At 36.9% G+C, this 72,089-nt stretch overlaps 3 protein-coding genes, 1 long non-coding RNA gene and 1 pseudogene across 4 annotated transcripts; all 5 read right to left on the bottom strand.

The window, feature by feature from the left end:
- Positions 1-12,200: 12,200 nt before the first annotated feature.
- LOC111884065 (proteasome subunit alpha type-4-like) lies at positions 12,201-13,121 on the bottom strand (annotated as a pseudogene).
- A 21,029-nt stretch (positions 13,122-34,150) lies between these two features.
- On the bottom strand, positions 34,151-35,347 carry LOC111884049 (mannose/glucose-specific lectin-like). Its single transcript, XM_052766584.1, has 3 exons — positions 35,065-35,347; positions 34,519-34,968; positions 34,151-34,402 (listed from the first exon to the last, which is right to left on the bottom strand). The coding sequence occupies exons 1-3, from the start codon at positions 35,302-35,304 to the stop codon at positions 34,151-34,153; spliced, it is 942 nt and encodes a 313-aa protein (XP_052622544.1). The 5' UTR covers positions 35,305-35,347.
- Positions 35,348-40,112: 4,765 nt separating this feature from the next.
- Positions 40,113-41,604, bottom strand: LOC111884085 (uncharacterized). The gene is made up of 2 exons (XR_002847590.3): positions 40,850-41,604; positions 40,113-40,733 (listed from the first exon to the last, which is right to left on the bottom strand). It is a non-coding gene; the product is annotated as an uncharacterized LOC111884085 (long non-coding RNA).
- Positions 41,605-43,818: 2,214 nt separating this feature from the next.
- LOC111884063 (proteasome subunit alpha type-4-like) lies at positions 43,819-46,976 on the bottom strand. Its single transcript, XM_052766126.1, has 2 exons — positions 46,842-46,976; positions 43,819-44,728 (listed from the first exon to the last, which is right to left on the bottom strand). The coding sequence occupies exon 2, from the start codon at positions 44,726-44,728 to the stop codon at positions 43,979-43,981; it is 750 nt and encodes a 249-aa protein (XP_052622086.1). The 5' UTR covers positions 46,842-46,976; the 3' UTR covers positions 43,819-43,978.
- A 21,626-nt stretch (positions 46,977-68,602) lies between these two features.
- On the bottom strand, positions 68,603-70,348 carry LOC111883611 (uncharacterized). Its single transcript, XM_052766583.1, has 5 exons — positions 70,082-70,348; positions 69,865-69,992; positions 69,352-69,758; positions 69,130-69,270; positions 68,603-69,030 (listed from the first exon to the last, which is right to left on the bottom strand). Exons 1-5 carry the CDS (start codon positions 70,346-70,348, stop codon positions 68,603-68,605), a joined length of 1,371 nt encoding a protein of 456 aa, XP_052622543.1.
- Between the last annotated feature and the right edge of the window lie 1,741 nt (positions 70,349-72,089).

Raw genomic sequence — 72,089 nt, 5'->3', positions numbered from 1 at the left:
ATTGACCGAGCCCTCACCTGGTGGAAAAGCCATGTCAATTATGTGACTCTTATTGTCGCCAACACCATGAGTTGGGAAGATCTGAAGGTTCTACTGCTGGAAGAATACTGCCCAAGGGGCGAGATACAGAAACTTGAGCAAGAGCTTTGGAATCTGAAGATGACTGGGTCTGATCTAGTCGCCTACACAGCTAGGTTCAACGACCTCGCTGCTTTGTGCCCTACCATGGTCAACCCAGAATCAAAGAAGGTCGAAAGGTACATTTGGGGGTTGTCACCCCAGATTCAAGGGCATGTCCTAGCTTCCAACCCTATTACCTACAACAGCGCTAAACGCCTAGCTCAGCAACTTATCGATCACGGAGTAAAACAGGGTACCATTGCAGCTACCGCCAATCCATTTAAAGAGGCACAGGGCCAGGGAAGGCCTTGGAACAAAAGAAGGGGGCAAACCATATAGGAGAACCCCAAGAAACAACAAATGGTAGCGACCCATGCTATTACTGTACCTACCACCACTACTCCCACAAGTTCATACAATGGAAAACTTCCGAAATGTAACCAGTGCAACTTCCACCACCACGGTCTCTGCCGTAACCTTCAATGCACCAGGTGCAATAGGAAGGGTCATACAGCCTGCTACTGCAAAGAGCCAACCCAACAATCCGCCCCCACTGCTAATACCGGAGTAAGCCGCGCCTGCTTTGAGTACGGAGACACGGGGCACTACCGCAGGGACTGCCCGAAGGCAAACAACAGGAATTCCGGCGGAAGGGGCCGAGTTTTCGCAATGGGGCAAGATGAAGCCGTTGCGGACCCTACTGTTGTTACGGGTACGTTTCTTCTCGATAACTCGTATGCATGCATTTTGTTTGATAGTGAAGCGGAAAGGAGTTTTGTGAGTCACGACTTTAAAGACATGCTAAAACCAATACCACAATCATTAAGTGAACCGTTCATAGTAGAAATGGCCAACGGGAAAACCGAAGGCACTAAGGAGATATATTTAAACTGCACCCTAACTCTAAACGATAATCCCTTTCCAATCAATCTCATGCCAGTCTCGATTAAGAGTTTCGATGTCATCATTGGCATGGATTGGCTGAGTTCTCATCATGCGGACATTTTATGTTACGATAAGGTCGTTCGCCTTAATCTGCCAACCGGCGAAACTTTCATTGTCTTGGGCGACAAACCCAGTACCACTCTTCGTATCATCTCAAGTATCTAAGCACAGAAGTGCCTACGCAAGGAGTGTCACGCGTTTCTGGCACATGTTGTAGATATGAAACGCGAAGTCCAGGGCGTCAAGGATGTGCCCGACGTATGCGATTTTCCCGACGTTTTTCCCGAGGACCTCCCAGGAATACCACCCGCAAGACAAGTCGAGTTCAGAATCGATCTAGTTCCTGGAGCTACCCTAGTAGCCAAAGCACCCTATCGATTAGCCCCGGCAGAGATGCAGGAGCTATCCAGCCAACTCAATGAACTACTTGGAAAAGGATTCATCAGGCCGAGCTTCTCGCCATGGGGAGCACCCGTGTTGTTCGTGAAAAAGAAAGATGGATCGTTCAGGATGTGCATCGACTACCGAGAACTCAACAAACTTACCATCAAGAACCGATACCCCCTACCCCGAATCGACGACTTATTCGATCAACTCCAAGGAGCCAACTACTTCTCCAAGATCGATCTAAGGTCGGGATATCACCAGCTGCGAGTCCTAGAGAGTGATGTTCCCAAGACGGCCTTTCGAACGAGATACGGACATTATGAGTTCGTAGTGATGCCGTTCGAACTAACCAATGCCCCGGCCGTATTCATGGATCTAATGAATCGGGTATGTCGTCCATTCTTGGATAAATTTGTGATAGTATTCATAGACGATATACTCATTTATTCAAAGAATAAAGAGGAACATAGTCAACACCTGAGACAAGTCACAGAGACGTTACGAACTGAGAGACTTTATGCAAAATTCTCAAAATGTGAGTTTTGGATTAGAAAGGTGGACTTCCTCGGTCACGTGGTCAGCAAGGAAGGAATCCACGTGGACCCCTCAAAAATCAAGGCTATCGAAAACTGGTCTGCACCGACTACACCAATAGAAATTCGCCAATTTCTAGGTCTTGCTGGTTATTATCGAAGGTTCATCCAGAATTTCTCCAGCATCGCAAAGCCTCTTACCGCTTTAACCCAGAAAGGTGTGACCTACAACTGGGGAGAAAAGCAAGATGCTGCATTTCAAACCTTGAAACAAGCCCTTTGCAGTGCACCTATCCTTTCTCTTCCGGAAGGGACCGAAGATTTTGTGGTGTATTGTGACGCTTCGAAGCAAGGGCTAGGCTGTGTGCTAATGCAGAGGGGAAAGGTTATTGCATATGCCTCATGACAACTGAAAACGTATGAGGTCAATTACACCACTCATGACTTAGAACTTGGATCGGTGGTCTTCGCTCTTAAAATCTGGAGGCACTACCTATACGGTACCAAGTGCACTATCTTTACAGACTACAAGAGCCTCCAACACATCTTCGACCAGAAGGAGTTAAACATGAGACAACGACGTTGGGTCGAATTGCTCAACGACTACGAATGTGAGATTAGTTATCATCCGGGAAAGGCGAACGTCGTGGCCGATGCCCTTAGTTGAAAGGAGTACTCTGGCCGAAGAGTGAAGTCATTATCCATGTCAATCCATTCGCACCTGTCAGCGCAAGTCAAGGAAGCTCAAATAGAGGTCTTGAAACCCGAAAACGTGACATGTGAGGCCCTTAGAGGTATGGACAAGAACTTAGAAATCAAGAGTGACGGAGCACTCTACCTCATGAACCGCATCTGGACACCCAAGTTTGGTGGATTCAGAGAGGTAATTATGAGCGAGGCACACAGAACTCCATACTCCATACACCAGGGTCAGACAAGATGTATCTAGATCTCAAGCAACTCTACTAGTGGCCAAACATGAAAGCGGAGATTGCTACTTATGTGAGCAAGTGTTTGACTTGCGCCAAAATAAAAAAAGAACACCAGAAACCTTCAGGCCTACTCCAACAACCTGAAATATCTGAGTGGAAATGGGAGCAGATTTCCATGGACTTCATAACCAAACTGCCCAAAACTCAGAGTGGCCAAGATACTATTTGGGTAATCGTCGACAGATTAACCAAGTCAGCCCATTTCTTACCGATCAAGGAAACTGATAGGATGGAAAAACTATCAAGAACCTACATCCGGGAGATCGTACGACTTCATGGCGTACCGATGTCCATCATCTCAGATAGAGATAGCAGATTCACTTCCAGATTCTGGCAATCACTGCAAAAATCCATGGGAACAAGGTTGGATATGAGTACAGCATACCACCCACAAACTGACGGACAGAGTGAGAGGACGATCCAAACCTTGGAAGACATGTTGCGAGCATGTGTAATCGACTTTGGTAAGGCATGGGATGTCCACTTACCTTTGGTCGAGTTCTCTTATAACAATAGTTATCATACTAGTATCAAGACTGCTCCATTTGAAGTCCTTTACGGCCGTAAGTGCAGATCACCCCTGTGCTGGACGGAAGTGGGCGACACGCAATTAGCAAAGGGGCTAGTCCCTAATAGCACCCTCAATGGTCCGGAGATCATCAGAGAAACGACTGAAAAGATCGTGCAAATACGAGAACGACTGAAGTCCTCAAGGGATAGGCAAAAGAGCTATGCCAATAAAAGACGTAAGCCCTTGGAATTCCATATTGGCGACCGTGTACTACTAAAGATCTCACCCTGGAAGGGCATGATACGTTTTGGAAAGAGTGGAAAGCTAAATCCTAGGTACATTGGACCCTTCGAAATCATTTCAAGAATTGGTCCAGTGGCCTAAAACTCCGACTTCCAATCAAGCTTAACAAAGTCCATCCAGTATTCCACGTATCGAACCTGAAAAAGTGTTTGTCCGATGAAACACTTGTAATTCCACTCGATGAAATCGAACTAAATTAAAATCTTAACTTTGTGGAAGAACCCGTCGAAATCATGGATAGAGAAGTTAAACGAACTAAACAGAGTCGCATTCCAATAGTTAAGGTTCGATGGAATGCTAAGAGAGGACCCGAGTTCACATGGGAACGGGAAGACCAAATGCAACAGAAGTATCCGCATCTCTTCCCCAGCCCCTAAGACCACTCTTTTGTATTAAAATTTCGAGACGAAATTCCCTCTAACGAGGGGATGATGTAACAACCCGATATTTCAACTCTTTGTAATGACCTAAAAAGTCAAGTATTGTAACCACCTTGGAGTTTATAAAATTAACTTTGATAATAAAATGCCCAAAAAGTATCTATTTAAATTCCTACTATGTTTAATATCAATAAACCAGGATCGTACGTAAAACGGATGCCCAAATCCGGCTTCGTTTATTGAAATTAAGATTTTTCCAAGTTCGGCTTAGCAGCAGACAGCTAAAAACTCGAATCGGAAATCGAGCGACTTTTGGCCGGAATGACCTAAACGAGAATCGGAGGTCTCGACAATGGTATTTCAGCGGTAAAAAGTCTGGCAAAAACCGACGTCAGATAAAGAAGTTATGAATTTTTAAAGAAATTTCTTAATCACGTCATTTTAATAAATAAATAATAAAAATAATTTCATAATTTGCAAACGGATTCTAAACAAAAGTTGTAGATCTTAGTCTCACCTACGCGTGGATATAAAGACCATCGAAAACGGAGTTCGTATGAGGAAGATATGAATTTTTGAAGTTTATTAAATAAATTATAATTATATTTAAATCAAAAATGCTAGTAATATCCGAAGAGGAGTCAGCGTCCTCATCCGAGGTACGCGCCGCGTACCCGAGGGCCTTGGCCTCGGACCGTCCACGTCGCCCCTCTACGAACCTACCGACCCGTCCCATCCGAGCTCCGGGGCAGTCGAGGACTCGCTCATGCGTGACGCACGGGTACGCGCTGCGTACGCCCGTACGCCCTGCGTACTGAGGCCTCTCAGCCCCTATAAAAGGGGTGCGAGGGTTTCCGAAAATTTGCTCATTTCTTCTCATTTCCCTTGCGTTTTGCCTCGTTTTCGGTGCCCGTTCAAACCCGAAGGCCTGGTCATTTTTACTCAAGTCCCGAGAGTCGATTTTACTCCCGAGATTCCCGTGAATCCCGAGAAAGATCCGCTTCCCGAGACGAAACTCTGCCCGGTTTTCCATCTCGCTATCTTCAAACTTCCAAGTGAGTTCATACCCCTTCAAACACACTTTAAATATATTTTAAATGCTTTTATACTCTTTTAGGCGGGGGGGGGGGGGGGGGGATACAAGTAAACATACGGTTATTATCGTGTATTTCATAATATTTCACTTGCTTATTTTTATCAAATGAATCACTTGTGATTTAGTACTGCTATGTGAAAACTCTTGTCATACTTTACATGCATTAGATTCATACAAAGTATTTAGTAATTCCAAAGTATCCTTCATTACTAAACCGTTTTATACATTCTAAAAACTTATGATTTATGCTTTGTCAAACATTGCGAAAAAGGATAAACTTTGCACACAAAACTATTACTATAATACAGACTTAGTTGAGAATCCATGAGATGCGTACATCTTCAACTACTGCCTTTTTATTAGAAGGTATCGCTACAAGTCATGTCTATAACCAGAGTCTCCCGTTCGGAGAACGTGTCAAATGTGTATAGATCTATACGGGAAGTCATGATCCCGCGCCCTGACTGTTAAGCTACAGTCCTTCCTTTGGGGTGACAGTTTGTCATAACGCTACGACGCCTGAAGAACGTCGCTACAGGCATATTATGTTTAGTATGGTTATAAAACTCATCGGATATACAATTATTATAGTACTTCTGATTGATGAACGAGTAGCTATTAAAACTATTCTTTATCTAACAAACTGAAATCTTCTGATGGGTTTATTATATAAATCTATGTTCAAAATAGCCTAAAACATGTGGATTGCTTTCAACTTTTTTTGTCTTGGACATTAAACAAACTATTACTTTAGGAAAATAAGGGATTTTCCTGTATACAAACCAAACAACTATTAGGAAAATAAGGGATTTTCTTGGTTCAACTAGCTACATTTTTCAACACAAATACTCTCATGCATTTCATACTTTTATTAGAAAATAAGGGATTTTCCTGGAAAATATACACTCATTTTTGGAATGGCATTCAAAGTTTCTAAATCACTTATGAACTCACCAACTTAATTGTTGACACTTTCTCTTTGAAATAACTTGTATTCTCAGGGAACCGTTAAGCAGGTTTGGAACTCAACTTTTGGGGATTAACGCGTCGGCGTTAATTATTTCTTTTGAAAGAGGTTTATGCATTTATCTTTTGAGTATGTAATGAATACAATGATGTAAACATTTTTAAAACCTTTATATATGTATGGTGGTGTGTACTTTCCTTTCTATGAACTATTATGATACTGAATATGACGTCCTCCGCCCCCGAACGTTTCCGCCATTCTGGTTTGGGGGTGTGACACAACTGAATTGTGTGAATATCCCAAGAAAATTCCTTCATCTGCTTTTGTTTGAAACTTCGAAAGATTATCCTTAAGATTCATTATGAAACACCTGCATCCAAAAACATGAAAAAATTTGACATTAGGTTTTCGATTATTGATTATTTCATAAGGAGTAACATCAAACCGTCTATGAATGAATGATCGATTTTGAGTAAAACAAGCAGTTGAAACAGCTTCAGCCCAAAGATATTGAGGTAAATTCGAATAAGCCAACATTGTTCTTGCAGCTTCACATAATGATCGATTTCTTCTCTCAACTACACCATTTTGTTGTGGTGTATAAGGAGATGAAAAATTATGCGAAATTCCTTTTTCCACCAGAAATGAATCAAAGACACGATTTTTGAATTCAGTTCCATGATCACTTTTAATTTTTCGAACTGACTTCTTCAATGAAACTTCCATTTTCTTGATAAAATCAATCATCATTTGTGGAACTTCAGATTTTAACCTGAGAAAATAAACCCACGTAAATCTTGAAAAATCATCTACAATTACCAAAAATGTACCTTTTCTTGTTAAGAGTAGCAACTGTTGAAGGACCACATAAATCAATATGCAAGAGTTCGAGGGGTTCAACAATCTTCGAATCTATTGTGATAGGATGACCTTGTTTGTGTTGTTTTCCTACTTCACAAGCTGCACACAAACTGTCATTATCATATTTAAGAATGGGTAAACCTCTTACCAGATCTTGTGTGACAAGTCTGTTGATGTTTCGAAAATTGAGATGTGATAATCTCCTGTGCCATAACCAGCTAACATCGGCAGCAGCCTTAGAAAGTAAACACACAGCAGGTTTTCCTACAATAGGAACAATATCCAATGTAAACATATCACCTTTTCTTTTTGACTTAAGTAAAACTTCCTTTGTCATAACATTCGAAATGACACTTCCTTCTTCATTAAAAAGAACTTGATTTCCAGTGCCCACAACAAGTTGTGAAACACTTATCAAATTGTGTTGTAAACCTTCAACAAATGCAACTCTGTTGATAGTGAAATTTCCATTCGTTATCTTTCCATAACCCTTGACTTTGCATTTGTGATTATTGCCAAACTTAACCACTCCTCCATTTTCTAGGCTTCGAAAATCACGCAAGTTTTCCTTCTTCCCAGTCATGTGACGTGAGCAACCGCTATCAATATACCACTTGTTATCATATTGCTCGTCACTAAGTACCTGCGATCATTGGAAAATTTTAGGTACCCAAGCTTTGTTGGGTCCATTCATATTAGGTTTGTGTTTCAATTGTAAAGTACAACCATTAACCCAATCATAAACTTTGGTTTTGAAACTGTCAATAAATTTAACATTTTCATTCGAAGGGTCAGATATATGAGTTTTTATTATTTTCAAATTTTCACTAATTACACCCTTCGCATCTTGAGTTTGTGATTTTTCACTTTTTGCTTTTGTGACCGACTGCCAAACTTTAAATGGTATATTTGACTCTTTGGATGATGAACTACCATTTGTTGAAGGATTAGCATACTTGTCATACGCCTCATGTATCTGTTCTTTCGAAAACTTACTTGATTGGTATATTTTTCCTTTTCCTTCCAACCAATGATCAATATTTCTTTTTGTTGTTATTCCCTTTGCATATGACACTTTGTCAGCTTGTTTCTTCAAAGGATTATAACATTTTGCTGAATTTGGAACATAATCAACTTTTGGTTTTGAAAGATATGATTCATGATAAGATGTCTTGTTTTGTAACTTTGAAGTCTATGTTTCAACCTTTTTCTGAAAAAAATTTCTTGGTATTGTTGTTTTTGTTCCATTTGAAACTTTTGATTCATTATTTGAAAACGAAGCATTTTTCTTTTCAAAAATTTGAGACTTTAATTTTTCTTTAAAAACTTTTCTTCTTTTTGAAAAATTTGTTGATATCATTTTTGATGACTCAACAGTTTGCCAAAAAATTGTTTTTCTCGCTTGACGTTTCGAAATATTATTTTCCTTTGAAAAATTTTCAACTTGAGCTTTAAATTCTTTTGAATTTAATTTTATTGCTTTGTTGATTGTTTTAACATCTGTTTTAACACCTTCGTGCTTTGTAAACACATTTTCAGTTGGGTTAACTTTCTTCTTTTCAACTTTTGACTTTTCAACCCATACCCTTTTTGGTTTTTGATGTTGAAATTTATATGAATTATTTGTAAGATTGTTTTCAACTGTACTTTGATTTGAAAAGAATCCTTCATTTGAAAGTTTGCATATTATCTTCCTCAATCATCTTTTTGAATTCAGGCTTTATATTTTCAACATTACCTGTTGTTACGAAGACTTGATTTGGGAACACTATATCATCAGTGCATTTGAAGATTGGATAAACGACAGTATTTGAAACTTGCAATTCTAAGTAATCAATCCTAGTTACTTTTGAATCCAACATTTTTCTTGTCTCTAGTAATTGATCACTTAACTTTTTCGCTTCATTGCTAGCAGACACAACGATTGAATCAAAGTAAGTAACAGTTTCATCAAAAGATACTAACTCAGAATTATATGCAGAAACTGGAATGTTAAAAGATTCAAGAATGTTACGTACCTTGGTTGTCATGGGCGACCTGTCAGTAGACTTCGAAACGAAGCATTGCCCACACACTTCGTCAGTCTGTTCATCATCTGAATCCTCTACCATCTTTGCATACATAGCTCCATGTGTTGGATTTTTCATCTCTTCATCATCTGAACCCGAAGACCATATTTGATATGTTCCATCCGATTCAGTTTCTCCATGAGCCACCAATGACAAATTCTTTGCTTTCTTCTTTACTTCCTCCAGTTTTTCAGTGTAGTATGCTTGATCCTTTGTTTTATTTTTCTTTTCTTCCTTCTTCCTCAACAAGCAATCTACTTCCAAATGATTTGCTCCATAGCAATAATGGCAATTAATCCCTGTATCACCTTTCAATATCATCTTCATTTGCTCCAACTCATTCTTCGAATCTGTCTTCATTTCTTTCTTCTTTTCATCCAGTTTGTTTTTGTTCTCAAAACTACCCTTCGAATCTGATGACTTCTTTGGATTAAAAGGTTTCTTAAAAAATTTCTTTACTCTATTGTTTGAGTAAAATGCAACAGCCTCATCATCAGAATTCATCAGAAAACCTTCTTCTTCATCAGACTTCGATTTTTCATTCTCTCTTTCTGAAACCTTCGAAACTAGTGCCAATGGTCCACCAAGACTTGCTATCGCTTCCTCAGCTATTTCATTAACTTCATTTTCATGAGATTTTAATTGATTGTACAAGTCATTCAAAGTCGAAGTATCAAAACTCTGTTGATTTTTCACCATCATACTCACACTTCTCCACTCCTTTCGAAGTCCCACTACAAATATCAAATTGTACTCCATTGGTGACCTTATTATACTATAACGGTTACAGCGATAGATTAGCTCGTTGAACCTATCATAGTATGTTTCAATAGACTCATTTTCTTTTTGTCTGAAATCTTTGAGTTCCACCAGGCATTGTTTCACAGATGTGATCTTCGTCTTTTCACTTCCTTGAAATTTGTCTTTGAGATTGTTCCAGATTTCTTTAGTTGTTGTGCATGTTCTTACATAATTGTACACAACAGGAGGCAACGCACCTCTTAATTCCCTCATGCATTTCTTCTCCAGTCGTTTTAAACGATCGGTTTGATTATCAACTTCCGAACTACTTGAAGACATTCCGATTGGCTGAACTTGTGCAGGTTGATTGATTTCTCCTGTGATGCATTTCCATAATTCTTCATCCAATCCGTTCAAGTAATCTTCCATCCTATCTGCCCACTGATCATAATATTCTAGAATAAGCATTGGAATTTTTGTGGATGATCCAAGCAAATGAGAAAATGATGTCATCGAATTCAGATTGAATGACGCCATTGTTGTACGGACAAAAACTTCAAGATGATACAAAACTTTTGAGAATTTTGAAATCAAATTGTATAATTCAAATCAGAATTACACAACAAACACTCAATTAACAAATATTTTTGCAGAATCAAATCCTAGATTGAGATCAAGAAGAATTTTTCACTTTCAAAAAGGACGGAAACTTTTTGAATCAAACACTAGATTCAAAAACCTTTTTGATTGTATGAAAATCAGATCACAAAAAAGATTCCTGCTCTGATACCAATTGATGAGATTTGTAATCGAGTTTAAGATCAATTCAAGTAAGAATTCAGAAAGAAGAAAAATGATGAACACGAGAGTAAATATAATCTTTGTTCAGCTCATATTATGCTTTTGATTTTACAGAGTACAAAGGAATAATCTGTAAAGGACTGAGTGAAAGGTTTTTCTACTCACTTAGTACAGACCCCTATTTATAGGAGAACAAAAGCATAACAAAATACTAAGGACTAGACATTAAGACTATTCATTATAATGTCTTAGTAAAAATAACATTATATCCGAAGACACTTCTTACGAAGACAAAAGATCCTTCGTAACAAACTAACTAACACTTCGACATATTACAACATTTAGACCCTAACAATAATTTTGTCACATGTCAATCTCTAATGAGTTTTGACATTTGTCATTTTTTGATATTTTTTAAATAAATAATATCCAGATGTCAATTTATGGTTTTTTTTTTAATTTTTAAAATTATAAAGCCACATAATCTTATATTTATATATGTAAAGTATCAAATGTAATAAATATTATACTAAATTGCAATTAATATGTTTATTCATTTCTTATTTCAAAATTTTATTTTAAAAAATACTTATTATTACATTTTAATATTTTATTTTCTTTAACCAACTCGTGTAATACACGGGTTTTACACCTAATATATAAATATACTTCGGTAGTGAAAACTTTTTAAAATCATTTTCTACGAAGTCCTGTACTTTTAAATTTTAATTTAAATAAAAGTGCATTGCAATTTCTTGCATTTAGGCTTTAGCTCATATTTTATGCTAAAGTTATATGAAATTCAAATTATGTAACACTTCATTGTAAGGATCAAGACTACCTGAATACATAGTACTGCACACCCCTGCCTCCCGATTGATAGAAAAAAAAAAACTAAAAACAAAAAACAAATCAAAAATACGTTGCTATTACTTATAATTAGGCCCTTGTTAGGGTAAATACAATAAATAGCAATATACATTTTTCCTTTTTGTGAAAGACATCTAGTGGCAATGTACCTTTAGCGGAGTCTTAACTTTTGGGAAAAATAATAAAGAAAATAATGTAACTTCGTATCCTAGGTTGATTTTTCATTATAGAGTTGATTTGTATGGTCTTTGTTACACAATTTTTGTTCATTTACGCAACCAATTGTTTTTATAGTAATTAAATCATATACCTTTTTATGAACCCTACCAAGCCCATGTGGTTTTTTTATAGCAACTAAAATCATTTCACCTTTTTATTACCCTTAAAAAGCCCATTTTTCTATATTACATTTACAAGAGAAAAGTTATCAATGACCATTTTAATCACCACATAACTAACAAAATAATCAAACCGATAAAAACATCAAATCATTAAATTTTTTTCGTTTCAACATCAAATCAACATCTTAACATAAGCTTTATCACCAAACATCCAACTTAATTAAAACACAATAATCCAAAACAAGTCTACAACCAAAGAACAGAATCCCAATGCCATGTGTCTCACACTTTAAGTATCCACCGGAGCTTGAGTGACACCATACTTAACCAACATCTTCCCAAGATTTTCCGGCGAACAAACCTGATACTTCACCATCCCACCATCATCCAAAAACACCTCTGCCAACTCCAACTTCTCAGCTGTGAAACTCGTACTATCCATCGTCTTACTCAACACCTTAAGCGCCAGCTGCACCGCCTCCTCCCGATTAATCTCCTCCTTATAATCCTGCTTCAACATGGACTGAGCCGCCTGATTATTGGCCCCAACCGCCTCCGCCTTCCAACCGCCATAGTTCCCGCTAGGGTCACTCATGTAAAGCTGAAACCCGTAGTTCTTATCCCACCCCGCGAACAGAAACGACACCCCGAAAGGGCGGAGGCCGCCAAATTGAGTGTAGCCTTGTTTGGTGTCGCATAGTGATTGGACGAGCTGTTTGACTGGCATTGGGGTTTGGTAGGAGAAGGTGTAGCGTTGGGCGGCAACACAGGCGGTGTTGATGAGGATGTTGGCATCCGACATGATTCCGGCGACTGCACAGGCGACGTGGTCGTCGATTTTGTACATTTTCTTGGTGGTGGTGGAGGTTTGGAGGAGTTTTGTGGTTAATTTTTTTTTCTCCCACAAGGACGACACCGTCTTTTGACAGGATTCCGATGGCGGACCCCGCGTTTCCGATGGCTTCCATCGCGTATTCCACTTGGTAGAGGCGGCCTTCCGGGGAGAAGATGGTTGTTCGGCTGTCATACCTTCGAGACATCTGTTAAGGGTAAAATAGTCATTTTAGTACATGGGTTATGTGGTAGGGACCATGGGGTTAAAAGTGAGATTAATCTTTCGGGGACCAAATCTGTAAGAACCACTATGCACAGGGACCAAAGTTGCAACTTATTTTGGTTATTGTATCATCTAAGGGGCAAAATATTTATTTTATTATGTGTTGGGGGACATTACTTATAAAAAAAATTAAACCAAAAGGAGCTTGAATGTGAGATAAATCGCTTGGGGACTAAATCTGTAAACCTAGTATGGCACAGGGACCAAAGTTGTAACTTATTTGTTTATTGTAGCATCTAAGGGGAAACATAGTTATTTTACTATGTGTGAAGGACCATCTAAGAGGGTTATAAATGGTCGGATCTAGAAGTTGGACGTGGGTCTTAACTGATTAAGACCCCAAAATGTTTCGTGTTTGAAACTGGGAGTTACGCTGGGCGTAATCCCAATACGTGCAACGTAAAGGGTCGCGCACCCCGTTTTCTGAGAAGGCACCGGGTACGCCCAGCGTACATGTTTGGTACGCGCAGCGTAACCCGGGAAGTTGACTTTTGTTGACTTTTAGGGTTTGGTCAACTTTAGGGTCTTTAAGCCATGAGAGGGGTAAAATGGTCTTTTACCCTTCTGGGAGTACTAAGAAAGGGAATAGCCTAGCCTTAAGGGATGTATTGATTTAGATTGTTTATTTCATATGATTAGGCGGAGGCTAGATCGAATTTTACAAAGTTCGAGATGTTACCGAGTTACCCAAGGTGAGTCTTCTCACTATACTTTACCTAGAGTGGTAATTAGAGTTATGTGATAGAGTATTTTGTATGCCTTTGCATGATGTGATTTCTATGTGATTTATGCCATGTATGTACCAGAGTTTTCATAGTTAGGACCGGAAGGTCCACAGAGTTAGGGCCAGAGGGCCCACAGAGTTATGGGACTGGAGGGTCCCACTGAGACACATTGACCAGAGGGTCAAACAGAGTTATAGCCTCGAGTGACTAATATATGTTATGTGTGGTATTTTGGGGAAATCACTAAGCATTTATGGTTATAGTGTTGTGTTATGTGTTTCAGGTACCAGTGAGGATCGCGGGAAGGCGCCGGCTTGATCAGTACACACACAAGCAATTTTTATATTATGATCTTGGGATGGGATGTTATGATTTGACTATGTGATACAGTGAGGTTTTATAACAATTATGAATGAAAATGTGTTTTTAAAATGTGAAAATTTAATTGAAAATTTGGGTGTTACATCATACAACATATATAGGCATCTCCCCTAGCCCTAACTAGCATGTGATTCCCATATTCATAATCAAATCATAACAGATAAAAAATGGGGTATCCTGGGGAAACTTACTTGAGCTCGGTTGATTGCATGCACCACACCCTTTCTTGTCTTAGAAAACCTTTTTCTTGAAAACATGTTCTTTTAAAAGTTTTTGAAATTTTTTTAAAACCTTACAGATCCTCAGTTTGAGTTCAGACACACCCGAAGGTATCCCGAATCCCTCACACCAAGGCTCTGATACCAACTTGTAACAACCCCAATATCAAGGGTAAAAATTTCATTTTTAATATAGCTAAAACACTAATACCATTTATTTCAAACATTTCAAATCATCATTAAGTAAAACATTTATCAAAGGTCATCCCAAAATCATTCATTGCGGAAATCATGGGTGTGTGCACTACGATCAATTGAACTCTTCATTTCCAAATCGATGATACCTGAAACCAAAACTGTAAACTGTAAGCACAAATCTTAGTGAGTCGCCCAGAGCATACCCCACACATAATCCAAATAACACATACCATATTAGCTATAAAAGCTACATATATCACATAAGTCATGCATACATAAACCTGTAAGGATGCCATAGGCTACCAAACATGTGTTGGGTTTTGAGCATTCTAACACTTCCTAAGTGTACATGCAACCCTAAATACCTTGGATCTATGTTTTCTCTATTATACATGCAAATAAGAACTTCCAAGGTATTATCCTAATCTAGCATATAAAACAATGGATATAGTAGGATAGAATACATACCTTTTTGGTGTAGTAAGTCTTCATGAAGCTTGAGTGCTTAGTGCCCCAAGTGTGACACCTCAAATGGAATCACAATCATCAAAACACTTGGAATGACTTGAGAGAATTCTACACTCATCAAAATCGGCTAGCCCTTTCTTCACTATCTCTAGTGGCCGATTTTTCCTCAATAATAAGATGCTTATATAGTTACACAATTAGGGTAAACTCTTAATTGTCATGGCTTTCCATTTCCTTGGATCCATGGGTACAAATACACCATGGAGCATCCATGGACCATCCTATGGGTTTTAGCCCAACTTGATTATCCATGGAGCATTAGCCCACTATACAAGTATGGATGATTTACACAATCAACCCATATATTTAATTAGTCTTCTTTTGATCACTTAATTAATCCTAGATTAATTCTTGATCAATACTAATTAAATAATCTTATTATTCTTATTATTAATATACTAGAACTTATAATATATTAATAACCATAAGTGTCTTATTTCTCTCATTCAAGTGCATGATGGTATGCAACCCAAATGGACCATGCCGGGTCGGGTCAAGTCTTACCAAATATAGTTATGGACTTAGACATTAATCCAACAGTCTCCCACTTGGATAAGTCTAAAACTATTATTGCGTATGACTTCAGGAACCAACCGGCAATCGTAGCTCTCAAAAGCTTCTGTCGAACTCTGACCTTGTCGATGAACTCTGACCTTTGTCAATGACTTGTCCATTAGATAAGGGATCATATATTCCTCCATTCTAGATATCATATGAACTGAGACATGGATTATAATCATTCTCTCTGTCCATTTGTTGTTTCCCGATTTCCGATTTATGACGACTGACTAATTGAACAAATCAAATCAGTCCTGGCCCGGCCGAGCACTTCCATTTGTCATCATCAAATCATCGAGGGGCCCACAGATATCGCTTTTATCCCGAAGGTAAAAGGAACGGATAAACTTCGACTCATATGGCTTGTTCTACTACTTGTTGAATCATACACAAAGGCACGTTTTATAGCACCGAGTTACCAAATGCGGTTTCGCGCAATCAATGTACTATCAACTCATAGTAACAACTCATATCTCTAGGTTTGAAGAATATAAGATATTATCGTCTCATGATCACTCGTGATAAAATCCATGAAGTGATTCCAATGAGCGCGGGTTGAATCCAATACTCAGAACTTATGAGCACTCATGATTGTTGTAGCCTTGTCCAACACCTTAGACCTCTACAACCCATCATGACAGTCTTAATTCATATCTACTTCCAACATATGACCGACTGTGGATGGTTTGAATAACTTAGTCATTCCGGAAGAATAACCTAGTTTATTCGGGAAGTCAAAACATGCAAAGTGAAACACAATAATAATTGAATCCAATATGGTATCAACTCTTTGAACATAAATAAAACACCTTTTATTTATCACCATATGATTACACATTATTCATTGTATACTGTTTCAACTATCAACTTTATTCTTGAATTTAGAACAATAGTTGTCCCATGCTCCAAGCATGTACACTATGTTTTCTAAACACTAGTCATGCCACACACCAAGTATGCATACTATGTTTGTCTATGATCTTTACTTTGTGAACTAGATCCATTGAACATAACTTCAATGATTCTCTTTTCACACTCCCAAATCCTTACTGCAAATGCAAGAACTCCAAATTCATGCCATTTACTGAAATCTGTTAGATTCTAAACTTATATGCATTGATCCTCTTGTAACGATTATGCACAAAGTCACAAAGACTTGGCAACAATCATTACAGAGTATTCCAAAGGAGATCAACGCCTTGGAAATATCCTTCTTGCATTAAGTTTCCTTAATCTTACACAGATTGAAAATTCTAACTTTGAAACATTTCCAGATTCCATTTTGACTATCACTTATGAACAAGAGTTGCCTCCTTACAGATTATGTCAATATGGTCCTTCTAGAATTATCACTATACTTCCAATTGTCCTTGAGCAACCAATCTTTGGTAAACCTTAGATTGTCCTCGACAATTGTTTAATCCTTTTAGTCATATCCAGTTCTAAACCTTTTCCCTTCTTAATGCCCCAGGCATTTGGAAAATTTTAGAACGGATGAATATAGCACATGTAATCGATCCTATATCCGAAGCATATGGGACACGATTCATGATGTCTTACATAAAGACTAAACCAGTCTTTTGCTATAATATTTCCATTTCAATTTGCCAAGTTCTCATAATTCAGATTATGAAAAGGGATGCCGTAATCATAATCGAATTTTAGAACGCAAATAATGGACCCATATACAAAATTTCCTTATGTTGAGCCATACCAACATGAAATTCATATATATCCTTGACTAAATGATTAAAACCTCACGATCTAAGCTTATAGATTTGAGATGAAGCATAATTTCCTCTCCCTTAATTATAGCAAAACAACTTTTCCCAATTGAAACCTTTTGTTTTCTATAATTAACATTGCTAACTTGCAATATTTATCATAATTATCATGCTCCCACTAACATGATGATTATTAGCATAACACTTATGCTCCCACTAGCTTTGACATGTACTCAGAAATCAGCTGGACTTCTAGAAATCAATACTTCATTGACCAAAGTTCAGATTTCTGATGCTAGATTGTTTTGATAAAGTTGTATCAAAATCATACACCTTCCCTTAGATAGCACACTTGTGAGTCTAAACAATTATGAAGAGGTATGCCGTAATCATAATGGTTAGACCTTTTTGCCACTTCTCACAAGTCCAGGTTAGTGTTCCGGTTAACCACACGCGCTCCACTAACGACTTTGAGAATGCAAATATCACAATTGCTATCTAGATAAAATCTACTTAGTGAAAGTGTTTCCTCACCATCATTTTCATGAATCGGAGAGAAACCTTATGACACTTAGATTTATATGGTGTATGAGTTCCTACCCATATGAATTTGTCAAACCATAATCACAAGACAAAGATAATGACAAATCCAAAACGATATGGATTGAACTCAATCTTAACTTCTTGCCACCTGGCAGCTCAAGGGCCTGCCATTGCTTCCAAGTTGTTATGCAACAAACTGAGAACTCTAAGAACTCATATGCAAAGCCAACTTTAACTGGAATGGGCACAGATATGTCAACACAATAGATTATAAACCTCAAATTGTGTGCTAGAGAAGAACTTTAGGTTTTATTCTTGATTAGTTCTTGAGACTTTCAAGACCTTTAAGACTCCCACTGTCCTCTTGACATATAAGACTCCCTTGTCAAACATCCAAGAGATAGTGCAGATTCTAATCAAGAAAAACACTTTACCCAATTGGCCTAAGTTGGTCTTTGTTTTATCCAAAACATCACAACTTACCAATTTCAAATGTACAAGAGTAGAAAACTTTTACTCTTACATTTGACAAGTGTTTTAAACCTTCTTTAAGACATGTCACTCAAATGACAATCTTGGAGTATGACTCTAAGACTTGTATTGGAACGAAGTATGACTCATCATTAAGATGATCACAAAACTGATACTAAGTACTCTCCCATCTTTTCAGATTTGAGAAACTTTATCCTTCTGCCTTATTTGATTCTTCTTATCGATCTTTTGTGGTGGACTTAATCAGTGCACAAGAATGTGTACTCGATCCCTAAGTCCTTTACTTGACTCACACATCCATGTGAACAAGTAATTAGTCTTAATTTTCCAAAACTTGAAAGTTCTCATTCATCATGCTATACAACTTGCATGATTCCAAGTTCCGGTCCAATTGAAACTTGGGTGATGAGAATCTTTCCTTATTTGGTAAATTTAGACATTACCACAAATGAAAGAATCAATTTCATACTTCCACTCTTGCTACTAATGGAATCTTATAAGCAACAAAAATTTCCACAGATGCCATTGTAAGGATATTTTAAAATAAATAAAATCAAAAATTTCCTTTTATTTTAAAACTTTGCGGAAAAACTATCCTTACAATCCATATGAAAACTTGTTGTTATCTATTCCTAAGCAATATCTCATAACTCCTAAGAAGTAGCTCAAGAATCCGATTTTTCAAACTATGCGATAGAAATCCATCTATGCGATCAGATTCAGCATATTCTTCCTTCAAGTTTCTTCACTTTCCTTTGATTCTTAAACCATCACCATGCGACCCGGTCACATCATGTATCAAGAATCTCAGAATAGAAACTTAATAGAGTTAGATAGTGGATTTTACCTGAAGTAGAGTCAAACTTATTGACTTTAACATCCTTAGGTAAATTTGGCAGCTTCGCAACCAATGCCCCTTCCTTTGGCAATATAAACATATGGACCCTTTGATAATGGTACACGGGACTATCACAGACTTAGCTTTTCTCTTTACCATTTGGTCAACCGAGTTGACTATGGCCGATCCCTATCCACTGGGAAGAGAATGCTTTACTGGATAACCAATGTCATCATTATCAATGTCCATAAAGTTTTAGGAAGTTGATCTTAGCAAATAGATAAGATCATTAAGGGTCTTGTCATAGTCTGTTTCATAGGTGTCCCAAAGGAACTCACTATGTGACTTCGAAAGTGATTGAACCACCAACTTTCTCAAGACTTTGACACCCAACTCTCCCGGCTTGTCAATATGTGTCTACATCTCCAAGATGTGACCACACCTAGACCTTGCCTTGCCTAATAGGGCCTGAGTGACCTTAAACTTTTCAAGAACTTGTGGGTTAGGGAGAATAATTTGAAGAGGTGAAGAAGTATGATATCCATGGGACATCATCTTCATTAGGAAACCTTGTTTCAAGAGATTTGGGAAAATCATAGGTGTCTAAACCAGACATCTTTTGGGAGATATTCAAGATAGTTGATTTAAAGTCCTTAATATGACACCCAATATGAAATATTAAGGCTAGGACCCAACAAACTATTTTATAACTTAGAAGAGGTATGCCGTAATCCAAGCTATAAAATATTTGAAGGTAGGTGAATGACGATTCACCAATTTCCACCAAGATAAACGAAATGTATTATTATGTTTTAATTGGTTTTGAAACTCCTAGATCTTTGAGATTCATTGAACTTTTCAAAGGCATGTTTCAATCTCGAGTGTGCCCTCCAAGTTTTGTGACTGGGATGCCGAGGATCACAAAACGAGGTGTGAAGTAACCATGCAAATCACTTGGTACCCTTAATAAATTACCCCTCAATCGATGTGCCGGTTAACCACACACGCTCCATCGATACTATGATAAATATTAAGTCACCCTTTACCTACCTTGTTAAGTCCAAGTTAGTGTGCCGGTTAACCACACACGCTCCACTAACGACTTAGACAAAGTGCAAAGTGTAATTTCATGGATTAGCACCTTATTCACATTTTTCCTAAGTAACTAAGATTGGGTATTATTAAGAGTTTAGTTACTTAGTATTATCATTAATACTTTTAATGAAGGAGAATTATAGTCTTGTCAAACCCGTTCGGCTAACGACCTTCCACCGGTCAAGCAAGCGGTGGGTGAGAGTGGACACCCATTAAGTTGCTATTTTATAGGCAACAACCTTATACCCACCTTATAGACCGGCTTCGTGAATGAGGCGTACTAGCGGTAAGACTGACTTTACTCTTATACATATATATATATATATATATATATATATATATATATATATATATATATATATATATATATATATATATATATATATTATTAACTTATAATATTATAAAGTATAAGGGTTGAATTTTAACTTTTAAAATTCTAAGGGCTAACTTGGAATTAAAGTATTCATTAGAGAAAACTTTACAAATTCCAAAACTTGAGGGCAAGTTTTGAAACTATTCAAAACTAATTAATTCCATAACTTATGTGTTTAAAGTAGTTTTAATCCAAAAACTCTTCAAGTTCCATAACTTGAGGACAAGTTATGGAAGACTTTAAACTAATAAAAGAATTAACTTTTCTTTATTTTATAACTTATGGAATTAATTAAGGTTACACCTTTTTTTATTTTATTTTTATTTTATTAAATGAAGAGACTCTTGGTCCTCCATAACTTGAGGACAAGTTATGGAGTCATAAAACCATTTAATTAGAACTAGACTCTTCATTTTGTAACCTTTGCCAATTTTTATGAGTTTTATGATTCTTAAATGTGACTTTTCATATAACTTGAGGACAAGTTACAAAAACACATTTTAGAATCAATTCTTAGATTAATTTGGATTAAAACCAACTATCACATAATTTTCATCATTAATCCAAATTCACTCATAAAACAAGATAACACAAAAAACTTTTGGTGATCCATAACTTATTCTTAAGTTATGTAATCCTTTAAAACATTAACACCAAATTTTGTAACTCCAAAAAAACTTTGAATCAATTTTTTTTTTAAAAACCTTTTCATATCCATAACTTATGGAGGTTTCAAAAAAAATAAAACTCTTTAGATCAAACTTTTAAAACTAATAAAATAATCATATTATTTTATCTTTTATTAAATTTGACCTAATTCAACTCATAAAGCAAATTATTCAAATTTTACAAATAATTAGTTTTTCACAAGAACAAGTAATTATCTTAAAATTTGACAAACTTCATGTTTTTTTTTCCAACTTTGAAAATAAAATATTTGCATCAATATAACAGAAAACAACCCGTGGCTCTGATACCACTGTTGGGTTTTGAGCATTCTAACACTTCCTAAGTGTACATGCAACCCTAAATACCTTGGATCTATGTTTTCTCTATTATACATGCAAATAAGAACTTCCAAGGTATTATCCTAATCTAGCATATAAAACAATGGATATAGTAGGATAGAATACATACCTTTTTGGTGTAGTAAGTCTTCATGAAGCTTGAGTGCTTAGTGCCCCAAGTGTGACACCTCAAATGGAATCACAATCATCAAAACACTTGGAATGACTTGAGAGAATTCTACACTCATCAAAATCGGCTAGCCCTTTCTTCACTATCTCTAGTGGCCGATTTTTCCTCAATAATAAGATGCTTATATAGTTACACAATTAGGGTAAACTCTTAATTGTCATGGCTTTCCATTTCCTTGGATCCATGGGTACAAATACACCATGGAGCATCCATGGACCATCCTATGGGTTTTAGCCCAACTTGATTATCCATGGAGCATTAGCCCACTATACAAGTATGGATGATTTACACAATCAACCCATATATTTAATTAGTCTTCTTTTGATCACTTAATTAATCCTAGATTAATTCTTGATCAATACTAATTAAATAATCTTATTATTCTTATTATTAATATACTAGAACTTATAATATATTAATAACCATAAGTGTCTTATTTCTCTCATTCAAGTGCATGATGGTATGCAACCCAAATGGACCATGCCGGGTCGGGTCAAGTCTTACCAAATATAGTTATGGACTTAGACATTAATCCAACAACATGGTCTTTACCTAGGAATGCCATGGGCTACCCCACATGGTCTTACATCCAATGTTATGGGTTACCCCACATGGTCTTTACCTAGGAATGCCATGGCCTAACCCACATGGTCTTACATCGACGGGCTACCCCACATGGTCTTACATCCAATGCCATGGGCTACCCCACATGGTCTTACATCCAATGCGATGGGCTCCCCCCTGGGATCTTCCATGTAAGTATCACAAAGACAACGAGCATAACACATATCATATAATCACTAGCATACCACTTAGCATAAAGCTAACTATCCTACCACATATCTTTACTATAGCTAGTGTACCATATAACATAAAATGGGTCGGCTTTGGTGACTTAGACCCATTGGTATGGTGAAAAGACTCCCCTCACACTGCAGAAGCTTACTGCATGAATTCCTTTGCTGCTGCCCTACCAGTTTCCCGAGCAGCCACTTCAATCAATATGCCCAAATTAGCAATTGGCCCCATACCATAATCCTTAATCCACAAAACTTCCGAAGGCCATAACTTCTTCGTTATAAGCTCGATTCCGACGATCCTTATATCCACGGAAAGGTGAAGAGAAGCCCTACACTTCTAGCAACTAAAACCTTTCTTAAGAACTTCTGAACAAAAATCCATTTTCCACAAAAGCCCGAACTGCCACTTTACCGAAATACCCATAGGCTCGAAAACACGAACCGAACACCCGAATCACTTCTAATACATCACCCGCATGCAAAAGGGCCTAGATCTTACCTTCCCAAGAGCCATAATCCTTATAGTGACCGACCTTCGAGCCACCGCCTCAGACTAGGAGTCAATTCGGAACAGAGCGTTACAGGGATTCCTCAAGGCAACACATCGTGTTTTAGCATAAACACGCATGTTTTTCTTCAATTTTATTTTCTTTCTTCAAAATCCAAAATCCAAGCTTCCAATTGCCAAATCTGCTTCCTTTTCCTTCCGAGCATGTCTTTGATGCTGAAATGAAATTTTAAACTAATTAAGTACCTTTTGTTCAATATTTGAGACAAAATAACATAAAGTATTAAGATTATGCATGAATTTGTAACTAAATATGCCCATATCAGCCATGTGGGTTATCCTCATTAGACATAAAAGTGATGGTAGTAAATGACTTGTTTTCTTTCACAAAATGGTGAAAGTTCAATTTGGAAAGCGCATTAAAATAATTAGAAGCGATAAATGGTAGAGAGTTCACTTTTAATCATATGCTTCAATTTTTATAGTGAACAAGGAATCTTGTTAGAAACCACATGTCCCCCATACACTGCAGCAAAACGGTGTGATTGAAAGAAAGCATAGACATGTACTTGAGACCGCTCGTGCTATCCGCTTTGAAGCTAATCTTCCAAAAAGATTTTGGGGAGAATGCATCTTAACAGCGGCTTACATAATCATTAGACTTCCATCCAAAGTTATCAAAAACAAGACCCCTTACAAAATTGTTTGGGGTCAAAAGCCCCAATACGGCCATATAAGAATTTTTGGTTGCTTAGCATATTTCAGAAATTCTGATACAAAGGGGGAAAAGGTTGAAGAAAAAGGAAAGGTCGGGGTATTCTTAAGTTACCAACAAGGTACCAAATAATACAAAATCTATGATGTTGAGTCAAAGAAGATTGTCATTAGCAGGGTTATTTTGTTTCATGAAAGCATCTTTCCAATCAAGAATGATAAATTTGAACATTGTGTTGAAGAAGAAGAACCGATAAAATATCCTTGTGAAACATGTTATGAGGAACACCATGCTGACCAAACCTTGGATTCCATTCCTGTGATTGGATCAGCCCCTAATGATTATTCGTATAATGACTACAACGACTCCACTGATCTTCAAGATTAGCACAACAATGAAGATGTCCTATTAAATGATCCCAATAATCGTGAAACAAGCCCATGTGTTGACTCAACAGAACTCACGCATCAAAACCAACAACACGATGAAACAGAAAGACAGGAATCGACGAGAATCACTAGAACAAGCAAGCCATCGATTCAAAATGGGTTTATAAAATTAAATATAAACCAAATTGGGAGATAGAATGGTACAAGGCTAGGCTAATAGCAAAGGGGTTCACACAAATGGAGGGGGGTAAATTATCATGACACTTTTGCACCAGTTGCAAAGCTTGTTACCATGCTTGTAACAGCCCGGAATTCCAAATATCGATATAATTATGATTTTGGGGGTGTTTTAAGAGGGGACTTGGCGAGTTGGAGCCTAGACTCGCCGAGTAGGATCGCAGACCGGGTCGCGGGTTCGCGACTGGACTCGACGAGTCCAGATATGGACTCGGCGAGTCTGCGCTGTCTAGCGAAAACCCTAACCGTTCAGGTTTGGGTCGTATATAACGCATTATATGCCGTCATTGTTCGTCTTTTAGTCGATTGAGAAGAACCCTAAGCGGCTGTGGGCATCTAGAGCAAGATTGAAGGCCATTGGTGACTTGAAGAGATTGTGGTGCAAGGAGGAGAAGAGTCTTGACTAAAGGAACTGCAAGGGATTCGAGTTCTGAGGTTTGGGGACACAGAGAGTGCGTTATTCAGGTAACATTTCGAATCATTTCTGTTATATTGATGTGTGCATGGATCTAGGGTTTATGGAACCCATTTGGTGATTAGATGGATTATTACCTTGTTACCCGAACGAATATAACCCTGTATTAGGACCTTTAGAGGTCCAGAAGGTCCCATGCTTATGTATTTCGGAACCATAACTATCCCAGGATGCAGTTAGAGCGGTTGCATGGCAAGGACTCGCCGAGTCGATGAACAGACTCGGCGAGTAGCTTGAAGATTTACTGGGACTCGTCGAGTTGTTCTTCAGACTCGGCGAGTTGAGTCGGGGTGGCCCCGCGATTCTTCCAGGAGGAACTCGTCGAGTAAAAAGGGGATACTCGACGTGTAGAAAGGGTGTCTTAAGGAATCGGTGAGTTAAGGGCGAGTGGACTCAGAGTCGTTGAACTCGGCGAGTCTTGGGGTGACTCGGCGAGTTAGATCGCAGGTTGAGTGAAGTTCTGAATATGGGGACTCGGCGAGTCATAGGTTGACTCGGCGAGTAGGGTCAGTCAGGGGTTGACCTTGACCTTGTCTTTGACCAAGGATTGACCAGTGGTTCCAGGGGTATTTTGGTAATTGTTGTTTATTGTTGAGTTCAAGGCATTGGTGGCTGTCCAGAGGTGGAGATCGTATCAGTGATCGGAGCAACTTGAGCTATTTGTTCAGTCGGCAGTTTCGAGGTGAGTTATCCTCACTATATCGCTAGGGTTTATGGCACCAAGGCCGACCCTTTTATCAGATGGAAATCTGGGTAGTTGTCAATACATGTTATGGGCCGGAAGGCATTACTATGTGGACCGGAAGGTCATGGCCTGGAAAGGCATATGTATGCATTTAGTATGTTGACTGGTTCGTAGGGTAATGTTATGATAGTGACCGGCTAGACCGGTATCTTGTTAGAGTAATGCTATGATATGTGATCTGTTGATCGATTGTTGTCTATGAACTGCTATATGATTGCTTGTTATGTTATATGTGCATTTTATGCTTATGGGCCGGAAGGCGATTATGTTGTGTGATGGACCGGAAGGTCGGCGTGGGTAGGACCGGAAGGTTTACCCAGCAGGGACAGAAGTCCCCTGAGACATAGGGACCGGAAGGTCAAGGCCTGGAAAGGCGTATATGTGGTTGGTATTCTGGGGGTATCTCACTAAGCTTTCGGGCTTACAGTTGTGGTTTTATGTTTCAGGTTCTAAAGACTCTGTGGCAAGGCAAAGGCGTGATCGTACCGTTCCTCGCATTGGTGTTTTATGATATGAACCTGGGAAATTACTCTGTTAAATAATGTATTGAAAACCTTTTTGTAACAACGTTAATAAAATGGGTGATTTTGAAAAGTTTTAATTGTTTTGAAATTTTGGATGTTACAAGTTGGTATCAGAGCCTTGGTTTGAGTGAATTGGGGAAACATTCGTGTGACTCCAGTCTCAAATCGAGGAGGATTTTAAAAAGAGAAAATTTAAAATGAGAAATTAAAACGGTTTTCAAATTTGGTAAAAGGAGGACGCGGAGGTACGATCAGCCGGAGCCAATAAGTAACCCCAAGATACCATACATGATATTTGTTTATTTGAGCTTGATAGCACAGCATGCTAGAGTTAGGCTAGGGATCTTCAGGAATTCATGATAATGTTGCCTGATATGTGATGCCTGTAGCCTAGGGTCCCCTATGGGATGTTCTCAGTGTTCCTCTAGTGGTGAGGGTTGATAGTTGTTATGCATGTTCCCTAGGGTACCGTGGTAGTACTTCATACAAATATGGGTAGGTGTGGAAGGTAGTATGGGCCCGTACTACTGAAAGCACAGGACCCATACGCGTATCAGGGAAACCATGGTCTCTAGGGTAGGGTTGCGAGAGTTGGATCCCAGGATTTTGGGAAGTGTCTGAGATTGGTAGGGTGTCTTCATTATGGAGATCTCGAGGCATGATGATAGTGGATCCGGATCAGGATCGGGAGCTGGAGAGCGAGTTCCGGGTGGATCGGTGCCGTCGAAGGTTATCAATCGGACGAGCACGAGCGAGCGGGATGCGAGGATTCGTGAGATCCTGTGTGATGGGGTTGCTGCATTGTTACGGGCTAAGTTGCCGGAATTGTTTGGGTCGATCAGGACCGCCATGGTTGAGTAGTTTGATGAGCGATATGCGGCTCTCGCAGAGACGGCTGCCGCGGCGGTTACAGCGGCTGTAGCAGCGGCAAAGGGAAGACCTAGTCGGGGTTTCAGTATCGGGACTTCTATTATACGAAGCCTCCCACATTCGATAAGGTTCACGACCCGATTGTTGCTATGAGATGGTTATCAGACGTGGAGGGGTATTTCTCCACGAGTTTATGCCCTGCTGATCAGAGGGTGAGGTGTGCTCTGAAGCTGTTGAGGCTATGAGCGAAGGATTGGTGGAGATTGACTACGGGGTCATTCTCCGATGCGCAGAGGGCTGCGGTTTCATGGGATCAATTCAGAGAGATGTCAGTACTCGTCATGTTCCGCGGGATGAGAGAGAGAGATTGGCTCGGGAGTTCCTTGAGCCGAAGCAGGATTCGGAGTCGGTGACTGAGATTCCCAGGATGTTATTGAGAGGGCGATGTTTTTCCCTGAGTTGCTTCGGAGCAGGCTCAAATGTTCCGCTGTCTGAGTATACTCAAGGGGGATATCAGACAGTTCGTGTCTGCACAGGGGTGCGAGACCTTGTTGGTGTTGCAGGAGGCCGCCATGCGGCGTGAGTTAGAGGTTGAGTTGCAGTTGCGTGAGCTGAGGCAGGCTCCGATGCAGTCGCAGCCAGCGCCGAAACGGTCCAGTACCGTTGATGTTAGAGTGGGGGATCGGAGCGGCCACACTTGTGGGAAGTGTGGGAGGGGTCACACCGGAGTTGCTGGTCCGGTGGTGCATACCGCAAGTGCGGAAAGGAGAGGCACGGTGCACGGGATTGTCGGCAGTCAGTGCCAATTCGGGATTTGAGGATTTGTTATCAGTGTCGGCAGGTTGGACATTTGAGGGTCAACTGTCCACAGCTTTCTGCAGGACCGGTGCAGGCTCTAGCACCGGCCACCTTGAGGAGTTCAGGAGGAGGACAGGATGGAGCGGAGCCCCAAGGGCTCAGGGTCATGCTTATCGGCTTGCGGCAGAGGGAGACGGAGCAGTGTCGGAGGCAGCTGCGGGTATAATGCCTTCTTGATGTCTTGATTATCTTGCGTTGGTTGTGGCGTATTGTTTGTGCTGGTATCTTGTGTGGATTTCGATGCGGTATTCATTGTTTCGCGGGTTTGGTATGGTTATAGTTTGGTGTTTTGGTGCCGGTAGCCTTGTGCGGTTTTCGATGCAGCATTCATCCTTTGGCAGGTTGTGGGTTGGTTACGGGTTATTGTTGGGAATTCCGTTGATTATCGTTCGTGAGGGTTGTCAGTGGAGATGCGGCACTGGGTTGAATGTCGGGTAGCATCTGCAGTCGTAGAGTGGATAATTGAAAGACCGGATTCTTTTGAGTGGATTGATCAGGGAGGAGATGTGTTTTGCTGAGGGTTGCTTATGCTTGTGGGAAGCAGTCAGTGGGTAAATGTTCTCCTTGTGAAGGATTGTTCTGAAAGATCGTTAAGGACGATCGGTGGCAGTTAGTCAGTGCTTTAGTGGGGGAGAATTGGAGAATTCTCCGGGAGATCGATGAGTATGTGAGGGTGCTTAGCTGTTGGGATTCAGCAGTGTTTGTCAGCGCGGAGTATAGGCCGACGAGAGCGAGTGTCGGGTATGCGGGGCGGGATACAGACCTAGGGCATTTGATTGTGGAGGCCTGAAAGAAGGCCGGGATCAAGCTTGAGTAAGTAACCGGGGTTATGCGATCAGAGTATTGGTATGTTTGAGGTACGTGATGGGTTGTACTGCATTAATCCTACGGGATTATGTTGTGCATGTTTCTAGAACTGGAACCGGAAGGTTCCCAGAGTTAGAACCTGAGGGTTCGCAGAGTTTGGGTGTACGAACCCACAGAGATATAGCCTCGAGTGGCTAGTATGTGTTATGAGAGTCGGTCCAGTCATGCTGGAGACTCTGTTGGTATTGTTGGATCAGTTTGAGATTGCGGATCGTGTATGTTGCAGTGTGACTGCATTGGAAGGTCTGGCCCCGGGTTAGTGATCTTGTTTAGCTGAGGCAGTGATTTTGATGAGTGGAGAGAGTGCATGGGATTGAGAGCCCCTGCAATGAGAACCAGAGTATGTGAATAGCGGTTACGCAAAAAGGGTGGTGTCGCTTGGGGCAAGCACCGTAGCACCGGTTGGAGTGGCATTATGGCCAAGAGGGTCCCTTGGAAGGAAAAGAGAAAGGTGTGTAACTCCGAAGGGGAGTGCAAGTTCACAAGAATGAAAGCTGCAGAGCAGAGTTATGGTTAGAGTATTTCGAGTATGCCTTCGAGCATCGTGTTCGCGGCAGCGAAGTAGGAACCCATCCGGTTTGGGATGTCTGTTGAGGCTCAGAAGGGATATAGGGGGAGAGAGAATCTTAAATTCTCAGTGTGATTCTGATCAGAGTGTAGGGTGGATGTAGTGGTTCATCTTGGGAGATGTTCGAGGATATCATCAGTGTATCGGGTCTTTCAACCTGCGGTGTTGGGACTAGTTCAGTATGTGTATGTGATGGCAAGAGGAGAACTTGTGAGAGTTGCTCTGAGAGTGAGAATGGATCTCTTAGTCGGTCCGGAATGGACAAAGTGGACTTTAGATCGGAGATCCGGTGGTTCATGGTTTCCTAACCCTTATGGGTCGAGTGATCGTTGAGATTTAGAGCAGAGTTGCATCTTGGGTAATTTTCGGTTACAGAGAGTGATGTGCAGTGCAGAGATCGTGCTTCAGTCGACAGAGCAGATTCGACAGAGCCGACAGGGAAAGTTATGCAGACAGACGCCGGTCCGAGCTTGAGTTTCAGGTCGGCAACCTCGTACTCTTGAAGGCCTCTCCTTGGAAAGGAGTGATTCGCTTCAGGAAGAGAGGCAAGTTGGGGCCCCGGTACATTGGGCCATTTCGGGTGATTGCAAGGATAGGCCGGGTAGCCTATCGATTGGAGTTGCCAGCGGAGTTGGGACAGATCCACGACACCTTTCATGTGTCGCAATTGAGGAAGTGCATAGCCGATGAGTCAGCAGTGGTTCCATTGGAGGATATTCAGGTGGATGCGAGCCTGAATTATGCTGAGAGACCAGTGTCCATCAGGGATCGGAAGATCAAGGTTTTGAGGAACAAGGAGGTACCCCTAGTATTGGTTCAGTGGCAACATCGGAAGGGATTGGAAATGACTTGGGAGCCGGAACGTGAGATGCGGGAGCAGCATCTGGAACTATTTTCAGAGTGAGACTTCGAGGGCGAAGTCTAGTTCTAGTGGGGGAGAGTTGTAACAGCCCGGAATTCCAAATATCGATATAATTATGATTTTGGGGGTGTTTTAAGAGGGGACTCGGCGAGTTGGAGCCTAGACTCGCCGAGTAGGATCGCAGACCGGGTCGCGGGTTCGCGACTGGACTCGACGAGTCCAGATATGGACTCGGCGAGTCTGCGCTGTCTAGCGAAAACCCTATCCGTTCAGGTTTGGGTCGTATATAACGCATTATATGCCGTCATTGTTCGTCTTTTAGTCGATTGAGAAGAACCCTAAGCGGCTGTGGGCATCTAGAGCAAGATTGAAGGCCATTGGTGACTTGAAGAGATTGTGGTGCAAGGAGGAGAAGAGTCTTGACTAAAGGAACTGCAAGGGATTCGAGTTCTGAGGTTTGGGGACACAGAGAGTGCGTTATTCAGGTAACATTTCGAATCATTTATGTTATATTGATGTGTGCATGGATCTAGGGTTTATGGAACCCATTTGGTGATTAGATAGATTATTACCTTGTTACCCGAACGAATATAACCCTGTATTAGGACCTTTAGAGGTCCAGAAGGTCCCATGCTTGTGTATTTCGGAACCATAACTATCCCAGGATGCAGTTAGAGCGGTTACATGGCATGGACTCGCCAAGTCGATGAACAGACTCGGCGAGTAGCTTGAAGATTTACTGGGACTCGTCGAGTTGTTCTTCAGACTCGGCGAGTTGAGTCGGGGTGGCCCCGCGATTCTTCCAGGAGGAACTCGTCGAGTAAAAAGGGGATACTCGACGTGTAGAAAGGGTGTCTTAAGGAATCGGTGAGTTAAGGGCGAGTGGACTCGGAGTCGTTGAACTCGGCGAGTCTTGGGGTGACTCGGCGAGTTAGATCGCGGGTTGAGTGAAGTTCTGAATATGGGGACTCGGCGAGTCATAGGGTTGACTCGGCGAGTAGGGTCAGTCAGGGGTTGACCTTGACCTTGTCTTTGACCAAGGATTGACCAGTGGTTCCAGGGGTATTTTGGTAATTGTTGTTTATTGTTGAGTTCAGGGCATTGGTGGCTGTCCAGAGGTGGAGATCGTATCAGTGATCGGAGCAACTTGAGCTATTTGTTCAGTCGGCAGTTTCGAGGTGAGTTATCCTCACTATATCGCTAGGGTTTATGGCACCAAGGCCGACCCTTTTATCAGATGGAAATCTGGGTAGTTGTCAATACATGTTATGGGCCGGAAGGCATTACTATGTGGACCGGAAGGTCATGGCCTGGAAAGGCATATGTATGCATTTAGTATGTTGACTGGTTCGTAGGGTAATGTTATGATAGTGACCGGCTAGACCGGTATCTTGTTAGAGTAATGCTATGATATGTGATCTGTTGATCGATTGTTGTCTATGAACTGCTATATGATTGCTTGTTATGTTATATGTGCATTTTATGCTTATGGGCCGGAAGGCAATATGTTATGGGTCGGAAGGCGATTATGTTGTGTGATGGAACGGAAGGTCGGCGTGGGTAGGACCGGAAGGTTTACCCAGCAGGGACGGAAGTCCCCTGAGACACAGGGACCGGAAGGTCAGGGCCTGGAAAGGCGTATATGTGGTTGGTATTCTGGGGGTATCTCACTAAGCTTTCGGGCTTACAGTTGTGGTTTTATGTTTCAGGTTCTAAAGAGTCTGTGGCAAGGCAAAGGCGTGATCGTACCGTTCCTCGCGTTGGTGTTTTATGATATGAACCTGGGAAATTACTCTGTTAAATAATGTATTGAAAACCTTTTTGTAACAACGTTAATAAAATGGGTGATTTTGAAAAGTTTTAATTGTTTTGAAATTTTGGATGTTACAATGCTTATTCTTTTGTTGGTTATTACTAAGAAAGATTGGTTTGTACATCAACTGGATGTCAATAATGCATTTCTGCATGGAGACTTGGATGAAGAGGTGTACATGAAAATTCCACAAGGATTCTCCAAAGAAAGTGAAACTCGTGTGTGTCATTTGCAAAAGTCTCTCTACGAGTTGAAACAAGCATCTCGAAACTAGTACCACAAATTCACAAGGTTCCTTTTGAGCATAAATTTTCTTCAATCCAAAACTGACCATTCCTTATTCTTACATAATCAAGATGGAATTCACACTGTCATTTTAATTTACATGGATGATGTTATTATAGCTGGAAATAATCTAGACCGGATTCAAGAAACAAAGACACAACTTGATAAATCCTTTAGCATCAAAGCCTTTAGATGGGTTAGTTCTGAGTCAGAGGAAGTACATTTTGGTTATTCTCAATGATAGTGGGATGTTAGGATGTAAGCCGAGCCTTTTCCCATTGAACAAAATTTGAAGCTTGATCGAATAGAAGATGAACCTTAGTTTGATGCAGGTTTGTATAGAAGACTAATTGGCAGACTCTTATACCTTCAAGCCACACGTCCTGATGTTACCTATGCAGTCAATGTTTTTTAAGTCATTTTGTGTTTGGTCCTCGAAAAAGTCATATGCAAGCTATTGCGAGAGTTATGCGATATTTAAAAGGGGCGCTAGGACAAGGTATCCTTTTGCCACGTGTTGGAGAAACAGTGTTGACTACTTTTTGTGACTCTGACTGGATTAGGTGTTCGTATACTAGGCGGTCACGAACCGGTTACATTCTCATGCTAGGAGGTGCACCTATCTCGTGGAAAACAAAGAAACAATCAGTTGTGTCTCACTCTTCTGCTGAAGTAGAGTATCGAGTTATGACATCAACTATGAGTGAAATTTTGTGGGTTAGATGGCTCCTTAAGGACTCCAGATTGTCATTAGCTGCCCAACAATTTTGTTTTGCGACAACTAGGTTGTCCGTCATATTGGTAACAACCCTATGTTTTATGAACGCATAAAACATGTTGAAATGGACTGTTTTTTTTTTTGTTCGTGAAAGGGTTGCTTCTCAAGAAATCACATTAATGAAGATTGACAACAAAAGGCAGGTTGCTGACCTATTAACCAAAGGTTTTGAAAAGGTCTTGGAAGGAATCAATTTACGTTTCTTCTTGGCAAGATGGTCATAAAGAGCAGGTTTCGTCTTAAGGGGGAACACAAGATATGATAGGATAATGATAGTATATGTATTTATCTTATTCCTAATTTTTAGCGTAGATTGTTAAGTCCTTTGGTATTTAATCATTGTGTATCACGTTTCTATGATTAAGACATTCAGTTAATAAACTATATGTTCCGATACCATCGAATTCTAGATCTACTGCCCATGGTATTTTAGGTTTTACATGTAAATTTCAGTGTGTCTGTCGCTAATATTGGTTGTTTTATTTATTATTGTTAATTCCGATTTCCTTTAATTTGTGGTGTTATTTCACATTATAAAATCATATAAAGATTTGGATTGGTTGTGACTTCACTTTGATCTGGTTTTACAAACTCTTCTAACTAAGAAAAATGTTTATTGTTACATACTCGTTCATTTTTCATCGAAGAAAAAACTATATTGTAACCAATGATATAAGGAAACCAAAGTGGTAGTATGATATGGATTGGGTCTTGATGGAAGCATCCTTCATAGATAATTTATTTGCATATATTTATTTGAAATAACATGATAGACCATATGATATCATCATGATCAGTACATGGTGTCATTTCCGAACAATAAAACACAAAGCAACATAACAAACGTAGTGATAGCCAGTAACCTTCGAATAGACATCATAACCTCAAAGGGTTATATGCTCCTTATTTCATAGTACATACATATTTCAAAGGTTATTTTGTCCTTATCTCACTTGCAGGCTTTCAAATACACACCAATGTTATCGATATAATAGCCAGCAAGCCCATAAAATCCAACAAAAGAACCAACATCCCATGATACAGGGAAAGGAGTCCCTCTTACATTACCAAAAGGTCCGTGAGTTTTCTTGTTTGTGATGAATGATATTGATGATATTATAGGCAATCCAGCAACACTTCCCCTTGATAATGCACTTGTTCCACAAATGCCAGTTATTTCCTCATCCCTTTCAAATATTATCTAACCATGAATGAAAAATTAAACATGTCAATTAAAGATAACTAAGAATATTAAAAGACATGTTATATCAATCATAAAAAAATAAGTTGAAGAATATATATTTATGAATTGTTTACCTCAGAAACTGTGTCTCTACCGTTCCAACCACCAAAGGTTTCAGTAGTTTGTGTTAAGCTTCCACATTGTGTGGTGAACATGAGAGAGTATATAAGATCACCATGATCAATGGTTATCTTCTTCAAATGATGATTTTTCTCAAGTTGGAATGACCAAACATTTTGTGGACTTCCAGGTTCAGTTTTGCCCCATGTTCCAACCCGTATGATATTCTCAAAGGCTTTGAGATACACACCAATGGCATCAATATAATAGCCAGCAAGCCCATAAAACCCAACTAATGAGCCTTTGTGCCATGGTAAAGAAAAAACATTTTCAGTTGCACAACCAAAAGGTCCATATGTCCTCTTGTTTGTTTTAAAAGATAGTAATGAAATTACTAGATTACCCCCTCGATTACCAATGGCTCCACCAACCTCACTTATTTCCTCATCACCCTCAAAGTGTACCTGATTAATCAATCCACCCAGAATGTTGATTAATAAAAATAACGCAATGTATTGATTAATGATTAGTGGAATAAAGAAAATAAAAGATCAACTCACCTCAGAAACTGTGTCTCCACCATTCCAACCACAAAACTTGTTGGAATTATGCAAAACACCTCCACATTTAGTTGTGAACATGAGAGAGTATATTAGTTCACCATGGTCAATGGTTATCTTCACCAGTTTATGATCTTTCTCAAGTGCAAAAGACCACTCATTCTGAGGACCTCCACTTTGTTTTCCCCATTTTCCAACTCGAATACATCCTGCTACTTTGCTACTTTGTACCCCTTCCATGAGAAACACAATAAGTAATTAACTATATAAATGAAATGCAATAAGGAACAAGCTCCTCGATCTCAATGTGTGTGTCAAATGAATGACCAATGGCTCCTTAAATACATGTTAACCAAAACTATTTGAGTAAATTACAAAAATAGTCCCGGTGATTATATGGTTTTTTGAAGAAAGTCCAGTTTTTATAATTGTAAAAGTAATCGTCTCTAAAATATATTTTGTCACTTATCTAGGTTGTTGGCGTCTAGCTTAGGCCGTTTAAACCATCTGAAATTCCTGTAGTACCCTTACTTTTATATTTATTATTAAATTGAACACGTATATATAGTTGATTATTACATCTTACATCATTGTAGATTTCTTCGATTTGGAACAAATTATAGAAAACATAAACAGGTTTCTTCAAGAAGATGTACAGGTTGTGGTTATAGACATCTTGAGCTGGTGGGTCTTGTAGGATCAAACATTTCGTATTAATAAAATTAATAACGGATGATTAAATATAAAATCAGGTGTATAAACGTAATTTTATTTGGTTTTAACTTCCAAATTTAAACGTCACTGTCGGTTAGGTTCAGGGACCAAAATGGCGACAAAAAATGATTTAGGTACTACGAGGGTTACAATTGAAACAACCAGACTTGATTCAAAAATATTATATACCCACAGAGACCATTTCTATAATTTGCTCTAGTTATTTGAATATCATTAATTAAGATGGAAATAGAGATTAAAGCAACCATGTTTTCGTTAAGTTCATTGTTTAAAATAAATTAATGGTTTATATCAAAATTAACTAAAAGTTAAAAATGTTTAACCGTACTTGCATTTTTCATGCAATAAAGATATGTCAGAACTTCAATAATAAACAATCAAGAGGGAGAGAGATATACTAGAATTTTTGAATAATTGTTGATTTCTTTCATGCAATTAGATGAAGCCATGCATTAAAATGGGGTAAATGGCACACAAAACACTTTTTTTACAAATTCGATTTTAACAACGTGTTTTTTTTGTGTCAATTTTGAAACTATGTTTTCCAATTTGTTACAATTCTGACCAATTGACCGGTTAACCATGTTACATGCTGACGTGGCATGATGATGTGTTAGTTTTGATGACGAGCGTGCTGACATGATATGTTGACGTGTTAAAATTGATTTTTTTTCCCACAAAAAACACAAAGTTTTCACTTTTTTTCGATTTTGACACTAAGTTTAATTTTTTATTTCAATTTTGACACTGTTTTTTTTGTTTCAATCGAACATCGTTTATCAAATTTTGTTCAATTTTGTCTATTTTCCATTTGAAACCATATAAATATATTTTTTTATTACATTTTAAACCGTATAAACATATTTTTTCATTTAAAAACCACAATTTTATTTCAATACAAGGTGTTTTTTTTTTTACATTCAAAGCATTAGTTATATCATGAGAATCAAACTAACCATAAGCTTCTAATAAGATGTAAAAATTTGATGGGTTGCAAACTTGATATCCGAGTTTTGATCGATTACACGCCTCCAAGCCTCCAAACACATTTTAAAGTTGCATATTTAATATAAAATACAATTTTTATATAACTAATACATATTTATACATAAAAATATGGTTTGAGCGTACAAAAATAAAATAAAATAAAAATAAAAATAAAAAAATTGTATTTATACGAAACTATGGTTTTTAAATGAAAAAAAAAACATATTTCTACGGTTTAAATGTATTAAAAAATATTTATATTGTTTCAAATAAAAAATTGTCAACATTGAACAAAATTGGAAAAAATAATGTTCGATGTGGAACAAAAAAACATAGTGTCAAAGTTGAAAGAAAAAATTAAACTTAGTGTCAAAATAAATAAAAAAAATGAAAACTTAGTGTTTTTTGTGAGAACAAAATTCAATTTTGACACGTCAGCATATCATGTCAGCATGTCACATCATCAAAACTGAGACGTCATTATGTCACGTCAGCATGTAACCTGATTAACCGGTCAAGTGGTCAGAATTGTAACAAACTTGAAAAATACAGTGTCAAAATTGACATAAAAAAATACGGTGTCAAAATCGAATTTCTGTGTAAAAAAGAGTATTTTTTGTGCCATTTACCCTTAAAATGGAGTATGAATGTGCTAACGATTCAGAATCATAACTCGATTTTGGCTTTATTGAACAACATCTTCGTACATGTGATTTTGATATTAATGTTTGTGCTATGTAAATTTTATAATTGGTTCATGATGGAATACTCAAAACAGATGCTTTCATTTAGAAGGGAACCACCAGATAACAAATTACTCCAAATTTTACCTATTTGAATGTGACTTTTTCTGCCACGTTGCACGTTATGTTGTTCACTAAGTAATACATTGAGTTTCTTTCACACAAAAATCTCCATTTCTATGTCGCAAGGAAATCATTGTTCGCTCCAATAAGGCTATCAATGTGCAAATTGTTTGAGCCATCATTATTTTTTGCCAAAAGTAATGCTCCATTTAATCCAACACACATTTTTTACTATGATCTTCGACAACCCAAAAGACATTTTGTCTAATACTTTCAAGGATGTTGAAAAATTTTAGTGGGGCTTAAAATGAAAAGACGAAGTAGAAAGTGAGAGATATGTCAACGGACTTGATAAGTGTGAGTAGGACTGTTCATTATTTGAATAAAACCGAATTGTTCAATTGGACAAACTGGATTTGACTATTTGGTTCCGATATTCAGATTTTCAGATTGGTTTTCAACAGAACCGAATTACTATTTTGGATTTCAGATTGGTTTTGGTTTTTTAAATATGAACCGAATAATCCAAAAAAAACTGAATAACAATTAATATTTATTTATTTTTAATATAACTATAACTATTTATTAATTTTATACTTTATTTTTTAAAATAAGTTCAAAAAGTTTCATCTAATAAAAAACATTAATATGCATTTTCTCTTAAAAGTTTTTTATCTATTAAATATTAAACTATAATATACATTTTTAGTAGTTTATATATTTTAAATCACAATTAAATATTTTTTGTGTCTTCTATAAAAATTGGATAATATTATAATTATATGGCATCTTTAAAATGATTTAGTTTTTGAAAACCGAATTATAAAAACCGATCCAACTGAATTGTAATTGGATCGGATCGGATTGGATTTGAATTTAGTTTGGATTATTCGGATCCATATTTTGAAATTCGAAATCAATTTGGATTTACTTAATTGGATCGGATCGAACCGATCCATCCAAACGAACACCCCTAAGTGTGAGTCTACCACCATTGACAAGAAATTTGCTTCCCATCTATAAAGTTCCTTTTGGGACTCATCAATAACCTTTATCAACTCATGTTATATTTATGTGATTGACCGATGTAAAAACAATGGATCGGTTATACTTTCTTTTAAAGAATCATACTTTCATCGGTTCCCATTGTAGCATTATATCAATGGACTATGAAAAATCTACCGAATTAAAGTTAAATCATTCATATACTATCTTTTGGGAAGTCTTCAGAATGAAGAAGTTCCAAATTTTATTTTGTTAACAAAAAAATTTTGATTAACGGACAAAAAAATTTAAATCAATCTTTTTTTACCGGTAAAGTAAGTATAGTAAAATACTTTACCTTGTTATCTCCAGAAAAATCTTATTATTTTGGTTCAAATTATGAAAAAACTCCTATTTTTTTACTTCAACTCTTTTTACTATTTCACTAAAAATTTGAAATTTTGTTGGTTCAAGTTATGAATAGGAATAAATGCATTGTACTCCGTAAAACTAATGATCAAAGTCCTTTATAACCAATTATTTGTCATAAAACAATGATGTTAACATCATTTTGAACTTATCATGGTTCATGTAATCCATATCTCATATACATTTATGTTACAAGTATTATAAGATATTCAAATTACGTGTTGAACACCTTATTACAGTATACTAAAAAGTATGTAAATGGAAAACCAATTGTTGTGTTCATATAAAAAATCATTGACTGATGACAAACAAATCAATACAATAGTAGTTTAGGTGAGGCCATATGGATTCTAGAAAAGTGCATGAGTTTTATCCTTCAATCTTAAACATATATGAACAATTCCACCATGGATCAAAATTACTTGATATGTCAATAATTTAAATTTTGGAACTCCAAAACATCATGACTGCAACAACCGAATCGGATCCTAAATTATTTAGGCAATGCTCTTTAACATCGATTTTTCTTCAACAATTCTTTTCGATCAATCTTTTAATCAATCCCAATAACAACCACATTTTGTCTCGAATTATTTAAGCTTAAACTCACCGGTTAACATCAAAGAACCCCAAAACATTAAAAGCAAATCTAGATTCACTTTTGATAGTGAATCAATGGAGAGAAACAAAGAATCAGATGAACCAATCAAGTCTTCTAACAAAATAATCCAGAAATTTGAAAGAGCATCACGAATCAAATTGAATTTTACAATCAATATTACAAAACTATCGTGAAGTCTGGATTCAATCCAAGACATGAAGAAGTGAAGCAATTTGATGTTGAAACAAGAACAACCATCTAACGGAATCAATTTGACTTAGGTCCTCAAAATTAGGCTTTTGATGAACAGTAGCATATCAAACTATTATGCTAAATCAAAAGAAAATGAATTGGAGATCAAAAGAATTAGATTGATTTTTGCTCTAATCATTAGGATTTAGCAAGGTTGCAGAAAACGCTCAACGTAGGCTCGGCGGTGGACTGAGGTCAAGGGATTAATCGGCTAGGCGGAGATTAATCGGGGATCATTAATTATTAAAAAAATATTAAAAGTTTAATAAATATAACATTAGTCCTAATAATATAAGTAAACAAGTTAACAAATATATTAGTTCATTGATGATTTGTATTAAACAACCATATCAGCCAAGAATTACAAATATTCTTCATTTGTTCTTGAATGTTCTTCATCATTTCTTCAAAATCATGTTTTCACAACAAGTTCATTCAAGCCACCAAATTGAGAGCTGTAACAACCTTAAACCACCACCTCCTTTCTACCCCTTATAAGAATAGCCAAATACCACCACCTGCTCCATCTGTTTTTGCTCCAACCACCAAACACCACCATTGACAACCTTCTTGTTTGCATATGTTCAACACCATCACACCCTCAGCTACTCCACCATTGTTTCACCACAAACAACCAATAATCAGACTACCAAACCACCTACATCTTCAATCCATGGTTTTTGATAACTTCTAAGATGATCAAGGGACCAAAATTTCTATCAAGAAATTACCCGAATCCAAATACCCTTCACTCTGTCATTTTAGCAAATTCACTCAGGCAAAGCATTATTTGCTCAAAATCACTGAAATTTCTCTTAAGCATTTACACAAACACTTGGCATGCTAGTTATCAAACAACCATATCAACCACATCACTGAAAAGAACACAAACCAGATTACTTAATTGGAGTTGTGTATCACAAGGCTATAATCAAAATACACATGCGACAACAAAGATGCTTATGCAATATGCTCAAACAGAAATTGGTACCGGAATTGACAAGAGAAACTAGAGTGAGGATAGAGAAGAATGAAGCTTAATCCTCTGTGAATCCGGTGAAGGAGGGACAGAAGGACCAATCGATGCAAACCTATCCAATCCAAAATCGAATTATGTAAACAATCGACACTCCCAACTATCTGCAATCGAGCATATGGCACCGGAACAAATTATTGGTATATAACTAATGTTAAGAACCTGCAATAGATCAATCAATGCACGCTTCCTATTATCTCAAAATCGAGAATCAAATTATGTAAACAACTTATTGGTATATGATCGATCAGAGAGAAACGAAACTGGAAGGCTGGAGAAGCTCGGGGAATAGCACCATCGGAACAACTTGTTGAAAGAGAGAAGCTCGTGGCAGAAGACGATGGTGAAGAACGAGCACGGGGGAGTCGGAGTCGAGCATGGGAGAACACATGGAAGAGTGAAAGTTTGAGTATCCCACATCGAAGCTGGGAACATTTTATCAAGGAAAAATAGTTTATAAAAGGGAATCCTTCAGTCTAAAAGAAACACAGTTATATTTTAGGCAAGCTCGTTCCTTTGAGTTGGTGGGTCTTTTAGAGTTAGTTGGACCGACTTGGTCTGATTATTGTCGGTTTTGACCAATATGGACTAAGGCCGCCTAATCTACCCTCTAACACCTATTTGTAGGCAGTCCGATTAATCGATTTAGTAGTGACTTTCAGATCCAAAACAAAATACAATGAACAATATATCAACAATAAGAACACGACTCTAAGAAAATTTTGAAAGGCTCATCAAAAAAACTTATCGAATCTTGAATTGATTATGCTCAAAAGTCAGCAAATCGATATTGTGATACAGGCCTGGGCTCAACTAAACACCACAAGCCCAGTGAAGATCCATTGATCACAACTGGGTCGAAAGATGTTGTCGTGAGAGAAGCTCCAGGAGGTTCACAAGGAATTAGTCAAGCTCATTAAGCGCATGTTAAACTAGTTAGTGGAAGAAGTAGTTTTCCCCCAGCATGCATGATCTCCTTCCCATCACCCATGTTCTCTAATAAAGTGCATTTAGTTTAGGAAGCATTCTCTTATTTAAGTATTGTAATTTCAGTTGGAAAAAAAGTGCAGAAAATTGTCCCAAAAATCGTGTGTTTCTCTCTACTCTATCTTCTTGGAGGCTAACCCACTTAAGGGTTCTATCATATTGTTTCTTGAACCAATCACTTGGATCTTCAAGGCACGTCTCTAATACCAATTGTTAAAACTAAAAAAAAATGATTTAACATGCAAAATATTCAATCTACTGTGTAAACAATCTATCCAATTCCAATCTACTATGTAAGCAATAAGGATCATACAAGTGGGAGCTATACTCTACAATTAAATATGACTACATTATATAGAGGAGCTACCACCAACATAAGTCATAAGGTATTTTAGCTACATGTATAAATTGGTATTCCAAGTTGTCAAGTCATCCTCCATGGAAAGCTTTGCACCAAACAGTCTAAAATGAAGTTGTGTTTTAGATGGCATATAAATATATAACATTGTGATTTTATACTATGTCATGTGATGCAATGATGGACTTGCTTTCGACCTAGTTCGTACGAAATTCGACAATGTCTTTTTCCATTTACATCATAGAAAATGGTCCCGAAAGTGTAACAAATGATTAAAACCATGCAATTTTTTATAACCAAGAACTTCCAAAAAAAATTGTGAAAGAGTAAAACAGCCGAAGAAAAAAAAAATTGGGATTTTTTTTTATAAACTAGGCCAAAATAAAATGACTTTTCTGGAGGTAACCGGGTAAAAAATAATTTATTGGTGAAAACGGTTGATTAGAATTTTTTTATCCGGTAATTCGAACCTTTTTGTTAACAAAAAGTTTAAGACTTTTTCATAAACTAGACCAAAATATTTGGACTTTTCTGAAAATTTCTCAAGTTTTTCTTTATATATATGTTACAGTAAACACGTTGTAAGTTGTCTAAATAGTAAATCTACTATAATAAATGAACATAATTTTGCCACATGTCAATCTCTAATGAGTTTTGATACTTGTCATTTTTTGATATTTTTTAAATAAATAATATCCAGATGTCAATTTATGTTTTTTTTTTAATTTATAAAATTATAAAGTCACATAATCTTATATTTATATATGTAAAGTATCAAATGTAATAAATATTATACTAAATTGCAATTAATATGTTTATTCATTTCTTATTTCAAAATTTTATTTTAAAAAATACTTATTATTACATTTTAATATTTTATTTTCTTTAACCAACTCGTGTAATACACGAGTTTTACACCTAATATATAAATATACTTCGGTAGTGAAAACTTTTTAAAATCATTTTCTACGAAGTCCTATACTTTTAAATTTTAATTTAAATAAAAGTGCATTGCAATTTCTTGCATTTAGGCTTTAGCTCATATTTTATGCTAAAGTTATATGAAATTCAAATTATGTAACACTTCATTGTAAGGATCAAGACTACCTGAATACATAGTACTACACACCCCTGCCTCCCGATTGATAGGAAAAAAAAAATCAAAAATACGTTGCTATTACTTATAATTAGGCCCTTGTTAGGGTAAATACAATAAATAGCAATATACATTTTTCCTTTTTGTGAAAGACATGTAGTGGCAATGTACCTTTGGCGGAGTCATAACTTTTGGGAAAAATAAAAATAAAATAATGTAACTTCGTATGCTAGGTTGATTTTTCATTATAGAGGTGATTTGTATGTTGTTTGTTACACAATTTTTGTTCATTTACACAACCAATTGTTTTTATTGCAATTAAATCATATACCTTTTTATGACCCCTACCAAGCCCATGTGGTTTTTTTATAGCAACTAAAATCATTTAACCTTTTTATTACCCTTAAAAAGCCCATTTTTCTAGATTACATTTACAAGAGAAAATCAATGATCATTTTAAGCACCACATAACCAACAAAATAATTAAACCGATAAAAACATCAAATCATAAACTTTTTTTCGTTTCAACATCAAATTAACATCTTACCACAAGCTTTATAACCAAACATCCAACTTAAAAACATAATAATCCAAACAAGTCTACAACCAAAGAACAGAATCTCAATGCCACGTGGCTCACATTTTAGGCATCCACCAGAGCTTGAGTGACACCATACTTAACCAACATCTTCCCAAGATTTTCCGGCGAACAAACCTGATACTTCACCTTCCCACCATCATCCAAAAACACCTCCGCCAACTCCAACTTCTCAGCCGTCAAACTCGTACTATCCATTGTCTTACTCAACACCTTTAGCGCCAGCTGCACCGCCTCCTCCCGACTAATCTCCTCCTTATAATCCTGCTTCAACATGGACTGAGCCGCCTGATTGTTCGCCCCAACCGCCGCCGCCTTCCAACCGCCATAGTTCCCGCTAGGGTCACTCATGTAAAGCTGAAACCCGTAGTTCTTATCCCACCCTGCGAACAGAAACGACACCCCGAAAGGGCGGAGGCCGCCAAATTGAGTGTAGCCTTGTTTGGTGTCGCATAGTGATTGGACGAGCTGTTCGACTGGCATTGGGGTTTGGTAGGAGAAGGTGTAGCGTTGGGCGGCAACACGGGCGGTGTTGATGAGGATGTTGGCGTCCGACATGATTCCGGCGACTGCACAGGCGACGTGGTCGTCGATTTTGTACATTTTCTCGGTGGAGGTGGAGGTTTGGAGGAGTTTTGAGGTTACTTTTTTTTCTCCCACGAGGACGACACCGTCTTTTGAAAGGATTCCGATGGCGGACCCCGCGTTTCCGATGGCTTCCATCGCGTATTCCACTTGGTAGAGGCGGCCTTCCGGGGAGAAGATGGTTGTTCGGCTGTCGTACCTTCGAGACATCTGTTAATGGTAAAATAGTCATTTTAGTACATGTGTTATGTGGTAGGGACCATGAGGTTAAAAGTGAGATAAATCTTTTGGGGACCAAATCTGTAAGAACCAATATGAACAGGGACCAAAGTTGTAACTTATTTTGGTTGTTGTAGCATCTAAGGGGCAAAACAGTCATTTTATTATGTGTTGGGGGACAATGCTTAAAACAAAATGAAACCAAAGGGAGCTTGAATGTGAGATAAATCATTTGGGGACTAAATCTGTAAGAACCAATATGAACAGGGACCAAAGTTGTAACTTATTTTGGTTGTTGTAGCATCTAAGGGGCAAAACAGTCATTTTATTATGTGTTGGGGGACAATGTTTAAAACAAAATGAAACCAAAGGGAGCTTGAATGTGAGATAAATCGTTTGAGGACTAAATCTGTAAAAACCACTATGGCACAGGGACCAAAGTTGTAAATTATTTGTTTATTGTAGCATCTAAGGGGCAAAATAGTTATTTTATTATGTGTTAGGGACCATATTCAAAGCAAAATGAAACCAAGGAGAGCTTAAAAGTGAGAGAAATCTTTTGGGGACCAAATCTGTAAAAACCACTATGACACAGGACCAAAATTGTAACTTAATTGTTTATTGTAGCATCTAAGGGCAAAATATTCATTTATTATGTGTTAGGGACCATATTCAAAGCAAAATGAAACCAAGGAGAGTTAAAAGTGAGATGAATCTTTCAGGGACCAAAGCTGTAAAAACCACTATGGCAAAGGGACCAAAATTGTAACTTATTTTGATAATTGTAGTATCTAAGGGGAAAAATGGTCATGCTTCATGACTTATGCGTTGAGGACCATATTCAAAACAAAATGAAAACACAGGGATGATAAAAGTAGAAAGAAAAGTTTTCAGGGCAAATTTTGTGAAAAGCACTATAGTACAGGGACCTGAATTTTAATTTACTCAATCACTATAATATAGAAAATGGTTAAATGCAAGAAAGAATAACGAATACAATTTATTTGTTTATTATAGCATCTCACTTTCATTTATTTTTATTACAACATTGTACTTTTAAATGAAAGTAGGATGCTATAATAAACAAATAAATGGAAGTAAGCTGCTATTTCTTGCATTTAACCCTATAAAAAGAATAGTTCATTCGCACAATGTAAAAGAGAATCTGTCAAATTTGAAAGTTGTCTCAGAAATTTAAGAAATAGAAAGAATGCAAAAGCATAACAAAGTCTACATGTAAATAATAAGCAAGAAAGAGTGTGTTTCTTAGTAACTTAATGTAGATAGAATGACTTAATAAAGAGAATCAGGTAAAAGAAGACATTCCCCCTTAAAGATGTTATCCAGACTACACTTAATGATAAATAAGAAACAGGGCTTAAACCTTATAGACTAATTTCATCATCCAACTCATCCTCTACCTTCATTATCATCCATTTCAATCATAAAAAATAAAAGGCCAAAAAGAGGTCTATTCCAAATGTCTAGAATATGTATGCCTTTTGTTATAATTGACTACATAGGCTTCTAGCAGTCTAATAAATTGTGATTAAAGGAAATTACTGAAATTGCTATGTGAATATCTTGTTGGTTTACAAAATTTTGAGAAAATTTTCAAATGGCTTAAATCCCTAACCAGGTTCAATACATAGACATGAACCCCTCTTCTACATGTACGTGATAATGAATCTTCAACTAACGTAATTTAAGAAGGAACCCCAATTTTTCAAGAAATCAAACTCTAATAAAACAAATATACAGGTTGATGTTCTTATGACATTTTACCTGAAGTTTCCAACAAATACCAAACGAGACTAAACCTACATTAAACTAATTGCAAATCCAGTAATCCAGTAATCCACCAAACGTATATAAAAAATTAGGGTTTTGAATAAAATTCCAGAATACATTCAAAACGTCGTAGAAGAAGTGTAGGGTGGAGCTTAAACAATCGCATTAACATAATAAATTACTCGGGGTTGAACTTAGGGCAAATATATCCATTCGATTCATTCCTCCAAAATCCTAATCGGCAAGCAAATCGTGAACAATATTTAATTGGTGCGATGAATACATAATCACACAGAGGAGATCGAGAACTGACCTTAACGTGGATTTGGAAGAAGCGAAGTTAAATTGAGCTGAAGAATCGGAAATTGGCATACTGATTACTGAGGGGTGAATATATAAACAAAACGTCCGAATTTTTATTGTTCCCCAAGCTTTCTTCGCTTTTATGTTTTTTCTTTTTTTCTTTTTCTAATTTTAGGTTTTGGTCGAAGCACCCTAAGTTTATACAATTTTCACTTTGTACCCAAAATAGTTTAGAGTCTTCCTTTTGCTTTCAAACTTTGTTGTTTGACTAATCAGTTTATAATTAATGTATTAAATATACTTACAAAAAGCTTGATCACTGCCACACTATGAGTATGTATCGTTGTGGACTTGTGGGAACAAGCCTTTGATAAAAAGCCATGTCAAATGGAATTCATTCCGTATCATTGTTCGTGATCAAGACAAACTCCACTTCGCACCAAGGCTATGTTTACATACTTTGCTAAAGGGAGAAAAATGGTCTCATCTATAGCTAATGTGTGTGATGGATTATCATTTCGATTAATGTGTGTTAGATGGGATAAGTATATCGCCAACAAAATGACTTATGAAGATTGTTATCCACTTGGGTCGTTTCCCACAAAAATTAGACATCTTGTTTTGTATTATGGTAAACAAATACCTTTTATTTATAGTTTATTTTTTTGGTGATGGTCGAATATTTTAGATACATATGGATAATTAAGAACTCTAGTGAAAATGGGACAAAGAAAATGCCAAATAAATCATAAGGTATATGTGGATCTTCTTATCCTATAATCACATCATGTGATGATGCCATGTAAATCATTGGAAACATGTGAAGGGTGTAGCTAACACAATAAGGAAAGTTCATATAGGACTAGAGCAAAGCAAGATAACATGAGATAAAAGATATTCCTTCTGAAGAGATTCGATCCGAAACTTTTATATGTTCGTGTTCAATATTGAAAACTTTTCATGTTTAAAATTCCTATTATACGCTTAACTAATTATTATAATAATTCTAAGATATAAAAATGATTATAAATTATTAAAAATATTGTAAAAAAAGATTTGCACAAATATGATATTTTGAAGGTTTATAAAGGGTAGATATGATATTAAAAAATTAAGTTGGACAAATATGATAGTTTTTTGTTTAACAATGACATATATGAAATTCTCCTTTTTCGAATCTATAAATAATTCATTTATTAAATATACTTATGAAAAGCGTGATCACTGCCACATTATGAGGACGTATTGATGTATAGAAAAACCATGCCAAACATAGTAATATCATATCATTGTTCGTGATCCCAACCAATTTCATTTCGGACCATGGTTATGTTCAAATGTGTTGCTAAAGCGAGAAAATGGCACAAATAATTGTTTCTCATCTATAGATAAAACATACTCATTTTACTACCATCGGATCAACACACAGTCTATCAATGTTTCAACTCCAACTTGTAATACTTAAACTATGGCCCTATGCATATCATAGCAGTACACCCACTACCTTTATCTCTCTCTCTCTCTCTCTCTCTCTATATATATATATATATATATATATATATATATATATATATATATATATATATATATATATATATATATATATATATGATGCTAATTGTCTTTGTGATACTTACATAGAAGACTGAGGTTTGACATTTATATGAGATAAAAGATATTCGATCTGAAACTTGTATATGTTCAGGTTCAATATTGAATTTTTTCAAAAGGTTTTACATTTATGTTATACGCTCAACTTCTTGTTTTGGTAAATTATTATGTTCTTAGGTGTAAAGACCAGCCTTTTTTAGGGGCTTTCGTAAAACATTTGAGAAAAGTAATTACATTTTAATTATTGAATTGTTTTTATTATAAGCATGTCAAACCTAACAAACATATAACGGGTAATAATAATTATCGATTGTTGCACAAAAGGATAGTATATAGTAAGCGGATCTAAACCACATTGGCACATCCTAAAGTCAACCTATCTTTGAACAAGGCACACACTAATCCGAACAAATATCTATAGTGAAACACCTCTCATATAATTAACTTAAATAAAATTATATTACAAAATTGAAAACTTTGAGTTTTAAAAGAAGACTTCAGATAGCAGAGGCCCCAAACAAGAAATTATGCGCAACCTTGGGGTGTCAAAAAGTCTTGTGGGACCCCGATCCCGTGGGGGTCCCGTCCTGTATGGGGGCATTTGTTGAAAAAAAATCGGGGACGGGGGTAAGGTTAAACCCCGTTTTGATTTCGGGGGCGGGGGTGGGGGTTGGTAGTCACGTCCCGAAACCCCCATGGGGGCCCCGTTAATAAATTATATAAATTGACATATATTAATTATATAATTATAATAAACAATAAAATGATTTTTAGGTACAAAAATTCTACAAAAAACATGTTTTTAAGTTGTTTGTAACATGTAAAATTATGTTATAAATATCTATTTGTTACCCAAAAAATAATTTCTTTTAACCCAAACAAGAACTTCTTTTAGCCCAAATAACATAGCCCAAAATCAATCAGGGGTGGGGGCCGGGGTCAGAAGGGGAATTCGGGGACGGGAGCGGGGACGGGGGAACGGGAAAATTTTGGGGGCGGAGGCAGGGGCGGCGGATGCAATCCCCGTCCCGTTTGCCCCCATTGACATCCCTAGCGCAACCTAAGACAATTTTGATAAAAATATAAGAGGGTTATCATAATGTAGCACACAAGACTAAGATGGAATACATAGTCTAATCGTTTCAAACATAAACTATAAAAGCTTCAAACGACTTCATTCCTTCCAAACTGGATAATCCTTGCTTCTAATCTAGGCACATGCCAATAACAACACATTAGGTATGAGTATATCCATTATACGTTAATACGTATTTCATAACAAAAATCAAATTTGACTTCATAACAAAACATTAAAGTAATAGAAACCCAAGATGCAATGTATGAAATACACCCAACCATACCTAATTTCTCATAGGTCTCAACTCGATTCTCCATTCAAGAAGGTAAGGTTCTCACTCGAGATAAGTATAGTTTCAAACTCAAATTTCCCAAATGATTATTGTGTGTCCAGAAAGTGGCCATGATATGGCAACCATAAAATTTCATCACAATTGTCAAACGCTTCACGTTACAACACTTGTATAAAATAAGGGTAGCTATTGTTGTCTAAGTCCACACTTAAATTTCACAAATGACCAAACTTTAATACATGATTGGTGGCTTACCTTAAGTCCCTAGTTTATAAATTAGGGAAATGATTTAAACAATCCAACACTACTCATCAAACTACATACAATACTCCCACTTCTTATCACCCTTTGTTACAATTTTTGTAATAATCGTTTTAAGCTTACAAAATACTAGCCTCCGAATCTGTATTCCATCCGCATGTGATTTCCAGCCAAAGGAAAATCCGTGCAGTCAAGAAGTCCACAATCTCAAGCTCAAAAGGATAATATATTACCTCATAAACGCCTCAAATCATACACAAAAATCAATTTTCTCTATTTCTATTCTCACTCTCTATTCAAATAATATATTAATTTGATCATCAAAGAGTATTTTCATCAAACCCGAGAGGGTGTCGGGCCTACAAAAATAAGGCCCAAATTTTAGCTAAATTATGTAGGTAATCTATTAATATATCATTTTATTCAAAATTATAAATAAAATATCTCTAACAAGTAACCGGTCCAATCTCGTTTACATTAAAAAAATTAGGTTGTGGATTATCCAGTGTTTTACTCCAAGTTACACTTTCATGCTTTCATTTATGCTCCATGCTTCACAATCTACCTCATCTCCCAAAATTCTTTACTTAATCGGTTTCTAGAACTTACATAGCTTTTCAACCTATATAAATTTCCATTTGCCCTTTTAATTAATTTAATTTGCTTTTTAGTTCACCCCTTAAAGAAAATTCTTATATAAAAGTTTATACTTTAAAGGTTTATTTTTACTTTACACATTGGTCGCCCATAGGTTCTTAATCGGATATCATCCGTATTTAAGTAACATTTTCACATATATAAAAACATTGAGATTAATATGTATTTCTTTCATGCAAAATGAAAGATGTATTTTATGATTCCAAACACTTCTAAGCATATAAAATACCTAAAAATATGTAGGTATAACAAATTTATGCAGTTAACGAAATCCAATCGTAGATAAACACATCTTAAATGATAGTTGTTTACGCTAACATGCAACTATAAGAATGAAAGGCTGAAAGCACATATATGTATATATATATTGGATCCGGGTGTACCCGTACAAAAAAACAAAATAGATAAACAAAGGGCCAAAGGGGCAACCATCCTTGTCTAGACTATCCGCCGTAGCAAGCAAACCGTTGTCTCCCACTCCACGTATTCTATCTTTCATCCCAAACGACTTTCCGTGGCTCCTCTACAACTATAAATACTAAAATAACATTAAAAAAGATACTTGATTATAATATTATTACTAATAACCAAATCTCTGTAAAATCATAAAACATACATTTTAAGTAGTTAGCTGGTGCTTTCAACAACAAAATAAATAAATAATAATAATAATAAATAAACATAAATACGTTTATCCATATTGTAATATATTGTAGCAATTAACTCTAGTTAAATTTTTAATTAACAATATATATATATATATATATATATATATATATATATATATATATATATATATATATATATATATATATATATATATATATATATATATATAACATCCTCCGAAAATGCTAAGTAAAAATTTTGTTTTAAATCAACCTAACCATCAACCATATATTTCAAAAGAGAAAATACCGGTTATAGACAAAAAATGGGGGAAATTTAAAAATTTAGTCACAAAAAATCTCATTTCCAGCTATAGACATACATTTTGCGGATGACCCTCTGCGGACCTCCGCGGAGAGGGGTATTTTTGTAATTTACTTCTGCAGAGAGGGATAATTTTGGTATTTCACATTCATCTTTTTCACAAAACCAGACCCTCCTCTTTGGTCCCCCCACTGGTCCCCCATTCCTCGTTTACGAAGACGAGTCTCCGCATCGAATCTCCACCGGCTTCTCCGACAACACTCCGGCGACCGACAATTGCCGACGACGAAACCGGCGACCAAGATCGACTTCCGACAGTAGTAATGGAGGAGAATCTCCCCAATATTTTGAGCGATGGTTTAGGCTCCCGGGTAATTGTCACTTTCCCTTATTTCGATTAATGTATTATATGTTACGAAATTGTTGAAAACCGATTAGATTAGGGAGATTAAACTGAATAAATAGGAAAAAAAATGGGATACGAACTGAAAAAATGGGGGGTTTAGGATTCCGGTGGGAAGATTTATTCCGTGGTGGGGAAGATCCACTCCACGGAGGGTTATATCAGTCCGCGGAGGACCCTCCGCGGAGTGAAGCAATGCTCCACGAAATATAGAAAAGAGGCTCCGCGGAGGATGGAGGTCTATCCGCAGAGGCTTCTCCGCGGAATGACCTTAAAACTGATTTTGTAAAAAAAAATTATCTTTCTGTTATATGAAATTAAATTTAAATATTATGTTTTGCAGCACTTAGACCTCAATCAAAAAGCTGATTTAACTTTAAAAGGTGTGGTGGGTACCATCATTAATAAGTATTTTCCGCGGCTAACATAATCACAACGACAATTATTCGAAGCTTCGCCATTTGGAATATTTTTAGGGATGCATATCCCACATGGTGATCCGTTACTTGTGCATCTGATGATGTTGTACGAAGTAAGGACTCAAGAAGTATTTGAAATGGGGAGGTTTTTATTTGATATAGAAGGGAGGCATTTGCAATTTGGTGAAACGGAATATATTCTCATTTGTGGTCTAAAAGTTGGTCGTTATGTGGATTTACTCTATGACGAAAAAGGTCGGTCAAATTCAAGTCTTCGTGCTCGTTTGTTCCCAGACATTTCTGATGCACGTTTGCGGTTGAAAGATTTGGAAGACTTCATTATGTCTCCTAAATATTTGGAAGTTAAAGATGAAGATGTTGTGATGCTTATCCAGCTAGTGTTTGTGTTGAAGGGACTCCACGGACGAGACGTAAAAACGTGCATTCCCGCTGCAATATACAATCTTGCTGATAATAGAGATGATTGGAACAGATATTACATTTAAATATTGTGTATTAATAGAATACAATAATAATAATAATAATAATAATAATAATAATAATAATATTGCAGGTTTGCATGGGGTACGTATCTTTGGAGGTATACTTCGCGGATGATGCGTGGAATGTTTAAAAAAATAGTAGAATTTAGACAATTCAAGGAGGCCAATCCCGAATCCAAGAAAATACACAAGTATACCGTTCCTGGTTTTATGCTGCCATTTAAGGTTATTTTCTAATAAATTTAATTACTTATCATTGTTTTGTTTTTATACGATAATAACATTCAACTTCTTTCTATAGATCTAGATTTTGGAGACGTTTCTTGAGGCAACCAAATTTTATGTACGCATCCCGACATAATTGCCAAGGATGAGGTGTTGGAGAAGTAAAACAGCGTTATCTTGGGAGAACTGTTGTAGAATAATCAACGTGTCTGTGGTATGCTTTTTATATTAAGGATTATTTATACTTACAAATTCCACGTATTTTCATTTTAAAGTAATAATTTGATTATAATTTTAAATTTTTGCAGCCTAACAACCAACCTATTCAAGTGGTGGCAAACGAATGTTGCCCTTTTATGTTTGATACGTGAATTGGACTCTTAACCATGAAGAGTCTCCTCCACAGCAACAGTCTCCTCCACCGCAACATAGTCCGGTTCGAAATAGTCCACCTGTTGTTCAGTCGCCTCCTCGTAGAAGTATGTACAAGTCAGATGCATGTTTGACTGAATCTGCCACAAATGCTTCTTCCTCGCAACAGCCTGAAATAGAAACGAGGGTGGTAAAGAAGAAGAAGAGTAGCACAAAGGAATTAGTGAAGCATCTACTAGGCGTCGTGGCTGAATTATCATCTAAAGTAGACCGTGTATTAAAAGAAAAAGATGAGCCAAACAAACGGTTTGTAGAGGATGAGAAGGAAGAGGAGGAAGAGGAGGAGATGATAAACGAAGAGGGTGAAGAAGCATATTGCCATGATACGCAATTCGACTATGCTGGTTTGGAGGAGAAAGCTGCGCCTACACCTACGGAGCCGTCACCAGACTTGGGTGAACATGACACAAAAATAGTGACTCCTATTGGTAGGCCGCAATGAAAGAGGGCTCCAGCATGGTATCAGCGCACTCCGTTCACAGTGGTAAAAAACTCATATCTTAAACTTGGTATTTTAGAAAAATACTACATTATTGATAATGATTAAACATGTTGATTTTTTAGGTGCAATCGACAGCAAAATTAAAGAAAATCAGCAAGACAAGGAAGAAAAAAAAATAAAGGAGAGTCCTAAAAAAACAAATGAGGACATTGTCAATGCAGAGAGTAGTGACGTTCCTTCAAACAATCTCTTGTTGGACAGTATTTATACTACTAGTCCGATGAGTTTTTGGCAAGAATGGAGTTTAATCTCTCCCAAACTGATCACTAAACATAGGTTGCATATCCTCCCACTAGATATGGATTTTTGGGCGAGGTTACTTTCTGTTAGTGACAAAGGGTGGTTAGTTTCTACGGTAACATTCCTTTAATTAAAATTTTAACTATTTTTTAGACAAAAATCTATATAAATAATTCTAACATTTTTATATTAAAATGTACAACATATTGCTATATGGAGATCCCTGTTGATGGAAAGGCGGCCGACGAACGCTCGGTGGACTCTATATCCTCAAGGAATCAATTTGGAACCCGAAAAATCATATTTATTTAGGAATGTAGCAGATGGTTTTGGAGGTTGTCCTAAATGGAAGGATGTGGATACGGTTAGTTAAGTTTAATAATTATTATTATATATATATATAATATTACTGAAATTGCTAGTATTTAATTTATATTTTTTTTGCAGGTTATATTTGTAATAAATGTTGTGCATGCCCATTGGTTTTTGGCGGTTCTACATTTAGATACTTGGAAAGTAGAAATTTTTGATTCAGCACGAGTTGCGGGTTACTTCTCAACGTACTTAACTAATGGAGAATTCAAAAGTTTTGGAGATAATATTATCTCAGAGTTGGATGCCATTGAGTACTGGAACCATTTCCCCATTGGACATAGAGACAATGCAAATGTCGAGTTTGTTGATGTTGTAGACGCCCCACAACAAGAATATAGTCTTGAAAGAGGGGATTGTGGAGTATTTGTATGCATGTTTATGGAAATGATTGTTTCTAGGGTACCAGTGGCGATTTCAAGGACATGTAGAGAAACTGCATTTCTCTACAGAAATAAGATGACAAATGTTATTTGGGATACTATATAAGTTGATATTAGGAACTTTGTATATATATTAATATTAAATAATCGTTTCTAGTATGTAATCGTGTCACTTCTGGTAGTATGTAATCTTGTAATTATCTTTTATATTTTTTAAACATAATTCACCAACAAATGTTACGAAACCATACATTCAAACAAAATAAACATTACAAATAACATGAAGACATTACAATAGAGTCGTCTACATAAAAATAAGGTTTCTTACGACTAACAAATATTAGATAAAACATTGGAAATAAAATACTCATCTACATGAAAAAAGCTTTATCTTTTACCAGATTCCAAACGTCCGTATACTCGAAATCATGTCCATCAAACTCGCATAGGTAATATCCATTCACATCTTCAAGAAGTTCTTCATCATCTGCTTGAGAGCGTCGCATTTTCTCATGATTGTAGCATCGATTGAACCATGTGACCTTAAACTTTAAATCCATCCATTTACTAACAATATCAGGTTTTAGTCGTTTATGTCCTTGCCCGACCTGATAGTTGAACAAAGCTATTAGGCGGGACCATTCATCACCTACAAGGCAATTCAGGGGAGCCACTACTGGTAGACCCTCGTAAATGGTAATCCAACTTTGTATTAGGACCAACAACTCTGTTGTCGTCCATGGAGATGTACAATTTGTTGGAGAGACTGCATTAGATGGATTTATTGCATTCGAAGAACTTGGTACATTGGACGCCATTTCTTAATTGATCTACTATCAACTAAAGAATTGAATTTCGTATAGACACTACGTTTAATATATATATATATATATATATATATATATATATATATATATACAAACATATGTTATACAAAGATATGTCAGTAACGTGGACTAACGAGTCAGTAACACGGACTTACGAGTCAGTAATACGGACTGACAACGATTAATATATATAAGAAGTTTCTTAATGCGGACTGACGAGTCAGTAACACAGACTTACGAGTCAGTAACGCGGACTAACAACGATTAATATATATAAAAAGTTTCTTAACGCGGACTGACGAGTCAGTAACGCGGACTGACAATGACTAGACAAAACAGTTTTGCGGACTGACAAGACAGTAACGCGGACTGACAAGTCAGTAACGCAGACTGATCATTTGCATTGCAGACTCATAATTCAGTAACGCGGACTGACAACGCAGTAATGCGGACTAATAAGTCTATATAAAACGACAAACAACAATGTCTCACTTCATCTAAGGTATTTTAGTTCATGTGCTTTGTATGTTTTACAATGGGTTCAAACCAATGGACCGCTAACGAGTATTTCCTTCTAGCTCGTGCATATATTAATGTCAAAGAGAACACCAGTTTGGAGGATAGAATGTTTTTCGTCCAACTAACGAATACCTTCAAAACTGACGCTAAAACCACCATACAAAACCATCACAACACGCTTGATATAGCTGCAAAATGGTATGAATTAAAAATGGAAGTTGTGTTATTCAACGATCTTTATAATAAGATTGAAGACGATTGTGTCAATGATACTGAGGAAGAGATCTTGGAGGTGGCTAAAGAAGAATACAAATCCATTAGCAATGGAAAAAGTTTCGAGTTTGAAGCCCCTTGGAATCTTCTGAAAAATGTACCGTTTTTTTAAGTAGAACTGCATTTTGTATTGTTCTTGTATTTCTTTATTTAAATTTAATATGGTATTTATCCTTTATTTTACAAAAAATATTTGACCAACAAATGTTACAAAACCATACATTCAAAAAACATTATCTGACAAACAGCTTACGCGGACTGACAAATAAGTTACGCGTAATGACAACACATTTACGCGGACTGACAAGTAAGTTCTACGGAATAATGTATACTAATTCCTTATAAATTGGACAACCATGAAGAAAATTTACAAGGTGTCGAAAGTTGTGAAAATGAGTTCAGTCAATCAGGTATTAAGGAAAAGTTTCTCCAGCCTACCGACTTTTTTCCATAATCTGCAAAGAAGCAATCCTACCACCTTCACGTACATTACAAAGGATCAGTACAATCGTTTCCAAATTTGTTTCGTGGCATTGGGATGTGTGGTATGTAGTCCCTTATAGTAAATAAATATTTAGTTATTTCAAGTTGTTATATGCCTAATATTCTTATGTTGACTTACAGATTCGTACGTTTCTCACGTCTATGATACCAATCATATTCGTTGGTCAAGTACCTCTAATTGGGGCGTATGTAACATCCATGTACATTGCTGTTGCTTTAGATGGAAATCATGAACCCCTTCTCATAGCGTTTGCCTTGGGAACCATAAATTGTGACAATTCATGGTTATGGTTCATGAGGAGGCTTAAAGATTGCTTAGGTGACAATACAGAATTTGGTTTCATAAGCCATATGTCTGATTCTATAGACTTTGTAGTCCACAAAGTCTACCCTGATTCATATCATGGCTATTATTGTAAGAATATAGCCGAGAAAATACGCGCTTCCATCGGAAGCAATACAGTCGTAGAACAGTTGTTCTGGAAGACGTGTAAAGCGTATAATTTATCTCAATTTTATGCATGTTTGAACAATTTAAAAAATGAGGTAAATGGGAATGATCTTCATGTTGGATTAGTGTCTGAGTCCATAACTATTTTGGTATGTACTTGACCCGATGGTGCATGGTCCTTTTGGGTTGCCTTCACCAAAGCAACCTGATAGGATGAATTATGGAGAGAAAGGATTAAATATGATTTATTAATATATTATGAGAATAATATATTAAAGGAGAAATCATATTGTTTAATTAATATTAGTCAAGAATTAATTAGTAATTAGTTTTGTGACTAAAAGAGATTAATTAAACTTAAGGGACTAGAATTGTAATTATAAGATAATTGCAATTTGGGCTATGGATTGCCTTATATTAAGGAGTGGACGAATTCTATGGGGAAACCCATTAGAAATCGTACAAGGCCTTTAAGGAAAGGAGTCCATGGGTTGCTTAGGGCTTAAGCATCCAAATTAGGGTTTCCTTGTTAGATAACCCTAATAACCTCACTATATATAGAGCCCTTATGCCCCAAAACGTGGACAATCTTCCTTCTAGGGTTTCCACAAGTTTTGGGCAGCCTCCTTCTCTTCTCCTCTTCATCCTCTTGCTCTCGGTGTTTGTGAACCATTAGAGGAGTGACATTTGTGACTCTAAGCTTTCTAAATTCATTACAAGGAGGAATTGTGATTGTTATTGCTACATAACAATCAAGGTAATATCTTAAACCCATTCTTATGTTAATATGATTACTTGTATGCTAGAATTAGGGTTTATAGTCTTGGATAACTTGCATGTATAATAGAGAAACCTAGATCCAAGCATTAGGGTTTGTATGGGCACATAGGATGTTCTTATGACTAAAACCCATCAGTGGTATCAGAGCCTTGATTGGTTTCTATTGTATTGATGCCTTGTTGATATGTTCATGCTTGAAAAATTCGTTTTTTGTGAGCCTGTCTGATGGACTCGGCGAGTCCCATCGTGGACTCGGCGAGCAGGCCTCTACTCGGCGAGTCCATTGGGGTACTCGGCGAGTCCTAGCGTCAGAAAGAGCAAATATCGGGATTTCTTGATGTTTATCTTTGAGATACTTGCCTTTATCATATTAGATCAATATAAATCCGATTTTATGATATATATGAGCATATTCTTGATCTAATTGAAGATATTTATCAATTAATAAAATATTTACTTCCTTATATGATTAAAGTTAATTATTTCTACTAATTGGGTAAGTTATTTTACAAGAAATTGAAATTAGGTCAAATATAGATAATGATGAAATTAATTATTTAATTTATATTATTTGTTTTTTGATCCTTGTGTTATGAAAAGTTTCAATTTTTCCCCTTTAGGTTTTATAGTTTAAATTTAAACTCAAAAGTTTAGTTTTGAAATTTAAATAGTTGAAACCCTAATGTTTTGAAAAGGTTTCAAAACTTGCCCTCAAGTTTTGGAATTTAAATTTTGATTAAAAGTTTAATTTTGATATATATTTAAATTCTAAACCTAAATGTTTTGAAATGTTTCAAAACTTGCCCTCAAGTTTTGGAATTTAAAAGTTGATTAAAAGGTTTAATTTAGGAATTTTAAATTCTAAAACCCTAGTATTGTTTTGAAAAGTTCAAATCACACCCTTATGGTTTTATTAATTAATTAAGGTGTATAGTTAAAAGAGGTTTAAAAAATCCATACAAGTTTAGGTTTACAATTTATATAAATTAAAAGTATAATTGTTAAATTTGACCTCCTAGTATTTTAAAAGTGTAAAATACACCCTATACTATATATAACATTAAAAGTCTAACATTATATATATATATATATATATATATATATATATATATATATGTATGTATGTATGAATAAAAGTCAATCTTACCGTTAGTAGGCCTCATTCACGAAGCTTGTCTATAAGGGGTGTTTAAGGAAATTGCCTATAAAACGGCGATTGAATGGGTATCCACTCTTACCCACCGCACTCTTGACTAGTGTAGGGTCGTTAGCCGAACGGGTAGGATAGGACGAAACCTTCCATTATAAGTATAATGAAGTACAAAAGTAACTAAATGTTTTACAAATTCCCAGTCTTAGTTACTTAGGCAAAAGTGAATTGATGCAATTCCATGAAATTACACTTTGTGCCCTTGCGAAGACGTTAGTGGAGCGTGTGTGGTTAACCGGCACACTAAATGGTTCTAAGCAAAGGTAGCAAAGGGTGACTCAATGTTTGTCATAGTTCGGTGGAGCGTGTGTGGTTTACCGGCACATCGATTAGGTGACTGTAACATGTGAGGGCACCATGTAAGTTTGCATGGTTATTCACACCCGCTTTGTGATCCTCGGCATCCCAGTCACAAACTAGAGGGGCATATCGAGATTTAAACATGCCATTGAAATGTTCAATGAATCTCAAAGGATCTAGGAGTTTTCATAGATTTAAAACTTAAATTTCTTTTTCGTTTTTCATGGTGGAAATTAGTGAATCGTCATTCACTTACCTTCAAATATTCTGCAACTAGATTACGACATCCCTTTTCTAGGTTGTAGCGTATTGTGTTAGGTCCTAGCCTTAATATCTCATTTGGGTGATTTATTAAGGACTCAATCAATCAACTAACTTGAATTCGTTTTCTCCCGTTTTGTAGATGTCAAAGTACGACAACTATGGTCTTCCCAAATCCCGTGGAACAAGCATTCCGCATGAAGATGATATTCCACGATTCGATCGAGGAACAAGAGATCATGCTTCACTTCCTCCACCTCCTCCAATTATTCTCCCTAACCCACAAGTTCGAAGGCTTGAAAAGTTCAAACTCACTCAAGCCCTTTTGGCAAGTAAACATAAAGAAGGAAAGTCGGTGTGTGCACACATCCTAGGGATGAAGTCACACGTTGATAGGTTAAGAATGTTAGGATCTGTTGTCTGTGAGGAGATGGCTGTTGACTGGGTTCTTCAGTCACTTCCTAAGTCATATAGTGAGTTCGTAAGAGAGTACTATATGATGAACTACGACATGACCCTTATAGATCTCACTTATATGCTTATTGCTGTTGAATCAGCAATGGTTTGGCGCAATGGAAAAGCAAAGTTGATTGGTGAATCTGCCTTCAAGATCTCTATGGATATAGACAATGGCAACGAAAGACATGCTATGATCGAAAAGTTTGATCATAAGAGAAAGGCAATGTCTGAAGTAGTTCCATGTCCTGTTCCAAAAGAGTCAATTTGCTTTTATTGCCAAGAGAAGGGGCATTGGAGATGAAGCTGCCCTATTTACCTAAGAGATCTAAGAGATGGGAGAGTCAAAACGTATGGCTCTGCTTTAGGTAATAAAATCCATTGACTAACTCTTTTAAGCTTCTATTCTAGATTCTTAATACATAATGTGATAAGATTACAATTGATGTTTTATAGGATCGAAGAAAAAAAAAGGAAGCTTAAGGGAAGAAGTGAGCAGAATCTAACCGCGAAGGAATGGATTTCGATCGCATTACTTGAAGATTAGATTCTTGAGCTGCTACTTAGAGTTAGAATTAGATTGCTAAGAAAGATGTATTAGCATAGTTTTTCAATGAATTGCATTGTAAGGACAAATTTTTCCGCAATAAAATAAAATTTGATTTTATATTATTTATTTATCCTTGCAATGGCGTATATGAAAAATTGATGTTTGAATGTTTCTAATATTAGAAATAATGGATTTGATTCTTAATTATATTATTTATGGAAATGTCGAAAATTTACCAAATAAGGAGAGTTTCTCATCGCCCAAGTTTCAATTGGACAGAAACTTGGAATCATGCAACTTGGTTGCACGATGAATGAGAAATTTCATATTTGGAAATTAGACTAATTCATTGACAAAGTGTCAAGTGAAGGACTAAGAGATCGAGTACACAAAGTTGCGTGTTGATCAAGTCCACCATAAGAGTAACAAGATATTCGTCATGATTTACTAAAGGCTTAGTAAATATGATTATACTTATAAGATTAAGTGTAATTCTGAATTGATTGAAAAAGTTTAAATCAATATCAGAACGAATAAGAAGAATCAAGTAGGCAGAAAGATAAAAGTTTCTCCATTCTAAGAAGAAGGGAGAGTACCTTTTATGCTTTATGATAGGTCTTAATGATTAAGAACCATATCTCAATTGATCCTCTAAGTGAGTCTTAGTACAATTGTATGTATAAGAAAAGGAATCAAGAATTGAAGAAATGGTTAAATCAAGAAGTCAATCATACTTCGTTCCAAAACAAGTCTTAGAGTTAAAAATGTGAAATTGAGTGATAAGTATTAAGAAGGTTTATAACATTCATCAAATGTGGAAATTTGTAATGTCTTGGATAAGACAAAGACCAACTAGGACCAATTTATGAAGTGTTTTGATAAAAACTACACTAACTCTTGAATATTTGTTTGTCAAGAAATGTTTATTGACAAGAGAATCTTATATGTCAAGGAGTCAGTGGGAGTCTTAATGTGTAACAACGTAAATTTTCAAACAAATTTTTAATTTCAAAATATAGTATTTTTATTCCAAAACAAGGCATAAACATTTCAATTGTCATGTTAAGATTACAAGTCATCTAAATCCCAAGATCACAAAACATCCTTCAGTGTGTACAGATCACGCCGGTGCCTTCCCACGGTCCTCGCTAGTACCTGAAACACATACGTAACAACTGTAAGCATAAATGCTTAGTGAGTTCCCCAATATACAACTTACGCACATACACCTTTCCAGGCCCTGACCTTCCGGTCCATGTGTCTCAGGGGACTTCCGTCCCTGCTGGGTAAACCTTCCGGTCCTACCCACGCCGACCTTCCGGTCCATAACACAACGCCTTCCGGCCCATAACATATTCGCCTTCCGGCCCATAACATAATGCCTTCTGGCCCATATCAAATATATCATACATAGCACATAAAATACGCATATCACATATCATATCTGACCTTCCGGTCACACAGTCAAACCCTTCCGAGTACAATATAGTGAGAAGACTCACCTCGTGAATGTCGAAAGCTAGCAAATCCCGAAGTCACTCGTACTCGATCCGCCGAGCTATAATCTCCCTATAATATCATACATCTCTTATTAACACTTTTATCTTCTAAGTTTGACTATCCCTAAGAGGTCAAACATAGGTCAACCCTGGTCAACGGTCAACGGTCAACCTGACCTGACTCGGCGAGTGCTAGGGCGACTCGGCGAGTCTAGACGTCCTCACTAGTTCTCTAAGATTCCCTTTCTACTCGTTGAGTATCCTCCTTGACTCGACGAGTTTCTCCTGGAAGAATCGCGGGGCTACCCCGACTCAACTCGCCGAGTCTGAAGAACAACTCGACGAGTCCCAGTTAATCTTCAAGCTACTCGCCGAGTCTGCTCATCGGACTCGGCGAGTCTATGCCATGCAACCGCTCAAACTGCTTTCTAAGGTCAGAACTGCTCCGACCATTCCTAGGTCTGGCCTCCCTAGACTGATTCATCACGTAAGGCCCTCATTTCGGTGCTCATAATACACCCCATGACTCATAATTTACATTTTGACCTAAGGCATAAGGATTCCAATCCAAAACCTCCATTGATTCCCGAAATGCTCAGGCATGGGACATTCTGGACCTCCAAAGGTCCCAATACAGAGTTCCAATCGCTTGGGGGACTAAGGTAATACTCAATCTAGCCACAAAAGGGTCCAATAAACCCTAAATCCATATACACATCAACATAGAGGAGTGTAACTCGAAATATTACCTGAATAATGTGCTCTCTGTGTCCCCAATCTACAGAACGTGGTTCCCTTGTTGTTCCCTTGACCAAAGCTTCTTCTTCCTTGCAAAGCAACACTTCCAAAATCAACAATGGTCTTCAACCTTGCTCCAGGCACTCACAATCGATTTAGGGTTTCTCTCAGAGGACTAGGGTGGACAATGAGGGCCAATAAGTCCCTCATATACGTCCCAAACCCGAACGGTTAGGGTTTTCGCTAAACAGCGCAGACTCGCCGAGTCCATATCCGGACTCGTCGAGTCCAGTCGCGAACCCGCGACCAGATCCGCGACCCTACTCGGCGAGTCTAGGCTCCAACTCGCCGAGTCCCCTCTTAAAGCACCCAAAATCATAAATATAACAATACCTGCAATTCCGGGCTATTACATAATGGTCTTGAAAGGTTTCAAGAACAAATCAAAATAAACCTTATCGATCATCACTAGCACACGAGTTGAGGTTTACAACCTATCGTGTTGACACTATTTTGTTTCTGTGCCATTCCAATTGAGTTAATTATGCATGTGAGTTCTATGAGTTCTCATTTGAATGCATAAAAGGCAAGGACCTTGATCAATAGAAAGTACATTGATAGGAAAGGGTGAGCTGCTTAAGTACTTGGAAGACATGGTGGGCAGCTGTGTTACCATAAGGCAAGAAGTCAAGATTAAGAAAGTTCGGTCTATATGAGTTTGAATTTGTCGTAAACTTTGGTTTTGACAAATTCACATGGATAGGAACACATACACCATTAAAATCTAAGTGTCAAAAGATTTCCTCCTTCATGAAAATGACTATGAGGAAATGCTTTCACTAAGAAAGATTTTAAAAAGATAGTGATTGTGAAAATTGTATTCTCGAATTCGATTATGGTTACGGTATCCCTTTCCATGATTTGAATTGTGAGGTTTGGCAATTAGTCTGAATTGTTTAGACACACATATGATCTATCAAGGGCAAAGGTGTATAAGCTTAGATAAAGGATTATCAAAGCATTAGGTATTAGAAACATGAACTTAAGAAATTCAATAAGCATTGTTTTTCTGAAAGTTAAGCTGTTTCTTAATACATGTCAAAGCTAGTGGGAGCATAAGTGTTATGTTTTAATAATAATCATGATAGTGGGAGCATAATTGTTATGATTGTATGATTATTATGAAAAGTATTGCAAGTTAGCAATATTAATTATAGAAAACAATAGTTATACTTTGCAAAGGTGCAAGAGTTGAAAAGTTGTTTTGCTATAATTAAGGGAGAGAATATTATGCCTCATTTCAAATCTAAAGGCTTAGGTTGTGAAATGCTAATAAATTTAGTCAAGGAAACATAGTGTGTTCTCAAATTTCGATTATGATTACGGCATTCCTCTTCATAGATCGAATTTTGAAAACGTAGCACATAAAATATTATGGCAGAAGATTGATAAAGTATCGAATCTTCATGTAAGACATTATGCATCATGTCCCATACGCTTCGGGTATAGGGTTGATTGCAAATGCTATAATATTTGACCATTCTAAAATTTTCCAAATGTCTAGCGCATTTAGAGGGAAAAGGACAAGAATCGGTTTTGACTAAGATAATTAAACAACTATCAAAGGACAATCCAAAGTTCGCCTAGGATTGGTCGCTTGTGAGTAGTTGGAAGTATAGTATTGGATGGACCATATCGACATTATTATGAATAGATAAGATTCTATTGAGAATGAGTTGTCATATGGTAAGTATGGAAAGTTTTCCATATTGGGAATTGAATATTGAAAAATCTATGTTTAGATTAGAAACTTTTATGCAAAAGGATGTTCAAAGGAATGTACTTTGAGTGAGAGACATCATATCTAAGGAATTATGTTGTAACAATCTCTGATAGAGGACTTTGTAATTCATTGGCAATAGTCATTGTGACTTTAGTGCAATGACATTACAAAAGGATCGTTGCATAAAATTTTAGAATCTAACATATTCCATAAGTGACAAGAATTTGATATTCTTTCACTTGTGAAAAAGGATTCGCAGTTGTGAAATGAGTATGATTGGAAATGTGTTCAATCTGATCTATTTCACAAAGTAAGAACCATAGGTAAACATTGTGTGCATGCTAGGAGCATGGGACAAGTGTAGTAATAATTCGAGTAAGAAGTTGATTACCCGAAACAACAAAATAATGAGTAATAGATATGGTGATAAATAAATGGTGTTTTATTTATGCTCAAAGGTTTGAGGCCATATGGGATTAGTATTATTCTTGTGTTTCACTTTGCATGTTTTGACTTCCTGAATAATTTAATTGGTTGAGAACAGTCAAATTATTCAAACGGGCCACAGTCGTTCATATGTTGGAAGTAGGTATGAATGAAGACTGTCGTGAATTGGTGTGTGGATTGTCTAAAGAGCATTAGACATAAGAAAATGTTAGCTGCAACGTTCATGAGTGCTTATGAATATGATTTGAGCATTGGATTAAACCCACGCTCACTTGGATCACTTCATGGATTGTTATCACGAGTGATTGGTGAGACGATAACATCTTATATTCTTGAAACCGAGATGTGTGAGTTGTATCTTGCAAATCAGTTGCACATTGATAATATGTAAACACACCAGTAACTTGGTGTCATAAAATATATTGTTGTGTGTGATTCGGTGAGTGAGTGCAAGCGAGCATTGAATGAAAGTTTATTCGTTCCTTTTATCCAAAGTAGGATAAAAGCGATATCTTTGGGCCCCTCAATGATTTAGTGATGACAAACGTAAATAATTAGTCAGTCGTCATAAATCGGAAGTCAAGAAATAGTACAGAGAGAATGATTAGAAATCATGTCTCATACGATATCTAGAATGGATGAATATATGATCCCTTATCTAAAGGAAACGCATATTTGATAGGATCAGAGTTGACAACGACTTTGGAAAGCTACGATTGCATATCAGGATCTGAAGTCATACGCATAATAGTTATTAGACTTATCCAAGTGGGAGACTGTTGGATTAGTGTCTGAGTCCATAACTATTTTGGTATGTACTTGACCCGATGGTGCATGGTCCTTTTGGGTTGCCTTTACCAAAGCAACCTGATAGGATGAATTATGGAGAGAAAGGATTAAATATGTTTTATTAATATATTATGAGAATAATATATTAAAGGAGAAATCATATTGTTTAATTAATATTAGTCAAGAATTAATTAGTAATTAGTTTTGTGACTAAAAGAGATTAATTAAACTTAAGGGACTAGAATTGTAATTATAAGATAATTGCAATTTGGGCTATGGATTGCCTTATATTAAGGAGTGGACGAATTCTATGGGGAAACCCATTAGAAATCGTACAAGGCCTTTAAGGAAAGGAGTCCATGGGTTGCTTAGGGCTTAAGCATCCAAATTAGGGTTTCCTTGTTAGATAACCCTAATAACCTCACTATATATAGAGCCCTTATGCCCCAAAAACATGGACAAGCTTCCTTCTAGGGTTTCCACAAGTTTTGGGCAGCCTCCTTCTCTTCTCCTCTTCATCCTCTTGCTCTTGGTGTTTATGAACCATTAGAGGAGTGACATTTGTGACTCTAAGCTTTCCAAAGTCATTACAAGGAGGAATTGTGATTGTTATTGCTACATAACAATCAAGGTAATATCTTAAACCCATTCTTATGTTAATATGATTACTTGTATGCTAGAATTAGGGTTTATAGTCTTGGATAACTTGCATGTACAATAGAGAAACCTAGATCCAAACATTAGGGTTTGTATGAGCACATAGGATGTTCTTATGACTAAAACCCATCAGTTCATCGGCTTGACAATATTCCCATTGCAAAATGGGTACGGGCTTGTTTTCCAAGAATACGTTTCAATGTTAAATTCATTGACATTCCCGATATTGTCAATTGGTTTAAAACAAACACGCATGAGTTTCCAATAACAACAATCATTGAAATGGTTCATGACTCGATGCAAGCAGTGTATCTTCGACGTGCTGCGTTTGGAGGTAATTATAAGTTATGACATCATTAAAATGGTGAATTGATATGTTTATTATATGTTATGACATTATAAGTTTTTTTATTGATTCAATTGATTTCACAGGGGATTTCCATAATCTTCTAACCCCTTATGCACTTAAGGTGATTCATAAAAGATTTATCCACTCTGATGGTTGTAGGATTACGCATATTGTTGGCGATAGGTATGAAGTGACTAAGTATTCAACAACCGAATATGTCCAATTAGACCATGGTATTTGTATGCATGACAACGACTAGACAAAAAACTATGCGAACTGACAAACGCAGTAACGCAGACTGACAAAAACCTCTACGGACTAACAACAACTCTCTGCGGAGTGGAAGGGACTATATATAGTCATGGATGGTCATCGGATTTTTCGTATAGAGTTATAATTTTTTTTAAAATTTAAAATGACTTCATCTTCATCTTTGGATATTTGCTCGTGCAACGAAGTTGATTGTTTCTATTGTGATCCGATCGACCCTTTTCTTGCACCATCACCAAATTTAAGAGAGCCATATATGTCGGTGGATACTTTGTAACAACTACAATGGGCTGAAGAACAACAAAAAAAAAAAGATAAAGACTCGTCTCGGGCTCTCACTGAACGTCATGACCTCATTGCAGCGGAGTGCAAAGATGTTGAGGAAAGGATGACGATTACAAAAAAAAATCAAAGATCATGAGGAATGGATAAAAAATACTAAGAAGAATCTCAAACTGTCTGAAAAATGGCTTGCTGACAAGGATGCAGAAATGATAGAACTTGGTAGGCAAAAGGACCGTATAGAAGATAAAATAAGAATAAGGGACGGCTACATAACAATGGAGAAAGAAAAGTATCCTTTGCAATTCCCTTAAGTTAATTACCGTTGTTGTATGTTTACTATATGTTTCTAGTTTGTTGAATGTATTAACTTTGAGTATTAGTTATTATTCTACTAGTAATTATGCAGTAATATAATCATAATATTACCCATCATCTTTAAAATAAACACACCAGCTCAAAGTAGACAAATTAATGCCCTCTAAAACAAAACATAATTAATTATAAATACAACATCAATCATTCAAATCAAACATTGAACAATAGTCTTCTCTCTGCGTCCCACTCGTCCAACGCGTCTCTTGTGTCCCGTGCATCTCTAGCGTCTCCTGAGTCCCTTCTGTCCCTTTCCCTTTTCCTTTTGTGTTACTACCTGATGCCGTACTAGTTTTTCTAGCCTTTTTTTTTTGTTTCTTTGGGACCAATGCCAGACAAGTCGCTGCATTATGTGTTGTACTATCACATCTACTACACCTTCTTACTATAGGTTCCTCACCTTGTGACAGAATACGATTTCTGTTTCTCGGTCTACCAGCTTGACATGTATCCATTATCTGGGGTTTCACAACCATCATGTCAGCAGGAATCTCCCAATCACACGGTTCTGGAAGGAGGTAAACCAGCTCCTCATACGTACTTCGGTATGTTTCCATTTTGTAAGCATCTATAGCCAGATGTCCGAAGTTAGTTTTTTTCAAGTGCTTCAAGACCATTATCACATGACCACAAGGCAACCCAGTTCCTTCCCAATATTTTCATGTACAAGTCTCTTGCCTCAGATCAACTATGCCACCATGTTTGAAATCATGAACTTCATAAAGTGCATCTGAAACACCAGAAACGGACCATCCTGGCGTACGCTCTTCATTTTTACTAACTACTTTTTTAGCCCACTCGGTTAACACTGTTGAACGTTTCCTTATAAAGAAGATATATATAATTAACTAATTATTCGACCTAATTAAAGTTAAAATAAAATTCATACCTCCTTCGATGCGACGCTTGTAACACCATTCCTGTGAAAGACGTCGGAAGAACTCAAGAAGGGGTATTATAGGCATCTTCCGTGCATCAACAGATAAAGCATTCATGGACTCTGCACTGTTCGAGGTCATGTAATCGTAACGTTTCGACGGCGAATATGCTCTAGTCCATTTAGCACGGGGAATTTCACTTAGATACGCTGCTACTTGCGGCCTAGTAGAACTAAATCTATACCACACTTCTTCAAAAACATTTCTTTTGTAAGCTTTCACAAGCCTCCAAAACAACACTTTTGTTTTATCATTTTTCCCAAACTTGTGTACTATGTTTCCTAGTATATGAAAAGCACACAAGCCATGATGAGCATGTGGAAAAACATTTTCAATACTAACGCGAATTGCATCGGCCCTATCAGTTACAAAAGTCAATTCTTGACAATCACCAACACATTCATACAACTTTTCAAGAAACCATGTCCACGTAAGACCACTCTTTTTTTTTTCATATTCCGTACGCAAGGGGCAGTATCTGGTTGTTCCCATCCATAGCTATTGCATGCAATATGGTTCCCTTAAAAGCACCCTTCAAATGGGCACCATCTATAATTATAACTTTACGACAAAAACTTTTGAACGCTCGTATCTGCAATATATAAAAATGGAACACATAAACACTCTATAATTTGTTTACAAAAATTATATATTAAATAACAACAAGTTTTTTGTATTTACCGTGCTCCCAATGGCATAAAAACAACACTCGAAACAATCTTCAGAATCTGTTTGAATATACGCAACTGTACCAGGATTATGCCTCTTCAAATTGTGAAAATAAATAGGAAGTTTGGCAAAAGATTCTTCAGAGGATCCCAACAACAGTTCCATAGCATATTGTTTTGCACGCCAAGCTTGTTTGTAATCTACGTTGATTTCCAGCAAAGCATTCAAATCCCTTGATATTTCATTAGGCCTCCAAACCTTGGAACGAGTTTTTCCCATAATCTCATGCAATATAGTTGTTGGATAAGGTGTCTAAGTCCATAACTCTTTCTGGTAAATACTTGACCCGACCCGACATGGTCCATTTGGGTTGCATGACACCATGCAATTGGATAAACTAAATGAGAGAAATAACACATATGGTTTATTAATATATTATAAGTTCTAATATATTAATAATATTATTTAATTAGTTTTGATCAAGAATTAATTAAGTGATCAAAAGAATAACTAATTAAATATATGGGTAGATTTTGTAAATCTTCCATATCTTATATAGTGGGCTAAAAGGCTCCACGGGTTATCAAGTTGGGTTCCACCCATAGGATGCTCCATGGATGCTCCATGGAGTTAACCCATGGATTGAGAAATGAAGAGTCATGTTACATTAGGGTTTTACCTAATACAACACACTATATAAGGACCATGTCTCTCCCCAAAATTGGCTACACTAGTGATACACAAGAGAAACAAGAGGGCTTCGCCGATTTTGAGTGTGTTAAAGTATTCTCTCAAGTTTATACTTTGCATTTGGTGTTGTGTGAAGCATTTGAGGCATCACACTTGAGGTGCTAGGCTCACAAGGTTTCAAGGAGCACTTACAACAACAAGGTATGTAGTTCTATCTTTTATACAAAGAAAATTGTACCCCATGTATGCTAGATAGGTTCATAACCTTGGAAAACAACTTTGCATGATTATTAGACAAACATAAATCCAAGGTTATTAGGGTTGCATGTACACTTAGGAAGTGTTAGAATGCTCAAAACCCATCAGTGGTATCAGAGCCTAGGCTTGCTTGTCTGATTTTTGTGCAAACTGCTTGAAAAATCGAGTTTTCTGTTTTCTGCCCGTATGAACTCGCCGAGTCCATGACCAAATGCAAGCTACTCGTCGAGTCAGTTCATGCACTCGACGAGTAGAGGCTGCAGTTTTCAGAATTTCGGTTCTTGTTGCTGGAAATGGACTAGGAATACTACCCTAAACTGTTTTGGTGTTTTAAAACTTGTTTTAGTTGGTGTAATGTTCATTTTAATCCATTTACAACAACAAGTTATCAAAATTACAATTTTTTTAAGTGTAATTTTTGATTCATGAAAGTGTTCATATTCATGTTCTTGATCTTATGATGTTTAGATGATCATAGGAATTATTTGTAACCTATGTGGTAGTTTAATTCTTGATCATAATGTGTTTTAATGGAGTCCATAACTTGTCCTCAAGTTATGGAAAACCAAGAGTCTCACTTGAATTAAAACCATTAAAAGAACACAAGAGTTAGAAAAATGAAGAGTATTCATTTTTATTACTCTATTTAACTCATAAGTTACAAGAAATGAAAAGTTTTGAAAGTTTACAAAACTTGCCCTCAAGTTTTGGAACAAGTAAAGTCATATTTAAAACTTTAGTTCCAACCCTTAGAATTTTAAAAGTTAAAATTCAACCCTTATACTTATAATATTATAAGTTAATAATATATATATATATATATATATATATATATATATGTATAAGATTAAAGTCGTCTTACCGCTAGTACGCCTCATTCACGAAGTCGGTCTATAAGGTGGGTATAAGGTTGTTGCCTATAAATGGCAACTTAATGGGTGTCCACTCTCACCCACCGCTTGCTTGACTGGTGGAGGGTCGTTAGCCGAACGGGTAAGAAAAGGACTTATAAATTCTCATTAAAAGTATGATGAATATTATAAAGTAACTAAATGTTTTATTAAATTTCTAA

This window comes from Lactuca sativa, chromosome 8, assembly GCF_002870075.4.
Source record: "Lactuca sativa cultivar Salinas chromosome 8, Lsat_Salinas_v11, whole genome shotgun sequence".
Classification (NCBI taxonomy): Eukaryota; Viridiplantae; Streptophyta; class Magnoliopsida; order Asterales; family Asteraceae; genus Lactuca; species Lactuca sativa.
The sequence above is the reverse complement of the archived record's forward strand: the minus strand, read 5'-3'. Positions and strand labels throughout refer to the sequence as shown.

Coding starts and splice junctions, on each gene's coding strand:
- LOC111884049 (XM_052766584.1), bottom strand. CDS start 35,304: ATGGAAGGGGTACAAAGTAGCAAAGTAGCAGGATGTATTCGAGTTGGA. Junction 34,969..35,064: donor GTGGAGACACAGTTTCTGAG/GTGAGTTGATCT, acceptor TTGATTAATCAG/GTACACTTTGAGGGTGATGA. Junction 34,403..34,518: donor GTAGAGACACAGTTTCTGAG/GTAAACAATTCA, acceptor ATTCATGGTTAG/ATAATATTTGAAAGGGATGA.
- LOC111884063 (XM_052766126.1), bottom strand. CDS start 44,728: ATGTCTCGAAGGTACGACAGCCGAACAACCATCTTCTCCCCGGAAGGC.
- LOC111883611 (XM_052766583.1), bottom strand. CDS start 70,348: ATGGGAAAAACTCGTTCCAAGGTTTGGAGGCCTAATGAAATATCAAGG. Junction 69,993..70,081: donor TTTATGCCATTGGGAGCACG/GTAAATACAAAA, acceptor TATATATTGCAG/ATACGAGCGTTCAAAAGTTT. Junction 69,759..69,864: donor AACCAGATACTGCCCCTTGC/GTACGGAATATG, acceptor TGTAACTGATAG/GGCCGATGCAATTCGCGTTA.